General features: G+C 38.3%; 1 long non-coding RNA gene across 1 annotated transcript; it reads left to right on the top strand.

The window, feature by feature from the left end:
- Positions 1–29,209: 29,209 nt before the first annotated feature.
- Positions 29,210–31,399, top strand: LOC120495803. The gene is made up of 3 exons (XR_005626151.1): positions 29,210–29,321; positions 29,713–29,799; positions 31,268–31,399. It is a non-coding gene; the product is annotated as an uncharacterized LOC120495803 (long non-coding RNA).
- Positions 31,400–72,089: the final 40,690 nt, after the last annotated feature.

Below are 72,089 nucleotides of genomic sequence, written 5' to 3'. Positions count from 1 at the left end.
ATCTAGTCAGGCCTTTATGGGATAGACATTTAAAATGTCTATCAATCATTTTTGGTACTTGTGAAAGGACCACCTCACTGCCTCAGTTAAGGTATCTGTGTAGGTGAGCCCATGAAAGCAAACATGATTACCCTTGGTCAGCACAAATATTGGGGTCAGATTCTTGGAGGAAGACATTACTTGGTAGCTGAGTTACATATGGAAGACATCTAATTGAGTGCTTGCTTGAGACAGCTGAACTCGACCCAAGTCCTCCCAAAGACATACAGCTGGGCTAGTATTGTGTTCTTCCACAAGTGGTTGGTCACACTAGCGACTGAACTTCCATAACAAACTGGATCCTTTGTAGAAGCGTGTGTAACTCTTTTTGTAGGCATACAACTGTCAAGTCATGTGCACATCAGGAAGAATTTTTTTTCTGAGATTTCCAAATGACTATCAGTGGTCAACTATATTTGGAAGGAATGAATGCTCAAATATGGAAAACAAAACTGAACAGGAGTCAAAACCATTAACTGTTTAGACAAAATGAAATCTTATTCACTTTGTGACACAATTATCTCACTAGTACTACTTCTGAAAAGTAAAATATGCACATGGGGGAAAAAAGTATCTAACAGTATCTACAGATTAGGTGTTATCTAAATATTTTGTGTGAATTCCTATGAACAAATTAAATGCTCATAGTATGCAATGCAACAAATTCATTCAGCTCCAGTTGTGACTTGTCACAAGGAAAGTAGGGAAAATTATTCTCTGCTGTCTCTTTTTCCACATCTCTCAAAGAACCACCATTACATCTCCACTGAAACCAAATCCTCTTTCGGTCCCATTGAATTTGGTGCTTGTGCTCCTCGAAGCAGAGAAAATACTTAGTAGAAAATAAGCCAAGACCTTCAAAGTGATTGTATTTTAACATAAACCTCAAGATGTAAAATGTTAACTTATGGCTAATTTCACTAGGCATTTTCCAATACCATGACACAGTTCCAGGAGCCAAGACTGGCTTCACTTTATTGGGAATGTCCACTTGTGTTGCTTAAAATGAGTTAATAGTTCATGCTTTGCACCAAAGATTCAGCCTAAATGCATTATTTAGCCACCTCTGTGTGGAAAGCAATTCAGATGAAAGTAATCCTTACTGTGTTCTGCTACTGAACAGCAGCAGTGTTTCGGAGATACCATTTTGGAGGCTGCACAGCAGAACAAGAGTTTTATCTTCAGCTTTTTGTGCTGTACAAAGACGTTCAAGAATATAGTGCATCCAGGGCTACCCTCGAAAGATAGAAAAGCACTAGACTACTTTAGTAATTGAAAATATTATTTGTTGAAAGATAAAAGAGAACTAAGGATAGATACCATGTTTGATTGTCTCCTACTTTTTGTAATAGAACCCTAATATATAAATTATATTTATAAACAGGGGACTTAAGTGCAACATTTCCATAATTCATTACTTTAAAATGAAAAGGAAGTAATTTTTCAAGGTTATAAAAAAATATACTATAGCATTTATATAGAAATAGATCTTTGGATATAAGAGGGAAGGGGAGACAAGATTAGCCAAGAAAATATTTTGATTAATGAAACAGTAACTGGGAAAATGAATTTTCTTCCACTTCTACTCTCCATATTGAGTTTACAGACTATGTAATTTTTCCATGCATTTCCTTTCTTCCTAGTAAGTTGTTACCTTACTCATTTTAGAGATGAGGTAAAGAGCTGAAAAGCCTGTGACACTGAAATATCTCACATTCAATCTTTTAAATAGTAGTTAAATATTATTTTTATATGTAATGTATATTTAATTTAATGCATACTCTTTAAAATGCTTAGAACTTTCTGTATAGTGTTGTAAATTCAAGAATTAAAGCCAGGCTACACTGAGAGTATAATTTAAATTTTTAAATATTCCTTCTTCTTGACTCTTAACTAATGGATCAGTGTATAAATAACTCTTTCTTTTCCTCAGTGGTTATCTAGAGGAGCTCACAATGCCCCACAGATTGCTATTCCTACAACTTCATCAATCCTGCTTTAGGAGACAAAGCTTAGTGAATAAACAAATCCCAAGGAATGTTATTAGGAAGCACCTTTTACACTCATTTACCTGGGTAAAATGATGGCAAAATGAACCAAAAATTTTACAGAATTAGAATAGTCATACTTTAAACTTAATTTCTATGACTCAATACAATTTTCTGATGTGAAATGCATTGTAGAAACACATTCTTAGCAACCCAGTATTAAAATAGTTGTGCTGTTATAATCTATCTAGGGTCTAATCTTCTAGTCATACATTGTTTAACAATACCTGTACAATACCTAGATTTGTGTTAATACTTTGCCTGCCAGTGTATAAGCACTAAAGTCCTTGAACTTAAACTTATGAAGAAGGTAGAAGAAGGTAGAATGTAGAAGTATAGGGTCTAAACAATTTATAATAAATACCACACTTTTTCCAATGAAGCTACTTTTAGTTTCATTTCTTGCAGGTAGGTGAGGAACAGCTTTTGGATTGACTCCTGTAGAGCCCTAGAGCAACATTCTGCATCCTCCCTAAAACCTCAGACACTGCAGGAGCAAAAGAAAACAAGCTGGGTTAGAATATGATAGTTATTCATGCACAGAAATGAGATTACTTGAAAGCCACTCACTACTCTTTGGGCAGATGTGCAAGGGGAAAAAAATCACCTGTTGGAAAAGTAAGCTATATAATCCCAGAACAGGACAACACTGGCATGTGGGCAGAGAAACCTCAGTCACTCTGCTGGGTGATCTGGACCTTTTTTGCTGTTTCTCCCTGGACCACTGAGTCACCTTCCAATGGCCGGTGAAACTACTCCACCACAGCATGAAGAGCATATTTTCCCTCCTTCCACAAATTTACTATAATTTGACAGTTCAGCAACCCTTATGAGAGGTATGGGTTGGAAACCTTGGAGGCCAAGAAATTAATTGAATCAAGGTCTCCGATATGTTTAGTGAGGGCTTGAATCACACAGAGCTATTGTGTGATGGAGAACCTGCCACCTCCTCTGTTATTGGTATTTCTCAAGAAATTACGCACTCTTCTGCTGTGGTTTTTTACTTGTTTTTTTGTTGTTGCTGGGGTGATTTTTTTGTTTGTTTGTTTTGTGGTGTTTTTTTTTTTTCAGAAAAGACATCATTATATCTCTTCTGAAAAAGTTTTTGGATGGTAACAAAAGTAATAATTAACAGTTAGCTCTGATAAGGGCTTCTAAGTCTCAGGATAGAATGTTTTGAAGATATCCCTCTGTTCTTTCCCTTCTTGCCTACCCTTAATCTCTCCTCTCACTTTTCAGCCTCTTCTACCTGTCTGATGTACCAAATAAGGAGCTACCACCTCAAACACGAGGATTCCGGTGCAGGTGCTTAAGAATTAGGCAAAAGAATTAAACCAAAGGGGTTGTTTATCTCTTCAGGGTATACAGTTTCTTTGGATGTTGGTTTTGATTTGTCAAAATGCTTTGTCGCCCCTAGAAGCACTGGGGGGACAAAGCATGTTCATTCATCCTATACCATACATACACATTTTTGACATTGAGAGCTGAGCTGAGAGTGCCTGAGAAACTTCAAACTATATGACATGGGTCAGCTCAAGAGGTTTTACTTGTCTAGACTGTTTATAAATAACGCTCCCCTTCCCTGGACCCACCTTACAATTAAAGCGACGATTTCTTGCCACAGAGCATATGACTAGGAAATAAGAATATCATCATAAAATCACCCTAAGACACTATGCTTGAAAATCTGGCATTGAGAGCTCATCTCATCTTCCTAAATATGTTTATATGATGGGTTTTGGTGCCTTATAAGATCTTGATTGTTAATCTGAAAATGTAACATATCTCTGAAGATTTTTTGGGAGTTGTATCAGTTCTGTCCAATATTTCTATTTTCTGACTGTTCTTTACAAATAAATTTTAAATCAAGACTGAAAGATAAAAATCACCAGACTACTAATTTTCTAAGTATGTTTGCATCTTCATGATTTATCTAAAAGTTAGATTGACATTAAAAATTGTAAGGAATAGATGCCTACCTTTCAAAACCTTTTACTGAATTTGAGGAAAGAAATGTTTTACTCACTGTGAAGTATGATTTAGAAATTGGGAAATATTTCTTGCATTAATAACAATCATTACAAGCGTTGAAGATTGACTTATTCAAGGGAGAATTTATGGTGTGACAGACCAGAATGAAACACCAGATGAATCTTGAAAGCATGAGATATAGTGGAAGTATAAAACATAAGATTTTCATAAATAAGAAAATATCTCTTTTGCAATAAAATACTATTTCTTTGATCCACCAGATAAAATAAAAGCACTTCAGAGTATTTTTCTGTATGAATTGTTCTGGTTTTTTGTACCTCTACAGTCTAGGAAGTGTTATCACAGCAGCTGTAGATAAGCAACAGGTCAGGATACCAGATACCTTTGTTATAAATTTGGTAGTATCTTGAAATCAGTAATCTTAGCCTTAAGTATATGCAAAAATACACAACAGAGACAAGAAAATAGCACCTATAATATTTTGCTGTTGACGTAATAGATTTCAAACTTCTGTTCATACTTCTTAAACATGGAGGCATGAACACAAGATGTTTTCCCCTTGGTGGTTTGCTTCACTCTACACCAAGAGAAATCCTGAAAGAGAAAACTTGCAAATAATGAAGGAAAAGGAAGGAAATTTGAGATCCACAACTATAAAATCCTAAAATTACAGTAATTGAATATTGGGATATGGTTTCATGCTAATTGTGATGAAAATGAGTAAAGAAACTCAACATCTACACAAAAATTTTCTCATGTTACAGGCAGAACCAGTTTTTGGATGGCCACTATATTTTGTAATCAACTTAGGCTGTGAGATATGGATTTAAAAAATGTTAAGTACAACATTTGACTATTTTTCTTTGCACAGCTGACACGGTTTCTCCATGAAGTACATGGAACTAAGCTGGAACACCTTGCTTCAGCAACAGGTGCACACTGTACCCAATCTTCATACTGTTCTGCTCCCATCCTTTTGAAAATTACCAATAGTTCACAGGGCAAACATTATCTCCTTTTCATGTCAGCCTTTCCCTGTTTTCTCCTTGCTTCAACAATTTATTGTAGATTTTGTTATACTATAAAGTATGATTTCAATGCAATCTTTAATGGGAGCCCTTTACAATTGCAAAGCTTAGCATAGGCATGGGAAATTAAACTCTCAGCAGCTTTCTGCATTTCCTTTTACACAAGATAAATGTAAATTATGTGATCCAATAACAAGTGAAGAACTGAACTCTGCATTAGTCAGAGGTCACAGACAATGAGAATGTCTGTGATATCAACATGAGTTTTCCATTCATCTGGGAAAAAAAAAAAAAGAAAAGAAAACCCAAAACCTAGATGTCTGTATGTGTATATGAAAAATATTGTATCTTTTTGTGGCAATTTCATTTGTTCTCTTAATGACATCTTTGAATATTGGAATGAATTCCCAATAAAAACATGTAAATTTATGTAGATTCTAAACCAAATGTTTACCATGACTGGCTTTGGGACAGTGCCCTAGCAAACCTCACATCTGAATATTTGGTGAAACTGACCTCTGGAGAAATAAATTACAGCCTACCTCCAGTTTAAGGGTGTCAAAGCATAAATAAACATCAATGTATACACTATGACAACTACCCACTTCTAAAGTTGTCATCAAACCACTGAACTGTTTTGATTTCAAGTGCTGCATTTATTTTTATTTAATAGTATTTTAATTTATGGAATGCTATAAAGATCATAGCTATGACATTAATTTTAAAAAAAATTACTCAAAGAATTATTTTTTCCCCCAAAGTTTCTGAATGATTTCTTGTAGATATAAAGGTACCTAAAGTCTCTGTTCAACTTTACACCTAAAGTGGACCATGAATGAAAGCACGTTCTTACAAATGTGCATCCAGTTCAGGAGGTCACTAATGAGCTGCTGTGATTGCCCCCTCTGATCACGGGAGTGTTGGATTAATGCTGACATAAAAATTGTGAAAGGGGAACAGTGTCACTTCTTTTAAAACCTAGGGACACTAAACCTTTCAGAATATTTTAATCTGGTACTAAGAGACTTCCTCCAGTAAAAGAATGAGGTCAGACTGTGGAAAAAAAGTTGAAGTGGCTTCGGAGGTTTACTCCCATCTTCTTGCTGTAGCCCTCCTTTCTAAACACTTGAAAGATTTTTTGGCAGCACTTGGTTCTGGACCCCAAACCTCCTTGGAACATGGATCCATTTCTCACAAACTGTAGATATTTCTGTCTGGTGTGGTGGATTCACGATTATGATCCACCTATACAGAGTGAAAATTTAAGCAGGCAGAAAATCACAGAATACTCTGAGTTGGAAGGGGCCAGCAAGGACCATTGAGTTCAATGGCCCCCATGCAGGGATCGAACCAGTACCCCTAGCAACATAGTCTAACCAACTAAGCTGATCTCATGCTCAAACAATAAATATATTGAAAACCGAGGGAAAACAAAAACAAAAACCAGTCTGGCCACCAGGTTTATTTTCCAAATTTCATGTTTTTTTCTGTAGTCTCTTCATGGAATCACAGAATGGCTTGTGTTAGAAGGGATCTAAAAGATCATCTAGTGTCAAACCCCATATGATGGACAGTGATGGCACCCACTAGATCAGGTTGCTGAGAGTCCGAGAATTTAACTAGTTTGCACAGGATTTATTTTTAATTAATATGCATCCTCACCCATGAGGACAGTATTTGTGGATCACAACCTGATTGGATTAGTGATTTCTTTTGGGACCTTGGTTACAAAAGCAGAAGGAAGAACCACCTTTGCCTAGTTCCTGTTCTTGATGTATATCACCTCCAGCAATAAAGTCCTTAAAATGTAAGAAAACCAAAAAAAACAAACCAAAAACCAAAAAAATCCAAAAAAATCCCCAGTTAATAATAGTAGCTGAAAAATATAAAAACAGGATCCTTGACCCATCAAAACCATTTGGTATTTTACCACCACAAGAGAGTAGTAGAGAAATGAAAAATAAATAGATGAATATGGTAAAAGTTTAAGAATTTTGGGCCAAGTAGTAACCTGAAATCTAATCGAAAGTATTAGACAACTTTTCTTATGTGAGCCACTGTTAGCTCCTCCAAGAATCAGTTTAACCTCTCACATTTATTCTTTTTTTTTTTTTTTTTAGGAAGACTTCAGCTTGAAATTTGCCCTGAGAGTCAGAATTCTTGAGCTCTGTTGGACCAACACTGAAATTAACTCCATAAGTGAGATTACTTCACTGAAAATCCCTCTCCTTGCTTCTACCAAACAGGTAACAGTCACTAGACATTCCTTACCAAAACCCCTACCAAAGCCCACTACTGTTTGGTAGAATGGGTATTTTTGGAAGGGCAACCAAAATCTGAAGTTTCTAGTTGATAGACAATTAGGTACAATACCTCCCAGTGTTTCTCTTAAGATATTTTTCTTGTAGTTTCTCAGTATTGCTATCAGTCTCATTTTTTATGTGCTTCCTTTTAGGCACTATATTTCCATCTTTCTTCCTTCACAGAAGCAAAAAAGTAAACAAACTTCCTGAGTGTTGCATTTCAGCTTGTTACTATTTCCTAAGGAAAGTCAGGCCCTGAAGCAAGGAGGTGAAGAGCAGGTCAGAGGGATTTTTCCTGAGGAGTGTTCATGGATTAAGTGAAAGCTGGCAACACCTAGAACTATTGGGAAGTCTGCTTGTTTTTGAGCTGGGCCAGCCAAAATTCAACCTGTTTAGTGTGAAGCTAGTTTCAACAGCATGGTTTGATTTTTAAAAAAATATATTTAGTTCTATTTCCTTGACAATCTCACAATGGACAGACAATCCAGATACCTAAATTACTGAATTATTGAAGACTCCAGTGGTGTGATGGATAATGAAGCCGATAATTGCAGACATTTTGCCTAATCTTTCATCTCAGACGTGAATGGAACTGCCAAAAGAATTTATTCTTTAGCTTAATTTATATTTTTGTGAGTCAAAGTTTTTGTGAGAGATCCACAACCCATTGAATATTAGGTAAAATCTTGCTCCTTTACTGTAGAAAGAAATAGAGAAATAGAGAAATCAAGGGGGATTCTAGGAAACTGTTTAGGAAATGTTATTTCTGCATATCACTTTTTTATAATGATTACCATGGGATTGTTCAACTTGTTATAACCTTTTTCTCATCACCCAGGTTTTAGTGATTACAGCTTTTGTTAAAATGCGAGACTACGGCACAATATGCCAAGAGATAAGAAATCCAAAATAATTTTTAGAAATCTCAGTCTTCTATAAGAGGAATAAAAACATGAAATATATTGAAATTTGGAATGGATTATATTTAATTTTTTTTATTTGCAAGTGAGGAATCTATTTGGGAACTCTCTATAGATGGACTCTTCAATTCTTGTATTTTTAGCTAATTGTAGATGACCATATTAGGAGGAATATAAAGGAAATATGTGTTCCAAAAGCAAAACAATATAGTTTAAGCAAGTCAAGTATAAGTAAACAGGCTGTGTTTCACTTTCCAGTGTAGTTGATGGAGAAACACTGACAATAGCATGTAATCTCAGGCAGGATCAATTTTTCAGGGATTATGGAGTATTGAGATTCTTCACTCTACATAATGCACCAGTGTACCTAAACATGTCTCTGTTTAATGTATTTCTTTTCATGGGATTATGAGGTGGAGGAATCTCCTCCTTTTATGGATCAGTGAATTATTTAGGTTAGAAAAGACCTCTGTAATCATTGGGTCCAATCTTGATTGATTACCACCTTGTCAATTAGAACACCACACAAAGTGATATAAGCAGTCCTTTATTGAATACCTAGAGGGATGGTGATTCAACCACCTCCCTAGGCAGCCCATTCCAATGCTTAACAATCCTTTCAGCGAAGAAATTCTTCCTGATGTCCAACCTGAACCTCCTCTGGCACAATTTGAGGCCATGTCCTCTCATCCAGTCACTGGTTGCACAGGAGAAGAGCCCAATCCCACTTGTCTATAGCTGCCTGTCCTCTCAGACAGTTGTAGAGAGGGATAAGATCTCCACTGAGCCTCCTTTTCTCCAGGTTAAACACATCCAACTCCCTCAGATACTCCTTGTATGATTTTTTTGTCTACTCTGTACATCAGTTTTGTTGCCCTTTTCTGGAGAGGCCCCAGCACTATAATGTCTTTCTTGAAGTGAGAGGCCCAGAACTGGACATGGTGCAGGCTCCTAATTCTGAATACAGAATGCATATAAACAAATATAAATATAAATGTAAATGTAAATAATATATGTATATATTGTATAGTGTATACATAATGAGGGTTTATATGCCAAATTCAGTAAAAAAATCTATTCTGATGCTACCTAAATTTGGAGGTGCCTAAACAATTTAAGTGGTTTCCCTTTTTTTCTGACTCAGTATTTAACTGTCAGAAAGAACTGTTCTTCTGAAAAGCTGCACTTAAAACTTTCAACCTATTGCTCCAAGTACGCAAACTTGTGTCCTTTGATTATTAGAATCTTCATGATGGAGCATCTAAATCAACATCCTTACATTGATAACATTATTTCAAACATACAACAAACTGTAGATAAACTCACAGAATATGCTGAGTTGGAAGAAACCCAGTAGGATTATCAAGTCCAACTTCTGCACAGAAAACTCAAGAATCCTACCACAGGCATTGTGGCATTGCTCATATGCTTCTTGAACTCTTTCAGGCTTGGTGTTGTGACAGATTCCCTGGGGAATCTGTTCCAGTGCCCAGCCATCCTGTCAAAGGCTTTTGCCTGATATCCAACCTAAACCTCCCCTGACTCAACATCATACCATTTACCTGAGTCCTATCATTGGTCACCACAGAGAGGAGATCACAGTCTGCCTCTCCTCTTCCCCTCGCAAAGAAGTCTCCCCTCATCTCTTCCAGGCTGAACAGACCCAATGACCTCAGCTGCTACTCATATGACTTTTCCTCCAGGCGCTTCATCATCCTTGTGGACGCTCTTTAATAGTTTGATACATATACATACATATACATACATATACATACATATAAATATATATATATATATTTTTTTTTTATTACAATGCCCAAAACTGCCCCCAGCACTTGAGGTGAGGCCACCCCAATGCATATCAGAGCAGGACAATCCCCTCCCTTGCCTAGATGGTGATGCCAGGCCTGATGAACCCCAGGACATGGTTGACCCTCCTGGTTGCCACAGCACTACTGATTCATATTCAGTTTTCTGTCAACCAAGTTTCCCAAGGTCCCTTTCCATAGCATTGCTTTCCAGCATCTCATTGTCCACTCCGTCCATCCATACATTCAGGATTGCACTGTTCCTCGTGCAGAATGCAGCATTTTCCATAGATGAACTTCATATGATTGGTGATTGCCCTGTCTTCTGAATTGTCAATATTTAGTGTGACAAATTTAATCACAGAATGTGATCAAATATTTTAGAAATGATGCAGAAGCTTTATCCAATGAAATGAATTGTGTAGTTAGACTTTAAACTTGTGAATTTCTGTCAGCATATGCTGCACAAATAAAGGATAAACCATGGCAAAATATAACATGATGATGATGTAATCTTTTTCTACCAAAAAAGATTTAAATCTCCAATTTTGGACAAGCTACTATGCATTTCTGTGACTAATATTAACAATAATGATGAAGCCTTAATAAATGGAATGGTCCTACTAAACTTTTTGATTTTTCTAGATAAACAATGATGGCTAAATATTTATGCATTCTAATAAATATAAATATTTCTTTGTAATTATTCTGTGAAATACTCTAAATAGTGAGACAATGTGAATTTAGGTCAAGTTGAACTCATTGCTATCATAAAATGGCATGGAGAGACACTTTGGTATTAGGCAAAACTGCCTAGAAATTTGGTGTCACAACTTGCAAAAAAAGCTATTTCTTTTTGAAATATCATTTTTTATAAACCACACGGAAACAATTTGTATTAATTTGAGCAGTGAAACAAAGTGAGTGAAATAAAACAGCTTCCCTGTTACTGCTCAATAAATGTCAATATTCTTATCTGTTTCACTAGTGCTAAAAGTGGACACCCGTCTCACAGGATCTGGGGCTACAAGCAACATTTTTCAAGAGGACCAGGCATAAGCTATCAAAAACTGAAATGGTTCATGCCTTAAACATCGCTTTGGAGGGGTTTTGCCCATTATAGCAAAAACTGTATAAAGAAGCTAGAACCATGGAAGCCCACCCCTCCTTGAAGATGCCTGACTAGAAGATTGGACTATGAGGGAAGCCACCTAGATAATGTAAATTGGACTCAATTGTTCAATCATCTCAGGTCTAGCGAGAAACAAACAAGGCAGAGGGAAAGGAATGCATCCACAAGAAAGCTAAATGCTGAAGAGAATCATCCCTGGCTGGCTTTGAGGTGAGGGAGACCACAGGTCACAGGAGGTCTGGTTTACACAGAATCTCCCCAGCCAAGGGGGGAGGAGGAGGTTTTGGGTGTGTGGTGTGACCTCTGGTCAAAGGCACTGAACACCCATTGCTCCTTACACAAACCAGCCCAGCTGTGAAACCCCTACTGTGGAAAGGCCTCATCAATGGGACATTCATGTGGGTGGCAGCTGAGAGGATGTGTTAATACATCAAAGACCCCCCACGTACTCCTCAGACTGATTCCTAAGGCCTTGCACCACAGCACTGCTCATAAGGCAAAGTGATGTAACCGACAGAGTCTGCTGCAGGATAGCGTCAAACTGCACTACCGTCCCCACCCACCCCCTCCAGGGGAGGTGCCTGCACATTCCCATCTGGCCTGAGCATATATTAATCCATTCGATTCTGTGTCTTTTGGGGGACCCTCATCAACAAAACTAGATGTAGAGGATCATTGGGCAGCCAGTGGGATCCATGGAGTGGTAATATTTTCTTTTTGTTCTCTTTCTGTCACTCTCTTTCTGTCCTCCCACCTCTTTTCTTTCCCTTTCTTCCCCCCACCCCCCCATATTTATTATTAAATGAAACCCATTCTGTTGACATTGGCATATGGTCTTGTTTGCACTTTAATTTGGGAAGAGGCATTTCAAAGAACTTTAAAAACCAGACAGAAACACAAGTTGATTATCAAATTTCATGAGAGTTATCTGTGATGGCTTTCTGAGAACACTGAATTCTTGGATTAGGAAAAGTCACCAAACATATCTCATGATATGTTTGAAAACAGGATTGAAAACACATAAAGATGCTGATGATAGAGTAATTTTTTAGGTGTATGAGCAAGAGTTTAATGAAAATGCCAAATGGGTTAAGGTAAAGTTTACTTCAATTTTTTTAGTAACGTAGTATGGTATTTATTAATAAAATGTGGCTTTATCAGAAAATAGCTCTGTTATCCTCCGTTGTATATGGAGGTTGAATGATGACTTCAAAATATAAAAAAAAATATATTTAGGACCAAGAATGGAATGATGATTCCTTTCCAATCATCCTGAAATGCCAAGGTTCCTGTTTGATGTGCACAGTTAGGCACCTGGAGACAGTCAAAAAGTTGGGCTGAAAGTGATCATCTGTAACTTCTTCCAGTTCTTGTATCAATTTCTATTTACCTAGAAGCAAACATTTCCAGGTGTGTCCTTGTCTTCAGGTGTGCCTAGACCTTCAACTCTTCCATGATAAAGGTTGTGGGAATTTTTTGTCTTTTCACAAGCTTTAAAATCTACCAACAAATTTGTAGATTTTGTTTATTTCTAAAGAGCTTTTTTCCTGAATCTGATACTGACCATGAAATACAAGTAACTAAGTAACTCTTTTATTAATTTTTTAAAATATTTTTTATTATTTTGCTGGTTTTTCCTATCTATTCCTCTGACATAGGAAAAGAGATAATAAACTAAAATCCTGACTGAATACTTTAAATCTTATCTCTGTATGTTTTTATTCCAAATGGGCAAATTTTCATTCTGATTAATTGAAACAAAGATTCACAATACCCAGGGTTTCTAAACAAAATAAATCAAAAAACAACCAACCAACCAAACCCAAAATGCTCTAATGCTGTAAGAGTGAGGCAAACAAAATTAACAAGATGTTAAATACACATGTCCAGAACGGATATAATTTGAAAAGAGGAAGCCATGCCAGTCAACTTTCCTCTTCTCATGTCTGCCAATGACAAGGAGAGCTTTCCAAAGGAGGAATCTCCTGCTCAGTTTTGAGGGTCACTTACTTTGGTGATTTTCTCTCCTAAATGATACCTGGCACTGCTGGAGGAAAGATGTAACTTTGTTTTCTTCAGGGCTCAGAAGCTAGAATATCCCCTTTTTTCCTCATAAATCCATTTGCAAGTTGAGTAATGGCATGATTACACTGAACAAGTTACAAAAAAAATATGCAAATATGGCATTTCAGGTGCTTTCAGAGTGTGTATTATTTTATTCTGGCTAAGATCCCTTGCTGAGTTGATGAGCATAATAAACTGCTTATTTAAAGAAGATTTTTGGTTAAATAACACAGAGTGAGATGAAGCTTATGAAAGCATTTGGAAGAAGATTAGAATGACGTGAAAAGGTTTGAGGCAGATCAGTACTGACATTTTCTACATAGCATATACATACTTGTATAATGAAGCACTCCTGGAACATGCACAACTCAGTATTTCTAATCAATAAGTAAAATAAATGCAGGAATTAGAAATATATATTGGAGTGGTGAATGTCCTAAATTCTATGTACCTTTGACATTACATCTTCATGTTAAGCATAACTCAGTATACTTAAAGCAATGAGCAGGATGAAAACTTTTTACAGCTACACATTGCACAGTGAGTTTCTTCTAAATTTGCTGCTATTTCTCTAATGTTTATTACATCTTATGTTTTTACATATTCTGCCTATATGTGGACAAAAGCTCACTTTAGTATTTTGCCAGGTACCCAGATTCAATCAAATTTAAGTGAGGACATTCATACTAGAAAAAGGTCCAGCAGAAGAAGGTTTTAGTTTTGCCAAACTAAGAATCACTCAGTCTTTTTCTACACAGTTCTTACAAATGCAAAGGTCTTTCAGATATGATGACTATGGAAGCTTCACTGGTTGGGCACAACTCCCTGAAGGCTCTCTTAAAAGTTCTTGTGAACCTGTATTGCACTACAAAAGTGTATTGTCCAAGGAGTTAGAATGGAAGAGGCAGGAGTTACCTTATACAAAGGGAAAAGTTTTTGAAAGAGTTTAGATTGGAAGGTTTATGATGCTTCAGATGTCCACAATTTCATTCTTACACCAAGACAAAATTAAGAAAAAGGTGATGATTACAACAAAATGAATGTGACTCCAAGACCGTACTTTTTACTCCAAGTAAAAAGCAAATGGTAAAAAGGAAGAATTTTCTAATGTTTAGTCTCTGCCACAGACAAATAATTACACTGAAATCCTCAGCCAAGATCAGAACAGAAGTGGAGTTAAGAAATCAAGGATTGTTGTTTGCATTATGCTGAGATGTTCTCACTCATCTGAAAACATTTCTTACCACTGAGCAGAGTCCCAAAGATCATACACAGTTTTAGACAGCCATTTCCTCACCTGGAATGATTTTCTGATTTCATTACTCAAGAAACATTAAAATGCTTCTTTTTTTTTTCCTGTCTATTCAATGAATATTCATTGTGTGAAATAATTTATTACAAATTTATTCAGAAATCACACACTTGGCCTACCTTTTTTAGGGCTGCTCTAAAGAACATGAGATCCTTTAGAAATCACCTTAGGCCAGCTGGAAAAGGGTGAGTTAAATAAGATTAAGGACTGTGAACATCTGGCCTAAGGGTCTTGCACTGTCCATCTTTTGTAGTTGTGGCAATTGTTATATTATGCAGAACTGCTTAAAGGACCGTAACAAAAATGTAGGAGTGTGAAAAAAAAACCCAGCTAGTATTCTTAAACACATTGTGTCACACACATGAGAATGGGTTGAAGGTCATATAACAACTTGCCTTTTGGCACTTCTTGGCTCTGCCTTACTAGCTTTTATGCACACCTCCAGGCAAGTTTTGCCATATCTATCTATCTATCTATCTATCTGGTTACACAAACATAAATGTGTGTAAGTCAGCTTGCTGGAGCAATATGCAGCAGCATTAGAACTCTTGTAGTTCATACAGTTATGAATAGAGATTATCACTATGAGAAAATCAGAGGTAGTTTGACACTCAGCTGAGGAATCAGCTCACATGTGATGCACAATGATTAGGTGACCCAGTTCGTATAGCTATTGAGCAGCTTCTCATTGACTGTACCACCTGAGAAATAATGTGGAAATATTTTAAAGTGTTTACATAGAGTTTCTGGGAGCATATTTCCCAATGTCTTCCTGTAAAATTAATACACTTGCCTGAGAATACAGCTTTATAGTCCTTAAGGTCAAAAAAAAAAAAAAAAAAAAAGAAAGAAGCATGAGTAATAAATGTCAAAACTATTTGCAAGTGGCCTAAATCAGCATGTCTTCATGAATACTGGTGGTACTTCGAACTCCTTTGTTTTCTGGTGAGATGCAGAAACAGACAGTTAAAGACAGACTCTCTTCAAGAAACACATTATGGACATGGCAGCTTTCCACAGTGTCAGCTGCACACAAACTGCATGATAACCTGTTTGTATATTCCATAAGTCACTTTGTTACTTTTTCCCACTCTCTACTGCACAAGAAATAGCTGTGTTCTATGTTTTAAGTACTCCCAAACCTGAAACGACACGTTTTAGAGTGGTGAATTTACTATTTAATGTCCTTAAAGGCCATCTTAAAGCTAATCAGCATTACTGAAACATTTCAATTATCACTGCTTACCATGATTTGCAGTAATGACAGTTTGTTTGTTTAATGAAATGGTCCTAAATTGCAGAGAAAACTGAAAGAACAATCCAGCAAATTTTCTGGAATCATTATTTTTAAGCTAGAGCAAAGAAAGTAGTGGGGAGAAAATTGGTTTAGGTAACTGACTCTGGAGCATTTTCAGAACAGCTGACATAAAGGAGCCCTGATCTTCTATTTTTCTGGTATAAGCCAGGAGTACGCCAACATAATTAGTTACAAAGACCTAAAACCAGTGGGCATGAGAAGTAAGAGTCACTGTTTTCAAATTAGGAGACCATTACCCAGCTTTGCTACAGGATGTGTTGTGCAGCTCTACTTACACTGCAGTAAAAGAGCCTAACCTCAGTGTCAGTCACAAAAAAGTTAGTCATGGTTTTCCAGAGGCATTTTTTTCAGCAAAGTAATTATCTGTGACCAAATTAAATTAGATACTTCATTACTAAAGTATTGGAAATCTTCAACCACTGTAAAATTTCACCCATTTTGACTCCTGGGGCATGAACAGGCTACAGATGAATGTTTTCATCTCTCATGGTAAAAAATATGTGGAGAGCCCAAGTTATTTGTTCAGTATATGACAGAAAATGCTACTTTGAGCTTAATTTGAAAAGAGTGAACAAGATTCAGGTTTTCAAAAAAATTACTTCAGGCATCAGCACATTACTTCAGCTTGAGAGCAATGGGAGTCCAGGAAAGTGGAAAAGCCCCAAAACGGAAAACAGAAGTTCATAAACCAAGAAGTCTTAAATCTCAGGTGGTTTGTGAAATTGGCACTCTATATGAAGCAAGTGGACAACATGACTTTCAGTAGGAAGTCAGCCCTTACTAGTAAAGGTATTCCCTGCTACACTTTACAGCTGGAAAGCCAGGATGTCTATTCTACCTCATCACTTAGATGAGGCCAGCCAGCCAGACTAAATCTTATCCTACCTTCCCCACTTTAAAACATTTTAAAAGCTTTATTACATGAAGTAAAATATTATTATGATACGCTTATCAAGACCACCACATCTTCTTGTGGGAATTTTATAAATAATTTGTGGTTGATCAGTACAGTTAATGCAGAAACATTTATTAAACCTAATATGAAACTAGTAGTAACAAGTGTTCTTATGGAGCTGCAAAATATGAAAGCAGAACACTTTAGTCCTTGGATAACCATTTGGGTCTCTGTCAGAAATTGCTTTGGAGAACAACAACACAAATTTTAAATTCTTTGTCCCTATCTATTGAATTGTTTGCGTGCAGTTTTCAGCAGGCTGAGAAAAACCAGGCTGAGATAGAAATAAGGAAAGAAAAGAAAAAAAGTTTGGTATTGTTGCGTGGCTGGTTTTGATTAGAGATGGTAGCCATTTTAAATGAGATGCATCTTCCAGAAGAAAAGATAGTTTTACTCAGGGAAGATACCTGTGATACAAGACCTTTGATTTGTGATGGGTAAGTCTTCTGAAAAGTATAAGTGCTTATTACATGCATTTTCAAACCTTTGAAGATCTCCCTCAATTTCACTCCTCCTCTCAGAGGCAGTATGGGCATTTTTAGGTAGAGGTTTCTTTCTGTTCTTCGTACACCACGGCAACCCTGATTACAGCTGATTATTTATGCCAGAGTGCATAGAACAATCAAAAGTCTGAGATTATTCAAGAGGCCCAAAAATTTGCCCTATATATACCAATTGGGAAGGGAATATTTTTTAGACTATTTGTCAACTTCCAGTTTAATGATGGGAGATGCAGCATTCATGGTTCAATGCATACAGCACAAGACTGGAGAATAACATTGGTGTTTTCATACATCTATTTGCAAGTGGACATCAAATCTAGCCAATTCAGACATGTTCAAACAAAGGTTCATGGGGTTAAAAAAGTGGGAATGGGATTTTGCAACAGTGTGGAGGAGTGAGTAAGAAAAAATTCAACCCAAGGAACATCTTCTGGACTGGGCCTGAAACAAGGCAGAGTATGGGGCACAAAAATAGAAAGTTCTAAAAAGAGAAATTGCAGTGAAAAGATGGTAAAAAAACCTGGACCTCAGCAAAGCCTTTGACGCTGTCTCCCTCAGCACACTCCTGGAGAAGCTGGCAGCCCACAGCTTGGACAGGAGCACTCTTTGCTGGGTTAGGAACTGGCTGGATGTTTGGGCCTAGAGTGGTGGTAAACAGTGCTGCATCCAGCTGGCAGCCAGTCACCAGTGGTGTTCCCCAAGGAGCAGTGTTGGGCCCTGTCCTGTTTAATATCTTCGCTGATGACCTGGTTTAGTAGCTTGACTCCACCATCAGCAAATATGCGGATGACACCAAGCTGGGAGCATGTGTCAATCTGTTGGAGGGTAGGAGGCCTCTGCAAAGCAGCCTGGACAGGCTGGATAGATGGGCTGAGTCCAATAACATGAAGTTTAACAAGTTCAACTGCCGAGTCCTGCGCTTTGGCCACAACAACCCCCTGCAATGCTACAGGCTGGGGACAGAGTGGCTGGACAGTGCCCAGGTAGAAAGGGACCTGGGGGTACTGGTCAACAGCCAACTGAATATGAGCTAGCAGTGTGCCAGGTGGCCAGAAAGGCCAATGGCATCCTGGCCTGGAATAGTGTGGCCAGCAAGACCAGGGAAGTCATTCTTCCCCTGTACTCAGCACTTTGTGAGCCAGTACTTTGAGTACTGTGCCCAGTTCTGGGCCCCTCAGTTTAGGAAGGATGTTTATAGATGTTGCAGGGTGACCTCAACTCTGGGAATGATTGACATCTGACTCCAAGGCTTTGGAATGCTGAACACTTGCTTTCTTAAAACTATATTATATTATATCGTATAGTATCCTATCATATCACATCACATAATATTACATTACATTACATTACATTACATTACATTACATTACATTACATTACATTACATTATATTATATTATATTATATTATATTATATTATATTATATTATATTATATTATATTATATTATAGAGAGATACAATACTATACTATATCATACTTGCTTCTAACTATTCAAGAATACTACTCAAAATTCCTGACTTGTCTCCTGACAGTCAGGACACAGCTTGGACCTGATAGGTTAATTAACATAAACAATTCCACCAGAATCTAATTAAGCAATCACCTTGGGTAAACAATCTCCAGAACATTCTACATAGCACAAACACAGGAGCAGCAAATGAGATAAGAATTGTTTTGATCATTCTTTTCTCTGCTTCTCTCACGGCTTCTCTCTGTTCACAGGGCATGTGAATACCACAGATGTTGAGATGCTCAAACACATCCAGAGGAGGGCAACAAGGCTGGTGAAGGGCTTGGAACACAAACCCTGTGAAGAATAGCTGAGGGAGGTGGGGTTTTTTAGCCTGGAAAAAAGGAGACTCAGGGGTGACCTTATCACTCTCTACAACAACCTGGGAGGTGGTTATAGTCAGGTAAGGATCTTCTCCCAGGAAACAACTGACAGAATGAGAGGGCACAGTCTTAAGCTGCGCCAAGGGAAGTTTAGACTAGACATTAGGGAAAAAAATTCTTCACTGAAAGAGTGGTTGGGCACTGGAGTTGTCTGCCCAGGGAGGTGGTAGAGTCACTGTTCCTGGAGATGTTTAAAAAAAGACTCGACGTGGCACTCAATGCCATGGTTTAGTTGATAAGGTGGTGTTAGGTCACAGGTAGAACTTGATGATCTCAAAGGTCTTTTCAAACCTAGTTAATTCTGTGATTCTGTGATGAATCTTAAAATGTCAAATTCAAACCTTAAAATGTAAAATTAAACAAAGTTGTTTATTTTTGGTAGTGTAGAAATAGAGAAAACCTTACTGTTTTCTTTCTTCTGTGTGTTATCATGCTTGCAATTTTCCATTCATATGAGCATAATGTTCCTGGAATGTATCAGTGCAATCTATTTAAAACAATTTTCCAATCAAGCTATATCCTAGAGATGGAAGTTAAATCTATATTTAAAGAAAAGAATTTAATATTCATCAGTGCATAAAATATAGTAGTTCCTGAAACATATTTTAAACTCAATTGATCAACTTCACAATTAAATACCTCTCAAACAACCATGAAAATGGATAACAAGCTTTAATTCTTTTCCCATACCTTCATGTGAACTTTGTATATAGAAATATGCCTATGTTAATATACAAACATAATGCATATTTATTTGTGGGGGCAAAAATCTAATGTAGGACATCAGCAGTGATATTCAGTGATGGCTTCTGCTCTTTAATCTGTTGTATTTCTGAAAAATATTTAATTGCTTCTTACATCTCTTCTGAGTTGAGAGGAGTTGTCATGGTCAATGATGTAATTGAGGTTAATCTAATTTGTGAAAAGTCATATTTCACACATGGCTTCTTTCCTGAAGGTGTGTTTATCATATCTCATTCTTGATCTATTCTGAAGTAGAAGGGATGGATTTGCATAAACCAGCCTCACACCTTAATGATTCTTCACAAAGTTGTAACTCTTCTCAATTTGATCGCATCTGCTCCTGGTCCATTCTTTTCTGGGCTTAAACCTCAAAATTGTGTCTTTAAGACTGATGTCAGCTAAAGCTATGCACAAAGGATTACTTCAGCCCAGAAAGACTTACCAGGTTTCTCTTTATAATCAGTGATTCTTTTCTGGGGCACAAAGTACCCAACACAACCCTCTTCAAGAGATCTTCTTTGTCTTTCCTGACTGGAGAGAAATGTGCTTCCTACAAGCTAAAGTTATCCCTTGTGAGTAGTCCTTTGAAAATGCCAATGGCAATCGGGAAAAAGCAAGTGGTACCATGAGCAGTTATGCTTGCTAGCACTTCCAGAAAACAGAAAGCTGCTTTACTCTTTTTTCATACAAGAAGCTCTGAATATGAGCTCTGAATCACTATCAAAATAGTGATTCAGCTCCTCAGCCCTTGAGAAGAGATTATTGGTGGACTAAAATTAAACACATAAAAATGAATATACGGATTGGACAGGAAAAAATACATAATTCTGTAAAAATAATAACTTTCCTGATAAAAAAGATGTTAGGCCATAATGGCTGCAGAGGCTCATGTGATGAACAATGTCTTATATATTTTAATAGAGTTACACACTATCATCTTACTATATCATGAACTGAATTGATAAAAAATGAGACCTGAATGTGTTGGCACAGCCCTGAGCTAGGACGATTTGCTTAGGCACAGACTAAATTTTGTCATACGTAAGCCCTATGTGAGTATGTTAGACCTGCATGAAGACTGTCACTGAAGATGCACTTTTGAAGTTTAGGAGTCTTGTTGCTCTTCCTGCATCTGAGCAATAAGGTAGCGGAAGGTGATGAGAAAAAGGGCAACGGCAGTGGAAGTGATTCACAGATCTGTGAATGTAATGAAATATATTTATGACCAGATCCTTAAGCTGGGATTGTCTGTATTTCATGTTAATTGTGTAGAGATGATTCTTGCCCAGGATGTAGGATGAAGGCAATAAACAACAGGATGCAGAAGACAGTGCATGAAGCAAACAGGGAACCCCTTGGTATTGTATATTTAGAGGCTTTGGTTTGGTTCAATTTTACTTGGCATGACAAGCTTTGCAAGTGTTTCCAATGTGCAAAACCACATGAACCCTTTGGATATCTTTAAGGAAGAGGTTTCCATTGAGGACAGGACCATGTGATTTGTTTGGAGTTTGGTGTTTTCAGGATATTAATATTGTTTTGCTCTAGGTCAAACATTCACCATTACTTCCACACTGGAAATAAATTTAGCACTGACATTCTGCATTAATCCTCTTCTATCCTGTGGTCTCATCCATCATAATCTAAGTCCTATACTATTATGAAAAAGAGAAAGAGACTTTTTTTTTCAAATTCTTGTCTATTCCTGGTCTCTCTGGCCACAAATTTGTCATCTGTCAAAGATCAAATAACAATATCAAGAGCACCAATGTGCAAGCAAGTTTGCCAGAGAAGAAATGTAGTAAAACTCATTATTTTCTGAATAATAATATTTTCTACACAAATTTTTTTTTGTAATCAGTATTTTTATACAGCCTTAATATTTGCTCTGATATTTCTGTGTAGTGAAAGGATATTTTCTCCTGTATTGTTGTTTAAATACTTAGGCATCTCTCTTTTTTTAAAACATTTTGGTATAGTGTGTTTGTTCACTTCTCTTAGTTACTCGAATACTATGATTTTCAGTAAGCTTTTCACTTTGACTCATTTAGAAGAACAGATCCAAAGAGCTTGTATCCAAAGTAAATTTTGCTTTGGAGTCCTTTCCATGTAGGAGTAGACAAAACCCAAAACAGTACTGCTGTTGTGGAATAGAATTTCAGAGAATGCAGAATAGATCTGGGAGAGAAAGCTTCCCTGCAGCTGGAAAATATGGCTCATGATTGCAACCTGCCTTCAGTCTCAAATGCTACAGAATTTACAGAGTTAATGCCATGCTGTAATGAAGTGAGAAGAAACAGCAGCTAAGATCCACACATAGCAGATGAAAAAAAAGGAGGAAAAATATTTCTGTGATGATAACAAAACAAATTCATCACACCTATGCAAATATCAGTAGACATTTTTGTTGTTAGGCTATAACACACAATATTGTCATGCAAATTTGGGGTTCTTTATTTATGTATTTATTTGAGGCAACAAGAGGAGAATGACTAAACATTATTCAGGGAAAAATGGTGTTGCTGTTTATCCTGTAGAACAGGAAGAAGACAATAATATTCTCTGAACTAATACGTAGTGTTAAATCAGAACATATTAGACCATTTTCTAGAATTTAATTCTGAGTGAAATAATTATATAATCCTTTTTCCCAAACAGGCAATTTAGACAGAAGGTGATTAAACTGCTCTCTAGTCAGACAATGAATCAGTGAAACAGCAGGAATATAGCTCTGTAGTCTGGAGATCCATGTACATACCCTTGTAATTGGATCAAACTCCAGGAAAAACACCAAGTAAATGAAATTGAAATAAGTTAGGTCTCAACTCCTTGGATGTATGTCAGCTATATAGATTTAAAGTGCATTTCTTAAAATTAACCTTTTAATTATGTTGTTGCAGCATTTTTATTCTTCCGTTGTACTCACTCAGTGTCTCTGCTTTGCTCACAGCACACTAGTGAAACACATCTTTAGGCAAAACAAAATGAGAACAATCCTATAAACCATTTAAGCCAGTCAAAATATGAAATTCCAGAAAACATTCCAAGATTTGTATTAGGCCCTTCCTTTTTTTCCCACCTGGAATTGTGTTACCCAGGCAGCCTTGCAGCAGTTCTAATTCACTTTCTCTGGACGTCAAAACTGTTGCTAGGGCTCCTCTCTCACCCAAGCATGTCCCTGCAATTCACAGATGTTTCTGAGACCTCACAGACAGGATATCCATCTGAATTAAAAAAAATCCCAAACCACAAAATACATCTTCTTTGGGGTACCATTTTGAATTTTGTTCTTTTTTTCCCACTCTTTTTTTCCCATTTTTTCAAACAAGAAAACACTATTGCCAACAAAAGCATTTCCCTCACTTCCAAAACTGCCACACAACCTGGCAGTCCTCCCATTCTCATATTTCATATTAACATTCTTTTGAATCTGAAGTGATGGAAAAGCACCTTTACACAAGAGCTTTGACCCTCCTTGAAACTGAACCCCAGCAGCAGGACATTCATTCACTGCGTAAAACCAGCCTTTATGGGGTGTGCTGCTGAAACCCCGGCCTTCAAATGACCTTACAGATCACTATGACTTCAACAGCTCTGGAAGGGCTATCCAAAACCATGATATTCTAAAGGAAAAATTACATTTTGAAAAACAGTGTCTTCCATCTCCCCCTTTCCCCTCCTTCCCCTCTGCCTCTTCCACGACTACAAAAAAAAATGTTTTGTTGTTAGAAATAGAGAGGAAGCTGTGGAAAACCCCCACACTTTTTTTACCACTCTGTCTAGACATAGACCAAAATGAATATAATAGATAATAATTTTAGAGTTGACACAGATGTAGCAATTTGATGGCCTTAGAAGTGTGTGTGTTTGCGCTATGACTTAGGAAAAGCCTTGTAAATTTTGCGACTGCCTACAACCAATTCTTTGTTTAAGAATGATAAAACACAAATTCAATACATACCTGACCAAGTATAGGGCAATAAAAGTGGAAGGAAAGTAATTGATAGCCATTCAGGAGGCACTTCAGAAATTACAAGTTGTAATTGGCTCTGGGAAAGGCAGTTTGATGACCTACTACTTGACCTAATTGCATGGATCCTTAATAAAACACCAAAAGCTGGGGGCTGTTATTACAAAACTAGGCCAAGGACTAAACCTTCAAAGGCAAATAGCACAGTGCTGAGCACTGAAGAGCCTTTCTGCATGGATCTAGCCACTTTGTGAAGATTATAATCTCCAAATTAAGAGCCCAGGATGAAAAGTCCTGTTTTGGTGTTGGTTTTCAGTTTGTTTTTGATTTTGTTTTGCTTTTTGTTTGGTTTGGGTTTGGTGTTTTTGTAGGTTTTTTGGGTTTTTTTTCTGTTCATAGTGGCAGCAAAAGCAGAAGGTCATAGTGTCTTTGTTGGGCAGTGGACCTAGGATGCAGAAGATCTCAATTTTCCACACTGTTCAAAACAGAACTTCTCTTCTGATGCCACCAAATCCTCCCTTGCCACCAACATGTTTTTATAAACACTGGGAGACTGACTAAGAAGTTAGAGACATTCTCTTATCCTCTGATTATTAATAATGTAGAGTTCAGACGAAGAGATAAAATTTGAGAGTAAAATAAATACAAGACTTGTTAGACAAGAGAGAAATGCAGAAAACATTAACAGTGAGCTCCTTGCCCCTTTCATCTCCATCATGTCTGAACACACAGGAAATTTCACTTGTTCTGATGGGACAGACAAAAAAATTGGGAGGAGCTATTGATTCTCTTGAAGACAAAGAGGCACTGCAGAGAGAGTCTCAACACATTAGAGGAACGGGCAATCAACAATATGAAGTTCAACAAAGGAAAATATTGGATTCTGCACCTGGGATGGGGCAACCCTAGATGTATGGACAAACTGGGGAATGAGAGGCTGCAGAGCAGTGCTGTGGAAAGAGGTGGGGGTCCTGGTCACTGCAAGTTGGATATGAGTCAGCAGTGCTCTGGCAGCCAGGAGGACCAACCATGTCCTGGGGTGCATCAAGCACAGCATTGTCAGCCAGGCAAGGTGGAGATTGTCCCACTTTGCTCTGCAATGGGGCAGCCTCACCTCAAGTCCTGGGGGAGTTTTGGGCACCATAGCATAAGAAAGACATTAAGCTATTAGGGACTGTCTGTGAGGATGATGAAGGACCTGGAGGGGGAAGCCGTAAGAGGGCTGAAGTCACATGGCCTGTTCAGCCTGGAGAAGAGGAGACTGAGGGGAGATATCATCATAGTCTTCAACTTCCTTGTGAAGAGAAGAGGAGGGGCAGACAGTGATCTCTTTGTGGTGACCAGTGACAGGACTCAAGTAAATGGCCTGAAGTTGTGTCAGGGGAGGATATCAGGAGTTGTTTCAGTTGGATATCAGGAAAAGGTTCTACACACAGAGGGCCCTTGGGAACTGGAAGAGGTTCCAGAGGAAAGTGGTCACAGCACCAAGCCTGAAAGAGTTTAAGAAATGTTTGGACAGTGCTCTTGGATGCATGTGATTCTTGGAGAGTGTGCTGTGCAGAGCTGGATTCAATGATCCTTGTAGGTCTCTTCCAACCCAGCTTACTTTGTGATTCTGTGTGTTTTAGACGCTTCAAAAACTTCAAAAACTGCTAAGTATACTCTTAGTATTTTGAATTTGGAAGAAAATTGGGAAATTGAGTACTGTGCTCATCTCTGGGGTATCCAATATAGGGAAGACATATACCTGAAGGCCGGAGCACCTCTCTTAGGGAGACTGGATGAGATAGGTGGAGTTGTTCAGTATGGGGAAGAGAAGCCTACAAGGAAAACTTAGAGCCTTTTCCAATACCAATAGCATGGTAATTATGTGAAAAATACAAATTGCCCTGTGTCATGGTTTGACCCTCGCACAATGCCAGGGCCCCCATGAAGGGTATATTTCTAAAAATGGTTGCTGTGAGACGTGACCCGAGAACAGAACAAAGCAGGCTCCCATTTGGGGATGGAGGGAAAAACACAACACTTTATTCATACAAATCTAGAAAGCAACATATACAAAGCTAAGAATGAAAACCTTCCAAATACATTCCTCCTCCCCCTCCCTTTTCTCCACAGATTCACCACCCTTCAAATAATCAATTCTCAAATCTATCAGGGAAAGAGAGGAGTCCTCCCTTGGCTCATAGGCTTCCCCTGGAAGCACAATTAAAACCTCCTGTGCTTCTGTGTCACCCACAGCCCCACACAGAGAACATCAGCTCTCATGATTTCTCCCTCCTCATGTCCAGTGCTTTCACCACTGGACATGGGCCAGGACGGTTTTTAGGGCTCCCCGTTTAAAGATGTTCTACCCACTTCCGGAAACAGCAGTCTCTCAACTTTGGGACACCAGTCCCCCCCAAATTTCACTCCCTGGGGCCGAGGGGTGTCATGAACAGAGATCTTCCTCCCCACAGAGACAGACAGCCTCCCACACCCTCTTCAGCCGTCTCTGTTCACGCTGCTGCTTCACTCTTGACTCCCGGGTGTTGCCTCCCCCTAAATACAGTCTCTGGGTCACAGGGGAAAAAAACACGGGTCTGTCCATGGCTATACAAGAAAGAGTCCAGCCCAAGGCCACTCCATCATCTCTTCCCATCTAGGATTCTTCTCTCCTCTTCCAACTTCCTCACGCTTGCCCATTTCATCTCTCATCTCTCTCTCTCCTCATTCTGATTCAGGAGGATTCAGTATTTGTAAGGTTTCCATTAGTCTACAAAGGGGTTAAAATCTTCACTTCTGCCTGTCCAGGACTCCCACAGCTGCTGGGAACCTCTCTCGCTGCATCCCCCGCTTCTGGCCGGCTGAGTTGCTAGCACAATCTCTGTCCCTCTCTCCGGGAGGGGGGGCTGCTGCCCAGACATCTCAAGTCTCATCAACATGTTCTCCTCCACCCCTGAATCTTTTGGGGCCCTGGCCTCCTCCTCATCATGGCCTCCGCCTCCCCCACCCAGACGCAGCTGGGCAGGGGAGAGGTCAACTCCACTCACCAACGCGGGATTCCCAAAGAGGAAGTTCTCTAGGAATCTCCTGCTTTTAACCTCTGTGTGTTCTCAGAGGCGTATCCAGATCCTCAGTGGCCACACCACATGCCAGTTTTGAATTTGGCCACTGATTGGCCCAACCTAAACCTTTCCAGAAACACATTTCCGGGCCAAACCACGACACACTGCTTTTGTCAAAGTTTTACTTCTTGGCAGTGAAGAAAATGTTTAAGCTTCTTCTGGCATTATAAAAGCGCTCCAAGAAGCTCAGACAGTGGTAGGCTTCACAGCCATTGTATGCTTTGTGTTTCATTGTAGACACATTGCTTCAGCCTGTAAAATTCACTGATGCCCCAATAAGGGTTCACTGAATAAAAGGTCAGAGTGAAAATTATATTGGGTAACTGTAATCAATTGTTTCTGAGACTATACGTAGAAAACTTCTTCCTTCAAGGTGTAAAATAATGGCTAACAAAGTTCATCAGAAAAATTTTCACTCCTGCTGTCCCTGAACTTTGTTTTATCAGACTGGTGCACTGTGGAAAGTTTTTATTTCCTTTAGCCATTGCCACACGTGGGACATGACATGTTCATAGCCTGATTTTTAAGGCAAATGCTATACATTTCGTTTTGGAAAACCTTTGTCTTATAGCAGAGTATAACATCACATGTTCCAGTCAATGAAATCTAAAAGGGAATGGATTTGACCTCTTTATTTGATACCATATTTTGGAGATCTGTATCCCAGTCCAACATAAAAACCATTAAATGCATCTTTTTTGATGCAATGTGACCAACAATAACAATTCCCTGGCATCTTTTTTCTTTACACTTAATTCTGTGTGTCTGCACAGATAACTGTAACTCATTTGTATCTTACAGAATAAATTTTTAAAATTCTAGAGCAGCTTTGTATTCTGAACGTCATGAAAAATAAGGAATTTTCACAAGTAAGACCTGCTAAAATCAAGTCAGAAAATTGCCATAGGTACTGCGAAATCAAGATTCAAAATTTTTTTGAGATGTTAACTACTTAATCATCTACCTTCTCCAAATCTTTTTTTTTTTCTTTTTCCTGTCAGTGAGGTAATCTTTCATTTTGCCAATAACAGCAAATACCAAAAGACTGAATCCTTGATCAGTTTGAATTTGGTGACTTTGGCTAAACAATAATATAGATTAATTTAGCTAAAGAGAAAGGAACTGGCTAGGCAGTTCTAAAATGCCACATCTTTCATCCTGTTGGAAAGAAAATGTAGGACTTTACAAAAGACACCACCTATTTAAAGATGGCTGATGAAATCTCATTGATCACTGAAATGCCGTTGATATTTTGCCACTGTATTCACCATCAGTTCCACAGGTATAGTAATCCCAAATTGTTCTTGCATGAAGTCTGAGTTCTGGATTGTCTCAGACAAAGTTAGGCTGTGGTGATAGCTCATGGATGAGAGCTTCTTCGTGTCCACAGTGTAAAGGTTCACCACCATTTCTGAATTGTCAGCCTCTTGGTGTGCTCCTGTGCCTCCCACCATGATGGGAGGATGCTGTTGGCACTGCCCTAGCCTTCACTCACTCCAGGCAGTCTTATTCCAGTCAAAAAGCATTATTTCAGAAGAAATTGTTTGCTGGCTTCTTGAATTGTCTTGTTTTCAAAAAACAGAGAGAATTTTTTCACTTGAAAAGATGCTAGCACATGCGAGTACCTGTCTGACAGTTTTCTACTATGAAATGACTAGTGCAGAGAATGTAGGGAGAACAGAGGATGTTGTTGAACTTCAGACCTACTCTGACAAAAAAAAATTAGCAAATTCAAACCAGTGGTGTTACATGGTGCCAAATTTGAACTAAATGGGATTTTAATTAGGGTGATTTTAATTAGACACACACTAAACAGGAAAATGCTTGTTTTGTCAGGGCTAGTGTGGAGGAGAATAGATTGTGGATGAATAGGAATGGGGCTGCAGCCGTGCCTCATCCCTAATGGGGTACAGATGTATAAGACAGGTGAACAGCATTGAAGGAGAAGAAGCACGGAATGCTGATGTGTATTGACTAATCACAAAAGAGGAAAAGAGCACACAGGTGTTATGCATGTGAGAAAAAAGGTATTAAAAGTTCTGGAGAATAAGAAAAAGCTGATGCTTGCCACCATTTTTAGCATCAGTTATATGTCCACAGTCACTGGTATAGGGAACTTGGATTATGGGTCTCCAGTGCTTCTAAAACCTGCACTGAAGTAGCTCCTTTCTGCACAAATGTGGTATGCTTGCTCTGGAAAATAGCAAATTTTCTGAGGCATTGTCACAGATGATTAATCTTAGTTGTTCAAGGGGCACGTCCAGCTGTATATCCTATTTTTTTCCTTTCCTTAATGTTTATCCAAAGTATAAATGTCTGATATCAATGTGAACTTAAAAAGTTTGTATTCTTTCAGGCTCTTGATGCCAACTGTCTGCTTTGTAGAAAACAAAAAGTATATTTTAAAAGTGGAATGAAATAAGGGCTTTGCTAACACCATCTTGATTCTGTGTGTTTCCTATTCATGCAGAGACAAAAGAAAGTGGTTGCTTTAGTAAGTATTTTTTCTGGTCTTGCACTATGTTCATTCATTCTGTGCTCTACCAGATGTGCTATGTTTCATTTCCAACCAGGTTTCCATCTGTCCAGAAGGCTGGACTTTGCAGGATCTCAGTACTGTGGGATGGGCTGCTACTTATTCTTCTCATTTTGAGTAAAAGGTAGGAAAGTGTGAAAGTGGAAAATTAAGTAGAAATTTAAAAAATCCAAAAACCAAAAAAAAGAAAAACCAAAGCAAACCAACATTAAAAAAACCTCAAAAAACCAAACCAACCCCCCCCCCCCCCAAAAAAAAAAAGCCAAACAAAAAAACCCAACAATATCTTCCAAAGATTAAAAAAGTGAATGTAGAGGATTGTGTGCAATATTATAGGGAGACCTTGAAGAATATATGAAATTAGGAGTTTGGTCTGAATTCAGTGAAAGATAATGAAGGGTTTTGATATGATAATCCCACTTAAATGGTCATAGAGTGGGGGCTCTATGTGTGTGTGATCTGTGAGGGGAGGAGGGTGTTTCAATATGCTAGCCAGCCAGTCCTGTTCTCAGTAAAGTGTTAGATCGGCTGTTTTGCTAAAGACAAATTTTTCACGTTCCAAATATTCTGAGAGAAAATAAATTATATGAATAGCAAGATGTGTGGTGATTTGCACATTATCCAAGCCATTGAGTTATTCCTGACTATCCCTATTCTAGTTCTTGATTTGTAGGCCAGCTATGCTCTGCAGCTGGAGCAAATTATATCAACAGAAGTGCTGATGTGACCACAAGTTGACAAAAGGACATGATTTCTAGTAGCAGAAAAGCAACTAGATTTTATGAAATTGTATCTAATAATGCTGTTTAACTCATGGATCTTGCATCTGACGTCTACTTTTTATCCAGTCCTTTCAGCAGCCCTTTGTTAGCAGTCACTCAGAAGAGGAAATAAAATGTAGCCATTGAAATAAAAATTGCTCTACGATTTTTAATAGCTCAGCTGCAAGCTCTATTGTTTTCTTTAATGGATTGTATAACTGAAGTTTTTCCTCATGACTATACTCATTTGGCTTCCCTGTTTCCAAAGTAAACTACAGTATCTTGGAATTCCAAAGCAAAGGATTCAAAGGGAGTGATGAAATGATGAAAGGGTTTTTATATGCACAGATTGCAAACTGCTGGAAATAATGTGGCTAAGGAGTCAGAAAAGTGACTGAGAGTCAAGAATTTCTGTCGTATTTCCATTTCTGACACTGACTCTCTCTGTGCCTTTGGTTATTAAACTCAGCCTTTCCAGCCCTCAATTTCTCAGCCTGAAAAGGGGTTTAACAATACCCACCCAAACCAAAGACAAATAGTGTGAGTATTTGTACCTTGAGAGTGGTGTCATGTAAAAGAAAAGCTAACTATTCCTCCATTAAATTTCTACATCATATAGGAAAGGTTCTCTCATAAGCTAGCATTTGTCCAAATCTGCCAACAGTATCACACAATTAAAGAAACAGGATGTAGAAGTAAAATAACGGGTAAAGAAAGCATTGTCTTACTGTTCTCTAGCCACCTAACCATAAGTACAGGAGACTTAAATTTCTCTTGAAGTTTTATCACTGCCTCATTGTGTAACTTTTTTCACATCTGTTTATTTCCTAGGAGACTGCCTTTGGGAACTTGTACGGAGCCTGGCACCATGGGTTTCAGCTCTAAACAAAGCAGCAATCTCACAGAAGTATAAAGAATAATGTGTGAGGGTTAGAATGGGATAAAACCCATCATTTTCTGCAGTTGCATTTGCAGTAATTTCTCTATAAAAATTTGGAGAGTTCTTGTAAGATGAAAGAATCATGTGAAACATCTAAGAATGAAATCACAGTGTTACTAGTAAAAAATGCAATTAATTTTGAGAGAGAATTGAGAGTGGCAAAAATTCATCCAAGATTTGTGAAGTCATTTTCTGCCAACTAACCCAAAGCAGCTTAAAAATTAATTGACAGGTAATATGAACATTCAGTAGTGATGAAATAATAAAACCAGAGAGAATCAATCATCAGTTCCAGCATCATCTGAATTGTCTTCCCACATCTTAAACTTGAAAGAATCTTGTGTTATCTCTATGGCCTTTTGAGACTGAATTTTTTGGAGTGTGAATTGCATATATCCTTTAAAGAATTTGGGAAAAGTTTTCTTTTTGTCACTGTCTCAGATGTGCTTGTGCCTTGTAGGCATATTCAGCAAAATGAAAAAAAAAGGTGTTATTAAATCATCAGGGGCTAAGAATTATTTCAGCTGTGGAAGATGCACAATGTACATTGCCACTGAAACAAATCATACAGTACAACCTGTTAAGGATGTAATTGAGATACATGTAATCATTAACCTTGGAACAGACTGGGAATCAGTTAATGAATCAAATCAATACCCTCTCAACTGATCCATAATAATTTGAAAGACATTAAAAATTTAACAGTTGCTGTATGTGAGATTATCATGGGCTGTAATTAACCAGCCTCTGGGAGACTATGTTACCTAGTTACCACAGGGTCAGTGTAATTTCTGCAGATATTTTGGAAAAATTATTACAGTGGCAGGTGCCAGACAATAAAATGGGTCACAAAGAGACTTTAGGTACTGGCTGTAGCTAGGTCATCTTTCCATCTCTCCATGTAGCACTTCTCCTCCTTACATTTTGCACTGTTATAGCTGCTGACTGATGAAGACGTTTCAATAGCCTCTCTGCTAAATGTATGGGTTAGGAAAAATACGGAAATGTTATCTTTATTTTAAATATTGCTATCGGTGTAGAGCTCACTGGTTTGTACTTTTTTCAAAATGTAAAAGGAGACTCCAATAGATGCCTAAAGCTGTGCAGTTTTCACAAAGAGTGAATTTCTTTGAAATATCCATTGGCCAAAGGAATAAATACAAATGAGAAATAAGATTCAAAAATACATGGGGAATATATGTGCCTAGGTGGCAAAAGTTAATGAGCCTTTTTTGTAACACTAAATAGGGTAAAAGGAGGAAAAAATGCTGTTGTTTGCCTCCACAGTGTGTATCAGTGATACCAGTGCACAGTAGGATAGTTAGCTAGCTACCACATGCAAAGCAGAAAGCAGATGGTATGGTTAGTATGGATCACAGGAACATGAGTATCTGTGAGTGTGCATGTCTTTGTATGTTCGTGTGTAAATCAGCAAGGAGTTTGACATTGACATACTCCATCAAGTCTAGTTTATAAAGAACAAGTAGTGCAACATTCTGTGCATCTGGCAACTTAACTAGCTCTGTCAATCTGTGGATACTGCTGACATTGTACTATTAGCATCACTTCCATCTGTTTTGTTTATATAGGGCTTGATTTACTTTCACCACGTGAATTGGTAGTGAGTAGAAATGTCTAAAAGTCTCTGGTTCCAATTAAACTTGTAGTGTATTGTGTTTCACAGTATTATGAAAAAAGGGGACCATGGTTGCAAAGATTGTTACCTGTTTCTTCAATGGAAATATCAATGTACATTGTAGAACACAGAGGCATGTTTGTAGATCATAAGAAGTCATTTCTCTGTAACATATTTAGTCCTTGTTCATTTTCCTATCTTCTGAGATAAGGAAATTATTTTTGAGACAGTAGTCTGTTATGGTAATTCATAGTTAGGCTAGTCAACCTGTGTAGAATGCTTTTTCCTCTTTAATATCTCCTTCCTGCCAATTGATGCTTTAAATTAAACCATGTCAATGATCTCTCTGACAGATACTGCTTCCCAGAACCACAGTAACAAAATTTTAATCTCCTTTTCCCTGTCTCCTCCATTACTATAATGCAAACAATAAGAGTGTTCTAGCTCAAGTAAAACTTCTAATTTACCCTAATTTTCTGCACTCAGCACTGACTTCAACTACCTCTAAATGAAGAAGGGAAATGAAACATATTGTTTAATTTTTGTAAAGGGTGACAGAACATGAAAATGTGTTATTCAACTGAAATAATAGGGCATACTAGATGAGTATGTTATATTAATCAACCTGGAATTTAAGAGCTTGGATACCTTCAATACATGTAATGGAATCTTTTCTGGCCCTGCACAATCAAGTCTACACTTTCATATATCATATAAAGAAACAGTCAAAATTCTATTTAGGAGAAATAATTAGTTACTTATTCAGAGGGAACACTGACATCTGTCCAAAAAAACTGGTTTAAATGATACATGTTTTCCTTAAACAGCATCCTGTACAATCCTATCTTCAAAATTATAGAATATACTTTGTCAGGAATTTAGCCATGCAACAACTGTTTACTAGAAACCCATTCAAGATGGATTTGAAAGTAGCTGTTATGAAAATACTGTGTTTTTCCATGGTATTTGTTACAATCACTAGCACTTGTTCTCACAGGGGATTTTAACTTACAAGAAGTCTTCTGGCAATACAACACTGCAGAGACAAAACAGCCCAGGAGGTTCCTATAATATGTGAAATATAAACCCCTGACATAACTGGTGAGTGACCCAAGTAGGGGAGGTAGTAGTAGTTGATTGTGGACAGAGAAGGGCCTGTGGGTGATGTGGTAGTCCAAGTGCATTCTGGGCATAGCAATGTTATAAAAATTGATTGTTTCAGTCTCAGATAAGTAGGGAGAGAGGTTAGCAGATCTGCAGCCTTGAACTTCTGGAGGGCAGACAGAGTACCTCAAGAGGCAGTCCTGAAGGGTCAAAGAGTCCAGGAAGGCCCAGCGTGTGTTAAGAAGGAAGAGCTGCAGGGGTAAGCTCTCCCCATGTGCCAAATGATGGGGCAGTAAGGAAGAAGAGTAACCTATCTGGACAGAGAATTTTAGTTTGAACTTAAGGAGAAAAGGAGAGGTTTTGGCCTTTGGAAGAAGGAACAGGCAGCTTGGGAGAACAACAAGGGTGCTGTGAGGTTATGCAGGGAGAGAATTAAAAAGGCCTAATCCCAACTAGAAGTTAATCTGGTTACTGCCATAAAAGACATATGAGAATAATAAGAAATATTTCTATATATACATTAGCATCAAAAGGATGGCTGAGTGGAGTCTCTTTATTGGATGTGAGGAAAACATAGTGACAAAGGATGAGGAAAAGGCTGAAAGGCTTCTTTGCCCCAGACTTTGCTAGGAAGCCCAATTATTCTGGGCGTACCCAGCTTTCTGAGCAAAAAAACAGGGACAGGAAGAGAAATGAAACCTCCATAATCCCAGGGGAAATGGTCAGCAGCCTGTTATGCCACTGAGATCCACAGAAGTCCATGTGGCCAGATGGAATGCTCCCTAGAGTACTGAGGGCCAGGTGGTGAATAGGTCCCAATCCAGGTGTCAAATGATCACAAGGGTTCAGTGTTGGGGCCATTTGTGGGCGTTTTTATTAATGATCGGTATTAATGGATCAAGGGCATCCTCAGTCAATTTGTGGATGACCCCAATGTAGGTGGGCATGTTGATCTGCTGGAGGGTAGGAAAGCTCTGCTGACAGACCAATGGTATGAGATCTCACAAGGCCAAGTGATGGTTTCTGCCTGTGAGTCATAACTCCTGCAGTGCTACAGGCTGGAAAGCTGTTCAGCAAAAAGGACCTGAGGTGCTGGTCAACAGGGGCTGAATATGAGCCAGTGGGGGCCCAGGGACCAAGAAAGCCAATGGCATCCTAGCTTGGGTCAGCAATAGCATAGCCAGAGGTACCAGGGCAGTGACTGTCCCGTTGTACTGGGCACTAGTGAAGTGGTACCTCAAGGGCTGAGTTCACTTTTGGGCCTCTCACTGCAAGAGGGACATTGAGGTGCTGCTAAATCTTCAAAATCTTGGAAACAGCTCTCCCAGAAGAATGGCATCATATTTGTTGCTAATAAGTCAGAATGAGCTATCCTTCTTTGTCCAGTGTTTAAAAATGCCACAGTAAAAATTACTGCAGTGGAAAAAAGAAGAAAATCCACCCTAAGCCAAAGATCTGCTGAAGATCAATAGATCTCATTAAGTCCTCTTTCAGATATCAGATGTTCAGCCTGAGGTGAGTGGCTATGTCATGGCTATGATAAATTTGGAGATCTAATACTCAAGTGCAATATACTGACCTAAATTGGGAACAACAGGCAAAGTACAGGAAGCCTGGATTGCACACATTCAGATATTTAAACAAGATTTTGATTTTCAAAGTACTTAAAAAAAAATTCTACACTTGAAGGCACCCAGATCTCCTACTGGCTCCGTTTCAGGCAGTGCATTTTGGTGTGATATTTTGGTGGTAGGTCATACTCTTCTGGTTGCCCGGTATCACTCCAGGCAAAATCCAAATTTCCTTGAGTTTCTTCATTTAGTCATTATTTCACTTCAGCTATTTACAGAAACATTTCCGCAGGAAAGACAGCCTCTGCTCTGACTATCAGATCATAACACAGTTATTTAATGCTCTCTCCATCACGTCACCATTGATTGTACTGGGGTGGAGAGAGAAAGCAGATACTCATTGGTCTTTACTTCATAAGCTTGTTATTGATGCTTTAAGCAATGGAGGCAAAAATTACCATCTGCTATTTAAGAATGAATCCTGCACCCTATCTCAATAGCTATCAAGAGAATAAAGAAGGGAAAAATGCATAGTATATACAATTTATAGGGCCTCTCTCCATTAGCACTAGTCTTTTCCCTTTTCCCTTTCCTTAAAACATGTAATAGAAAAATATAGTCTTACTGCAACATTCAGGAACCTGATTTTCACATGTACCTATGCAGGGTGTTCAGAATCAGGGTAGAATGTTGTATCTTTATATATACATTTTCTATGCAGCTGACATAGTGCATGAGCTTTTGAAAGGATGGATAGTTGCTAGTATTTTTTTTCTTATCTTCAATATGACACCTGAAAAGTGTATTTAACATATGGGTTTCAATATGAATGTGGAAGAGGAAGCTCAAATTCCTATACAGTCCTTAGATATAGCACATAGGCAATTCCAAGACATCCCTTCTTGTAACTGGATTCAGTCTGTGCAATGAAACATCAAGTACTGAACACATGCCAGGTAGAGTTTAAGTCAGTCATCCTGGGATGAAGGTAATGGGTTGGGACTTTGTCTCTGGACATTTGGTTCACTGTTTTCTGGACATGTTTCTTGTGTTTGGTTCATTTGTGTCTGGAAATATACAGCAATTCTCATGCACTGTTTTCCACTGGCTGATCTGAACCTACTCAATCAAAATCATGTGTGGCATATGATGGGACTGTTATCTTTTGAATGTATCTCCATAACCACTTCAGAGCTGTGGGTTTTTTCCAAAAAACACAATTATCAACAGAAAATTTATTCAAACTCAACTGAAATAGAATTTTCACTAACCTTATTAGGAAATAAAGGGGAATATAATTGCCTGAAAAGGAGATAGTAGTTCAGTTGGGACACATAGGACTGCAGAAACTTTATGGAAACATGGATAATTTTTGCCTTTGCAATTCCATGCTTTCCATATTTAAGAAGGAACAAAATACTAGTCATCCTACATCTCTGAGTAGTAAATGACTAGAAAATTGTTTGAGGCCTCTAGCAAAAGGCAACATAGAATCCCAACAAAATTATCATGCCATTATTGTTTTATAGTGTATTATAGACAAGATAAGCATTCATAACCTGAAGCTAACACAGTTATTATTTTTTATAACTTAATAATGAGCATATGGCCAAAAAAGGAAATCAAAACAGTTTTTGTGAAAACAAAGATCTGCAGATGCACAGAAAAAAGTTAGTTGTAAAAAAGAAATGTGGGTCCCTGCAGTTTCTAAAGCACAAACTCCAGGATTCTATTTATTTATCTGCTGTTATTTACTCCTACTACATCAACCTGCTTTCACTCCTGAGTAAGGGTATGCCATAGCTATTGTGCCTTCTGCATGGACGTTTAGTGTACAGAAATTCTGCAGATGAGACATTTGGCAAATATTTGTGTTTGTCCCTGAAAATGAGGTAAAAAGAAGCCTGATACCCCCTAAAATATGCAACTATAGAAAAAAAGTGTGCAGCTCAGGACTGAGAATTCCAATGTGACTATTTTATTTAGTAGATTACAAACTACATGAGGCAGTGGTGGCTCAACAGCACATCATCATCATGATAAGGAGTGCAATATGTCTTTCCAAAAAGTGAAAAACTTACCATGAATAATGTGTGACATGATAATTGTGGTTGTCCTTCAGGAAAGAGTAGATAAGAACCTTCATGACCTGATTTTGGCCTCCAAGGTCAAGGGGGTCTTCCCACTCTACTTTCTCCTACTACTATTGAAACAAAGTGGCAGCAGCCCTACAGTTCTGTGGGTTCTTGCTGTCTTCAGAAAGTCCTAGTATGTTTTAGCCCTTAGAAGGATACATTTTGCTTGTAGTACAGGCTTGATACAGGCAGGTAGCTACTTATACTTGAAACATGGGAAGGATGCCTACATGTAAATACATGGAGGAAGATAATTTGGTATCTCCATGGACTTTATATTTTGATATTTACAGATATTAAAATGGCAGATCCTTGCAAGCTTTTATTAGGTGTTGTGTTCTTCCTGAAGCCTCTATAGGACACTGTCTTTTGGAAGGGTTGCAGACTGTTTTTTTCCCTATGTTTAACAGCACAATTGAAATTGTTCCATGTATGACTCTTTCAAAGGAGAAAAAATAGTTTGTTACTATGGAGTGAAGATATTTCTGGAAAAGCTTTTAAAGATATGAAAAGATAACAGGTAAATGAAAGTGACAAAACATGCACCAGTTCCAGATATTAACTAATCACTTTAAAAGAATCAGAACTCATATTGGAGAAAACAGTTGCAGCCAACATTCTAACCTCTGAACCTGGTGTTCATCACTGAGTGAAAGGAATGTTTTATTACCGAGTAGTCGAAGCCTCAACACCAATGGGACCTGATGAAATTCAGCTCTTCTAGTGAGCTGCAGACCAGTTAGGATGGAATCTAATTTAGCTGTCAATGAGTGTTTAACCTATATAAGCTGCTCACGTTTAAGCACATAAGTGAATTTGTGAGATTTGAAATTTAAAAGAATCAATACTTGAAAGATCCACCCAAACTATCTGGATACTCCTGATGTCATCATGATGGTGCCTGCTGCCATAGACCCAGGAGAATTCTGTCTGTTTTTAAAGGAGATAAAAGTCTTTTTGAGGAATGGATAGAGAGATCTAGATACATGGGAGTGTACTGTATTTATACATTTACTATTTTTTATGACAGGTTTGAAAACAATATGAAATGTCTGTGGAGAGACAATTTGCATTTTTTTTCTCCATTGCCACAGAAAAGAAAATAAGGATGAAGAGAAGAAAGAAGCTCTCTAAGCTGTTTTTTTTATCCTTCTATTTTCTTTTTAAATTCTAGATTTACTTATGATTAAGGGAAGACTAGCTTTCCTGGTAGGAATAATTCATTAGTTTACAAAACATATGTTTTGCAACAGCAGTTGAACTCTTCCATTGTTTAAAAGGCTCTCAATGAACAAAAATGGACACTCTTCTCTGAATATTTTCTACTTTCACAGTTTAATTCATGCTATCTCTGAACCAAAATGCATCCCTTTGAAATCTGGCAAAATTGCTTCTTCTGTGAAAAAGAAGCAATATTTCTCAATTTCTCTCACTTTTCTATATATTTATACATCTGTATTTATATAACTCCATTTTACAAAGAAATTATAAAAGATTTAAACTTTGCTACACATGTGCAGGCATTTGGACTGACTTCCTGGATATCTGCAGTATTTGACTGCAGGAACTCTCTATTTGAAAATTCCTTTGATAGAAAATGTGTGTGTGTGTGTAAGGGAAAGAAAAGAGGAGTTCTTTTTAATTGTACAAATGTGCTGGTGGATCAAAGCCAGGATGGAGCCTTGGTAATTTTAAAGCATATTTTTCATTAAAAAAAAAAAAAAGAAAAATGTTGGAAGAACTCAACAATTTAATCTATTTACTATTTAATATTAACTCAATTTTAACTATCTACTGAAACATAAGTTTATATATATCTACTACCTGTCATCCATCTATCCATCTATCTGTCTATCTATCTATCTATCTATCTATCTATCTATCTATCTACCTAGTATGTCTCTGACTTTCTTAAGCCTCAGGTTTCCTGTAATGTAAGCAAGGTATGATAACTGTACCTTATTTGAGCAAAGCAACGGTAATTTTTGTTATTTCTAACCTGATATGGCAACTTGACTAGTTACCTCTTATTCTCTTGATTCATTTCATAAAAATGCATCCTAATTTGGAGCTGATTCTCATTTTTCTCTTCATAAGTTAAATAGAGCAAATTGCCACAGTCACAGATCTCATTCACTGGAATAATAACCAAGATAAACTTTTATACTTAACATCTACAATTTAAAATATTATTTCTCACTTTAGTAATTCCTATGGGTTTTTACTGAGGTTTGGATTTTGAAAAGACACTCTGAGTTGCCCTGCAAATATACTAAGACATCATAAAATTCTCATGTTGAATTAAAATTTTGTGACTTCAAAGTTTGGTTAAAACATTAAATGTCTGTGGTAGTTAGCTGAGGTTCCATTGGATTTCCTTATGAGCTCTTAAGCTTATTGACAGTTTCTTGATCTACCTTGATTAAAGATCTCAGGTATGATTGACAGTGAGATCTGGCTGGATGTTCCTGACAGCCTCTTCAACCAAAATCTCCCTTTTCTTAATGTTCTATGTTATAAAACTTACAAAGATTCAAAGAGAGACATCTGACTCATTAGAAATGACTTTCAAGTGAACTACCAGCCACAATCCCAACTAGAGGGACAATCCCAACTGGAGGGATCATGCTCTGTAAGCCCAGATGGCAAATGCCTGAAATCTTTGACTACAGGCAAGTCAAGCAAATAAACAGCTTCCTCTGTATCCCTATTATATCACTAAACTGACAGCCCCACCCCTTGTTTTAGAACAAGACTTCAACTTACAAGCAATATGTGCGTCATATGAATGTCAGTTTACTTCTCATCTACACCCACTCATACTTCCTTCCTAATAGCAAGTTGTTACAAAATATGTCAGCAGCCCCTTTCCTGCTGCTTCACTGGGAAAAAAAAAATCAAATCCCTTGTCCATTGGTTCATTTTACCAAGAGAACTAAACTTGTGTATTTTAACAAGTTACAAGACTTAACAAGGCTGGATCTTCTCCCTGATTGTGAATAAAACACTCAGCAGCACAATGTAATGTGACTTCATTCAGTAGTAGCAGCTGCAGTCAAAAATAGAGTTTTGGACAATCAGAGGAGGACTGCAAAAACATTTGGCTTTTGAGGTTTAGGAACGGGAATTCTATTTTTCTGGGAATGTTTTAATTTTGGTATTATTTCACTTCTGTTCAGTTTTCTGCATCAAATTAAATTTTAAAAGATAGATGAAAATATTTTGTCTGGATTGAACTAAACAGATAATTTGACCAACAGGCTGCATCATCTCTTTTTAAATTTAAAGTCACTCTAAAATGTAATTCAGTTACTTTTTATGGAAGTTCAAAGCAAAAACCTGATAGATGTAATTTTGAAAATATGCAGGTGTCTCCAAATTCTGTTTTTTCTCTGTTTCATTCTATGAAATAAAAAAATTGCTTATGCTTCAATATTACACCACTACTTCCATATACCACTGCATGATGCTATATAATATATAATGTGAGCTTTGAAACAAAACACTGTCACACCTTTATAACTTGCAAAATTTTACTCATTATACTCAAATAATGCACTGAATTAACACTCGAGTATTTTTATCTCGAGGCATCTTCATCTCAAACTCATCCTATAACCACCTATTCTTTTTCTCTGCTTGCACTGGCCTTCTAGAATTTTTATTCCAAGCATCTTTCTAACTCCTACTACCACTTCTAACTTAAATAACCCTATTATTCCTGTATCAACAAGTTAAACAACATACTCTGCCAAAATAACATTGTTTTTATTGGTTGCATCATGCTAGTATATCTGCCTCATCTGCCTAGACTATATAGTCCCACTAATTAAACATACATATGTGTTTAATCCTATGACTTCAGTGGGACTCAAATGCCTACATTCCTCAGTTCTTGTCTCAGGTTTTTCAACAAGGGTAATTTGAGCTCCTTTTAAAATTCCTGCAGGAGGATTGCTTTCACTGGTCAAATAAAGAAAACATAGACTGAAATGTTACATCAGAAAAAGTTAGCTAATTTAGCATTTCTTATAATCAGTAACATTGCACTGTCATTCTTATTCAGACAACCTTGGCATCATATTGCTTATGCCTGAATAAAACAAGCTGTATATTGTTCAAGTAATAAAATGAAATTAATATATCAGGGGGAAAATAATTGTCATATTAATACCTTTTCATACCCTTACAGATTTTGCATACTGACCTTTTTCTGTATTTTTGCCATCCTCCATTAAAAGCTTTGAAATTCCTATATTTCTGGGACAAAAAAGAGCTCAATAAGTCATTGGAAAATATTCTATTTCTAAAAATTAAATTATCATTTAACTGAGCCTTTGTATTCTGGATATTTATTCAAAATCTATTACAACCTGGTGAACAGGCATAGGTACAAAATTCAAGGTAATTTTCTTCAAAAAATCTTTATAATAATGTAAGAAATGTCTATAAATCCACATTGAATAAAAGACCACAGTGTGGTCATACTCAGATATCCATGACTCTCATGACAAGTGCAATACAGCATCTGAGCTTCTGAGACACAGCGTCTCATTTTTGGTTGCACTACAGTTTCTCTCCTGGTGAAACTGAGTTTTTAGCTGGCTGAGAAGTATCTACTCTGATTGACTTTTCCCTCAAATGTATTCATCACATAATTGTAATCAGGAGAAACCAATTTGTGTTGTTCCTACTGAAGTAGAGCATTTACAGCATTGTAATTAAAAAGGTTTCATTGCTAATTCACTGGGCGTTTGTCTTTTCTGCAGATTTAATGACATTTTGCAGTGTGATTGAGATCAAGAAGATTATGGAACACCTCTCCAAAAACTTTAATACTTTTCTTCTTTAGTATAAGGGGTTGGACATGAATCTTCCTGGGGTAAAATTTCATGCCAGTTCTCTAATACAACCCTTTTCTTAAGCCACACTGTTTCAATAGGTTTTTACAGTCATTGTGTGAAAAGCAAGATGCGTCATTTTTCTGTGTCACCTACTTTCAAAGCACAAACATAGTTTTCCCAGTTAAATGTACAAGTCCCAGTTCTACAATATCAATGACACTTCAAAAACTCCTTGCATCATAATTAATTTTATTAAGAGTAGAAAACTCTGGCAAGTATAGAATCAGAGAAAGGAGAGGGAAAACTAATTGTGAGCAATGAGGTCATTAATCTTGAAATTATTTTGTATGTTATTTCTCTATAATAACTTGTACTTCTAAAAAGGTTGCTCTAATTACTAAGGAAGTAATACTTGTTTAAAAAAAAATAGTCTCTGAATCTTTTTGTGTCATTTTTAATGGTTTTCCAATAGCATTTTAAACAGGAAATCTGAAATCTGGAAACAGATTTATTTCAACAAGTTGCCAGTTTCTTTCCTTCCTAAAATGGTTAATTGAATGATGTTGCAAATGCCTAGTTGTGCAATGTCTTAACATAAACAGGGAGAAAACTTAAGGTTTCCTTACATTGAAAGGGAGCCCAGAGGTAGATCTTAGTTGCACTGAAAAATGTTGCCAAGAGACTTAGCTTGCTGGCAGGATCACATACCAAGAATCCAAAGGGTGACAAAAGTGCCAATCAGGTAAGTCTGATCCTGTTTAGAACTCTCAATTTCGTCACACTCTGTAGGGACACGTATGCATACAGCTGCAATAAATCCTTCTGTGTACACTTTCAGTCATATAATAATGTCCCCAGAAAAGCTGACCCATCTGAACCCAGGCTATTCAGACATATTGGCTGCTTGATATTTGTCACTCCCCCATAACTGCATAATTTCTAGGTGCTAAACTCATTTGTGAAGATAGAGGTATGGTGGAGATGACACCCACTAGCAGCAGCAAGTGGTAAAACTGAAAGAGCTTTCTTCTACTCATTTTACAGTGTGATGTATTGGTGTTATGTTAATTATTGATTGCCTCTTCTATTTTTAGAGGTGTTGAGGTTGTTTTCTTCTGCTTCTATGTAGCTTCCTAGCCCCTCTCCAGACAATCTTTGTTCCTGTGACAAGTCATAGTAAAAAAAGACAGTTGGCTGATTTCCTCCCACATCCCTCAGCCTGAAGTTATGTTCACTATGGGTCACCAAGGGAATTCCAAGGAAAGGTGTTCAAGCAAAGATCAGCATGCCTTTTGTGGCACTGTCTCATATTGTCTTGTTTCCCTCCAGAGTTATGAGTGGTCTTTAATTTAGCAAGAAGTATGGTGCATCCGTCCTTGCAAAAATGAGACTCAGAATTCATTGCACCTGTTACTTGGTTTCAGCTTTCAAAGCTATATCCAAAGCAAAAAAGCCAAAAGAAAAATATATAAGCAATCTGATTTTTTTGTACTATAATATATTCTTTTAAAATTATGTCACTGTTATTTTACTGATGCATTCTTGTCCAGAGTATCATGGGTGTTTACTACTGATTGCTTGAGTTAAGCAGTAATTGCAGATAATTATTCTGTCTGCAATAAGCAGACCAGGGATTGAAGCAATAAGGGATAGAGGGCTAGATTTAAGAAGAAATAATTTTGAAGTTTGATACAGCCAGAAGCAAAGAGGGAAGTAGTGAGGAAAAGTAAGTTGTACTTTTCTAACAGCAGTGGTTAAAAATTCACTACAGTTCCTAACTCTACAATCATCTGATGTGATAAAATTCTGCTTTGTGTTCCCAAAACTCCTTGTTATAGGACCTTCAGCAACTCAAGACTATAGCACCCAAAGACCATCTTTCATATGATTCACTATAGCGTGGAAACTTCCTGTGTGCTGGTTTTGTAGACAAGGAATTCTGGTCAAAGGTTGGACTCAATTATCGTAGAGGTCTTTTTTGACCTAAATGATTCTGTGATTACATGACTCCTGAAGCACTGAGTACATAAAAGAAGTAAGTGCACAAAAGGCAGTAAAAATGATCTTATCATACCATTCTTAAAATCACAAGTTAGATTCATAAACCTCCCACTCATCTTTGCGCAACTCACAAGGAATATAGTCTTTTCTGCCAGTAACATCTAGGTATATTCACAACTGCCCAATTCATAATATTATTCAGCAACTGAAGATCCAACACATGCCTCAACAAGAAACCTGTTTGGATTTTTTCTGGTTATCTTTCATAGTCCTACCCAATTAAAAGGCAGATAAATAATCTCATTTTCTCAGTATGTTAGTGGTAAGAACATTCACCTACATGGACTGGGGAGAAAAAAAAATTAAAAATTATAGAATTGTTACTTCTCTGGACATATTTTTAAAGAAAGGTCTGGGCCTACCATGTTTTTTGAGGAGTAGGATCAAACCCAAATGAAATGAATCAAATTTTAATGAAAGACCATCACCTACTCATATTTAAAAAAGAACTAGTCCATCCTTCCAAAGTTTCTCTACTTGACATGCTCATTTTGGTACAACTTGTTCCTAGGTACACCTCCTACCAAAAACATCTGATTCATCTTTCATCTAGACCAAGATGATTTTACAAGTTGTTTCTTGCCCAAGGTTATGGAAGCTGGCTATGATGGAAGTGTGAAATGGATGCAGCTCTTCCAGGTACAGTCCACCTTGAGCATCATCACCGTCTCGTTCTGCCTGGGTTGGAGCTGTGGTTAGTCTGATTGCTCCAAGACAACCTTAATGATGATTTTGTCTTGGACTTTTCAGTGTAAAGAAATCTGTTTGAAAAAAGCACAGAAGGGGCTTTAAGTATAGGAAGGAATTCTGAAATTTCACCTGGAAAATGACACTGAAACATGAATTTTCATTGGGAAAGGACACTGCCACTAAAATTTCTTAGTAAAACAGGAAAAAAAAACCAGAAAAATTCCAGTGCAACAGAAAGCATTAGGACACACTAACTAGTAAGCCAGTGGTTTTTATTATGTGCTGTTACTCTTCAAAATATCTGCTTTTTTCAGAAAAAAAAAAATCGGATTTTGGAAGACAAGCAAAAAATTTCATTCACAGTCATTTCTGTTTTGGACAAACACTGCTGATCGGATACATGTGTATTATACAACATGGGTATTAATACAATAACCATAACTACAACTTTGAGAGATCTAAAAAACTAAGGTAAAAATGAAAAGCATGTGGCAGATTATCATTATCTATGTCTATGTGGATGTATCTTGAAGCGGTTTTACAACAGCACTAATAGAGGACCAGATTCAAACCGCAAATCACTTCTGTTCCTAACAAAAGATATGAGATTTACGTATTCATATGACTTGTTTTGTGAACAAATATAGTAGTTTCATTATAACTCATATATATTTCAGTTTAATAATATTTTAAGTCCTTTAAACATTTTCAATCTCTTTTCATTTGATTGTTTCCTACTTTCCCATGTTTGTAAACTGGCAAAAACATGTAAAAATTTGAGTCAACACTTTAACAGAATAAAGAACGAGCCTTTGAGCACTTCTGTCCAAAGCTAGAAATTCAGTTAAAGGCAGCAAAACTGACATGCCACTCTCCATGATGAAGGCTTTGAAAAAGAAAAGGAGAAGGCCATTTTCCAAGCTTTTTCTTTCTTTTTTGCTTTTTTTCCCCCCTATGAAAATAAGAGAGGTAATCTAGCCTATATAGGCATTTGTTGCAGTTATGACCTTGGCTGTGAAATGGTTCTTGGGAAGTATTTGCAAGCAAGAATGCTCACTCAGTTGCCAGTTAAATGAGAATAGATGAGCTTATATTTGATCTTTTGGTGTCCATCACACTTCATATTTTTCATCTGTCATGCCACATCACACCAATATGATAGAGTAAGCTGTCTGGACACTTTTACCCTGCTATTGCACCCCACCCAATCACTGGTAAACACTTTCTAGAGGTACCATAAGCAGGAATTTTTCATATGTTGTTCATGATGCTATTTATAGAGCAAATTGTTAAAAAATAGTACTGGAGCTGAAACATATTTTCTTCTCTGGGGTAGGAGATGGCCTATCTCTCCCTGCATTGTTCTTGTGATGAGTGGCTTTAATGCAGGCCAAATTCCTATGCACCCAGAAGAAATCATTTACTCCTTTCCTATTGTGAGACATGGATTTGGAGGAGGAGGAGGGCAAAACAGGGTCAAAACTTTAAAGGGTGCAAAGAAACTTTATTAGCAGGAAAATGATAAGGAAAATCAGAATAAACCTTCAGAACACTTCTTCCTCCACACCCTCCCTTCCTTCCCACTGACATAAGAGACAAAACCTGGAACTTTCAGTCAGTTTACCACCTCTAAAATAATCTTTCTTCAGTTCACCTAGGGATAGGAGCCTCTCTCGCTATGCCATAGAGACTTCTCCACAAGAAACGGTTCTCTTGTGGCTTCAATGTCACACGGAATCAGCTGCCCAGGAAAGGAAAATCTGTTGCCAGTGTGAAAAGTTCCTCTCATGCCTTGAAGCTTTCCCAAAGCTGCTTTCATGGCCCATGTCGACTTAAGAGTTATTACTTTAAGGATGAGCTGTTCCATCACAAAAACAAAAGTTTCCTTCTTTTATTTCTGGGAACAGAGGTTTTTCTTCTTCTACCCCTGGGGCAAACCTTCTCATCTCTCTCTGTTCAAGCTTCATACTGGACTACAGCTTTTCAGCAACTACACAGTTCGGCAAGAGTGCCCCTTTCTCATGGGCTGTGGGTGAATGCTGCATTCTCCCACACACTTCATGAATTACAGGGAAAAAGTGAAGCCTGATATATCAAAAATATATCTTCATCATAGCCTCATAAAAGAATTTTAAGACTAAGACATCTCCTCAATCCCCTCCTGATGCAGTTCAGTTGGGGAGGGGATCCCCGGGGAGTCCCCAGAGAAGCCCCCTAAGCTGAGTGTTGGCTGGTAACAGCAGGCAGGCAAGGAGACTTCACACAGCTTCTGAGGGTGCTGATTAGATGAGGGTTTATTGGGGGTCACACCCCCAGGAGCAGCATGGTTTGTGAGGGAGAAGGGGGGAAAGGGGAGGGAGGGGGAGAGGGGGAGAGAGGGAGAGCCTAAGGGACAGAAGGGCCAAGAGAGCTCATCTCCCTCACATAGCTTAAGAGAGAGATTCGAAGTGGTTGCAGAGTAAGACTTGCGGTAGTGGGATTACAGATATATGATTTCATGACTTGGGAAACAGTTGGTGTTCATAGGTTCACTTGTTCTCAAGCTTTACCGATTCAAACAGTTTTATAGAGTTCTGCAGTGTTTAAAGGCTGATCTTGTCCAGGCTTCACAATCGAGGAATTGCTGTGTCTCTCACTGCTGATCATGAGGTCCCTTCCAGCACCATGAGAGTCACACTGGCTGCTGGCAACACCCCTGCACCATTCCTTTATGTGGTGTGCCAGAAGAAAGAAAAAAACCTGCTGCTGTTACTTATGTGCTTCTATCCACAGCATAACTGGCTAAGAGCGGTTAAGTAAACAAAGTCCATTGTGAGCCATGCCAAGACAGCTGCAGCACACAGGCCTGCTGCAGTCACAACAATTTCAGCTGAGTGGTCCTGCCATGTGGCCGCTTCTGGTCTGGGATGGTGGAAGCCACTCCCAGCCCCAGCCACTCTTGGCCTCAGGGCTGCCCTCAGCACCAACCATGGGGCCACTCTCAGCACTGGTCCTGGAATAAACATGGCTCATTTGCAAGCCATACCAAAATAGCCACAGCTGTGTGGCACTGTCCAGCCATGTGGCACTGCCCTGGCCATGAGGCATGGCCCTGGCCACGTGGTGCTGCCTCAGCTGCATGGCACTAATCCTAGTCACATCATTGCTCCTGGTGTTGGGATGGCCCCCAGTGGCATGGCTGAGCCACACCACCGTGGCAGGGCCCAGTGGGCTCCCTGGGAAGGGACAACACCACAGCACAGTCCAGCACAGGCTGACCTGGCTGCGCAGCTGTGTGGGGCCAGGCTGGCCAGCTACCTCGTCAAAAGTCAGAAGCCAAGAGAGCTTTCCTTAGCTTTGTTCTCTTCAAAATGTGCTTTTCCACAGAGGCATGTTCAGCTCTTTTAAGTGGTTTAAATGGGTGTCAGTCTTCAAACCTAGCCAGCTGATTGGCTCTACCAGGTGCCCCCATGGAACTGCCTCCCTCAACTGAAAACCGGACTTTGTTAACCACGACAGCCCTCTATGATGATTCCCTAACTATTTCCACGTAGTGCAGTTCCTGAGTGCTATTCCACGTCTTATTGTGACAAACACAAACATGTATATTTTACCCTCAATTATCGTCTATGGGGGTTTTCTCACAATAGGTTGTTGCTTTTAATGGAGACAGAACTGCTGTATGAAAGAGGAACTAGGATGTTTGCGACCCTAGTCTGTGACTTTCCCTGTTTATTTGTGTACCAAATTAAAATATTTCCTAACTTCTTTCTACAGTCAAAGTCTCTTTATTAAATCAATTTCTGAATGGGTATAAAATATTTATGAAAGAAGGAATTAGATGTGAAAAAAAGTTGCCCCAAAAATTAGACCTGAATAACTGGAAGGCTATGCTGGGAGAGAGCAAGTCCTTCTGTATTTTTTGCTTACTGCACTTGCATGGCCCTTACTGAGTGACTATCTGAAGCAAAACATGGCATATTGTGCTGTACTCCACGAAATCACATAGATGATAAGTAACATATTCCCAATATTTTTACAAGGTATCTGAAAACCAGCAAAACAATTAATAGCAAAACATTTTCACTGGAAAGTGTGCTAAATCCAGAACATAATTTCTTCTGATGAATAGAGATCACAAACTACTGCTTCAGATCATACTGGCTTGTTTACATCCTAACTAGCATTTAGGAATAAATGCAAGGGACTCTTCAATGAGAGAATACATTAAATTAGTCTAAATTATGATATGATTAATTGTTGGGTTTTTAAAAAAATTACTTTCTTAGACAAAGAGAGCCATAGGAATGCTAGTTGTATGAAACCTCTCAAGGTTACCAAGCCTCCCATTTGAAAGGGGAATATTGCTAAAAAGGATCAGGTTAGTGATGGATTTGCCTAGCTGAGTTTTGAAAACCTCTAAAGACAAGGGTTCCTCAGCCTGTTTGGGTCACAGCTAACCTGCACTTACCTTCTGGTGAAGAAGTTTTCTTGACGTCCAATATGAAGCCTCTGACTCACCACCTGTATAGACTTGCAGGACCTAGAAGAGTTTGGTTATGGGGTCCTTGTTATTGCTCTTCACATATTCACTGTCAGTTGTTATACTGTCCATTTGCCTTTTCTTTCCCAGACCAAACTCAGACTCCCTAGTTTGTCTGCGTGATGACTCCTTTGGAGACCTTGCACTGGAGCACTACAGTTTCTGCACAGTCTTTTTGAATTTGAGACACAAAACCAGAGTACTCTGCAGCCAACCTGCTGGCCACACTTCTTTTAAGGTACGTCTGTATGAAATTAGTACTATTCATGACAAGGGCTCTGTCAGCTGTCAGCTCACCTTTGTTTTAGCATCACTGTAATCCTCAAGTTCTCTTCAGTTTACAAGAGGAAGTAGGATTTGTCACTTTGTAGGACACCCAGAATAAAACCCCCAAAATTAAAAATCCAATTATATCTTCCATAAGAGTTAACATTTATCTCACTCTCACTTTAGCTCATTGATTCCCTTCCCTCTGTATTGTGCACGAGAACTTTTTTTTAATTTTTCCTTTTTTTTTTTTTCCATCCAGCAGCAGTAGGACTGCTGATGTATATTTCTGGGGTGCTATGAGAACAGGCTAAGGCTGCACTGGTTCCAACACATGGAGGGATCATGCATAGGTGGATTGGGATAGAGAGCTATATTCAGGTGAACTCAAGTAATGCCAGTGAAATTCCAGGAAGGACCATTTTGACATTTGTGACTGCAAGAAGCAAATTTCAGACACCAAGATAAATTAATATTTTCTACAAGAGAATAAAGGGAGGACCAAGTCCATTCTAAACTAATGAAGAGTCAAGTATACAGCAGAATATCATGTTCTCTTCAAGCCCCAGATAAGTGTTACATGCAGAATATATATGTTCTTGGTATTTTTTCATTCCTCTCTTTCTGTTCCACTTCACAACAACAAAATTTAGTAAACATAGAAAATGACGTTCATTATAATGTATAATACCTTTTTTGAATTCTAGTGGAAAGGCTTTCTATATTTATGGTTCTATCAAAAAATGTGGCTAAAAAAAGAAATAGCTCCCTCTCATCAGGAAGTGAATCTGCCAAATGTTATTGCTAGAGGAAGTCTAAATCATATTGGATTACTACCTGGCACCATCAAAGCTAAACTACTGTCAACTTTAAAGGGAAAAAGAAGATCAAATTATCATGGGTTTATGAAATATGTTCATAATCAGCTTCAATTCAATCCTCTCAAAATATAGTGAAAAAAAGGAAAGTTTACACTTCAGTAGAGGAATTTATTGTCACTCAAAAAAAGATAAAAATTAAGAAAATCAGAAAAGATTGAGATTTGCAACGGAAAGATCAATGAGGGAAAATAGGAATGGGATGAAAAGATGGAGTTAACATTTTTTTTTTCAATTGACAAAGCAAAGTGTTAATGTAATTTTGGGGTATGCTTAGGGGCCAGTGTTTAAATTTACAGCTAATTGCATCATCAGATGAAGTTTTGCAAGATGACTAGGCAATCATTAAACATAATAGATCAACACTGCATTTTTAAAACTCTTCTGATGGTCATAATAATTGGGTTGAATTTGAGCTTTTTAACAAATAATATACATAGAATAGATATCCAACTTCCTGGAAATCCTCATGACAGAAATTACAGAAATTTTCAAATATTTGCAATGCAAATATTTGAAATAACTTCCTATATAAATTTAGATACATATGTGTGTGTGTGCATACACACTGAATTTTGTTATAAAAATTATATCACTAGTTTTGAAAATATTTCCTCAGCACAGTCATAAATTTTTAAATGTCCACCAAATCACATACATGTGGTCTTCAATTCATTCCTCCAATTTCACCAAGATGTCTGAATCTGGCTAGAGCTTAGGAGCAGTGTCTGCATTTTCTAAATGCTCAACGTGCCTTTTGTTTATGTGGATCCTGTCTTGACAGATGGAGGGACTGTCTCAACTATTGGAGAATTTAACACAGGAAAGCTGGTGTGGGTGTCTTCATGAGCTGTGAGGGGTAGTGCACTTCAGAAATGTGGAAAAAATTATTTCAGGATTTGTAGATCTCACCATCTTACTGACTACATATAAAACTGAAATTTACAGGACTCTCAGGTAGGAGCAAGAATGAGTGACCAGGCAGCATCCTGGCCAGATAAACATGGCTACCAATTTGACTTTGAGCATGGCATCACATCATATCCAGCCTAGTACTTCATAGAATAGTAGTATTAAATGTAAAATGTCCTAATCACAGATTGCTGTTGCTGTCTCAGCAAGACAGCATAAAGATTGAGAAGACTTGGATCTCTAATGCAACACCAAAATTTGATCCATGAAGCATCAGGACAAGAGGAAACAAGATGGCAAAGCACACTCTTGTGTTGGGATCAGGCTGTCAGGCTGCAGTGCAAATTAAAAATTAATTTTTGTAACTCCTGTACATGTTCCCTGACTCAAAAAAACCCCAAACCCCAAACAAACAAACAAAAAACAAAAACAAAACAAAAAAACCCAAAAAAACAAAAAACAAACAAACAAAAAAACCACAAAAAACCCCCAAAACAAAACAAAAAAAACCCCACAAAAACCAAAAAACCCTAAAAAAGCTCCAACTAAATATCTTAAGATGTATGTAAATGATTATTGCAGTCAAGTTAGTACCCTGCAAATCAGGAGATTCTGATTTGTAGGGAACTAACTTGACTGCAATATTCTGTCACTGGTGATGATAAGGTTATTTTTTTCTCTACTAGGAACCTCCATCTTTCTCACAAGAGTCCAATTGTAATTAAAAATACAATGGTCTACTGTTAAGTTAGGTTAACTAACAGTATTTTTATTTCTTTTTTTCTTAGGTCATCAAGGACAATATGATGGTTTTCATTTTGTTCAAAAAAGAATCAACGATAGTATTTACAGTGCTATTAAGGCACAGTGAAAAGTCAATAGTCCTATATTTTCAATAAGGATCTTATTTGGTCAATAATGGCAGCCTTGGTGTGTATTAGTTTAGCTGCTGATAAAAATCACTGAAGACAGAGTATTTACTGTAGGTGGGTTCTGTTGAGCTTAAGTGATATGTGTAGGTTTCCAGTCTCTCTATGTCTAACTTTAATATTATTTTGGGACCAGTTCTGTGTATAAGCCTAAATTATTATACATTTGTAGAAATTTTATATTAGAAAATATAGACTCACACAAAAATAATTATCTTAACTGGGTCCATGCTTCATATAATTTTAGATTTGTCAGTTCTTTCTCCTCTTGCTGATGGAGTGCTCCCACTGTTAAAAGTAAAACCCCTATTGATGCTGCCAAGAACAAGAGAGAAGGTGTTTTGCTTTATGAGCAAGCATAGAGGTAACTGGTTGATTTTTAGGGCCCTGACAAGACAATTAACACAGAGAGAAAGTGGGGAAATCTAGACTGATATGCTCTGCGAAAAGCATCTGCCTTACACATTGGTGGAAAAGGGATAGCTGGATGCTACGCAGGTAATAATTTTACTCCTTTGTAGATCAGTGCTTCCTTTCTCAGTGGATTCTATTAAAGTGCGACATACTGGAGACAAGCAAAATACTAGCAAGCATAAAACACCTTGCTTTTAAGCATAGATTGTTTTTCCTTCTGGTGATTATTCTGATGAAATCTGTGTTCTTCATTTTCCACATGGTTTTAAATTAGAATCCATAACATCTCTAAATTTGCCAAAGAGCAAACTGTATCTCCAAGAAGTATTTGCAAGAGATCAAAACTCCTTCAGGTTTACTCATCCCAAAAAATGTCATGGTAAACCAAATGGAACCATGTTCACTAACCAATCATAATTTTCTTTACATTTCTAGTTACTTGCTACAGACAGCTGTTAACAATACTTTGTTTGTAAATGAAACATTGTGTAAAATCAGTCCGGTGAGCTAAGGCTCTCAGATTCTGTCCCTGCTACTGTTGTTGGTCGAGTGCTGTGTGGACTTAGCACAGCACTTGAGGAAATTTTATAAGCTCTGATGCAGTGCATTTGGCAAAAACTACTATATTTGTTAAGATGATGTATTTTGAAAATGTCAACCCCTACATTTCTTTTTTCCCTTAAAACTGTTTTTTTTTTTTTAGGTACTGATGTAATAGCATATTTTAATTCTTGTTTTCAGATTTCCCACACTGAAATATGTTACCTTGTAGCTGGAGAAGTAGTTTTTCTATATCAGTACTTGCTCCAGGAAAATATTACCAAAGGAAAGTTTTCAATTTGCAATATTAAGCTGAGGTCTTCTTACTTCATTGCAACAAAATAATATTATGATGGAAGCTGGCCTTCCTTCTTATGGCTTCAAATTTTTATTCAGTCAGATTGGACAGGAATTTTAACCTTATTCTTGAGATGTCTCTGAGGAAAATCCTACTAAACCTTATAACACTAAAGGGGTAGGATTGGTGAGTTTTCTTTCAAGCAGAAACCCAGAAAAAAAACTGTCTTTTAAGTTGATTCTAGCTCTGTTGTATGAGTTAAACATCAACATAATTTTACATGAGTCAAAATGTATCTGAAAAAATAAAAAGGTGGCGTTTTTGGCTCCTGCCTGCACATTCTCAGTTATTGAGTGGGAGAAGAGCATTTTCCAGTCAATCCCATGATACTTTTGTTCTCTACTTTTGCATAGTTTTTGTTGCCTGGGAAGGTGAGGGGGAAGCCTGCAGCCTTCAGAACAGCTAGCACAGGCATGTGAATTAATATATACACCCCTACAAAGCTACTGAACAATGACATTTTAAAATTATATCTTTTGAGTCCTGTTTACATTCTTATGCTTTACCAAATGATCCTCTGTGAATCAGAGGAGGCCCATCTTTCATTGCCTAGCATATCCCAATGGAATGCTGCTCACCAATTTTAGCAATACACTTTTTAATTTTGTTTTTAGCATCAGGCTGGATATGATCAAATACCCTCCAACTCACAAGTGCTTTTCTAGCTGCTAGCTGGGTTTTCCTGCTGGAGCGACAGCCTGATGCACATTCTCAGACTTGCTGATGAGTCACCAGACACAAGAGGACTCTGGGATGGAGCCCAAGCCTGCCACTGGCCCGTGCAGCTGAAAGTCAATACTGGTTGCTATTTAGATCAACGGTATAAATGCCAGTGTATTTGCAACATTTTAAAGGATGGTTCAGAAAGCTAGAAGTAAAAAAAAAAAAAAAAAATTCCTTTCTCCAATCCTAATGCTAGATTCACAGTGTTTACAAACAGCTGTTGTAACAGACCTAAAGAAGCTCCAAAGAAATATGTGACACATCTGAGAATCTGACAATCAAAGTATTTGTTTGAGTGCATCCCTTGTATGGCTTGGTGTAACTGGAGATGTGGTCCTGTGTATTTGTCGCTGTGGCAGCTGTGTGCATGGCAGCAGCAGCAGCAATTTGCTGCTTTATTTACTGCAGCAAATAGAAAGTGATCCTGCAGACAGGGGAATTCAGACACCAGAGAGAAAGGAGTAAAGCCCACAGGAAAAAAAATTATATAAATAACTTATAAATAAGGAGTCTAGTAGGGGTTAATGGAACAACTTGGGTGTTAAAGTAACAACACAACACTTGAAAACAGGTATTGCACAGCCCCATTTATCACTTCAGAGAGGTTTTAGGAAAACAGCAGTCCCACATGACTCCTACACTCAATTTCTTCCTCACTATGGCTGTTCCTACACCCACCTTCCATCTCACTCTGACATCCTATAGGGAGAACTGGCTTTTGTAGCCCCTTCTGGGGCTGAAGGTAAAGCAAAGACTTCAGATCTCTTCCCCAGAGAAATAGACTACAGTGTTAAGAGCAGAAAAATTCACAGAAGCAACATATTACAGAAATGATGCAGAGTGAACACAAAACTACATGCAGTTGTTTCATTAAGAAAACACTTCAAGCCAACTGAATTGTGGTCAGGCAAGGGATGATTTTCAGTGCAAAGAACATATTAGGAGAGGAAGTGGATGTACACAAAAAATATCACACCTTACCTGTTCCCAGGAGCAACTGCTGGAATCCTTGTATTATAAACTGTTGTTCCTAAAGGACACGTATCAATGGCAATGTCCTTGTGCAGGTAATTCTAATTTTTATTGAACTTTATGTTTTGTGCAGGGCTTTAAAGATACCATCTTTAGGTTACATTCTTTATATAACATAAATGGCTTATGTTTGCCCTACTAACAAAAACTCATAGCTTTTAAAATGCTTGGAAAAAGATTTCTGGCATTTTTTACATAAGTAAAGTTTAGAGAAAATAGATGTCATGACCCAGGGATATTTTCACTTTTATCCCGTTAAACTTTACAAGATTTAACTGTGCTTCTGAATTCTTCAGAGAAGCTTTGAAATTCACAAGTTCATACAATTCACAGAGCATCTGTTGTGAAAAATAAAGAGATTGTGACTCCCAATTTAAATAACTAAGAATTCCACTATTAAAAACCTTCCTATTTAAAATAAAGCTGAGAAAAGTCATCATGGCAACAGCATAAAAAAATCTAATTTAGAAATTTCAGAATAAGATGGGAATTGTTATGAACTGGGGGAGTCTTTGTAGTCCATTGGGATTACCTCTATGTACACCTGCAATATAACATTAAGAATTAGGTGTCTAGGTGCTGTTAATACCATTTAGGAACTATGCACCAAAACCTGGATCCCTTAAGTACCAAAACATATAATAAAGTACCCTTTAAAGTTGCTTAATTTGGATAAAAGTAAAACAACTAAAGCTTTTTCAAGAGCTATGCCTCAGCAAACTTTTGGATTCTGAAAATCTTCTGATTGTAAAGCCTTTAACTGGGTAGCAGAAGACACTCTTTGATAGACGGAGAACACAAGGGGAAAAGAAGATGAAAAGAGGAACTTTGTTGGGGAAGACAAACCTGCTCTTGGCTGAGGAACCTTCTGAAGAGGATGCTGAGAAGACTGAAGATGTGGGTGACAGTAGGTGACATGAGGATGTTACAATTGCATTTGAGGGGTGTTTGGGCCTTTGTGCACTGAAAGCAAAGAATAAATTTACATGTATCAAATTCAGTGTGAATTTTACACAACCCTAGTTCAATAGTCTGAGTTTCTAAAGCTTGCTTTTGTTAACAACCTTATGTTGTTCTCCAAGCTTTATGAATGAAGCTCTGGGACGCCAGCTTCCCTTGATAAATTTCCAACGGATACATAAAGTTATTTATTTTTGACCTTTTGACTTCCCCCAGATCTTCCAGAAGGCAGTGGCATAGTTGGGACACTATCAATTCCAGCATCTTACAGTTGTGTCACAAAATGCCACACCAATATGGGCCTCAAAAATGCATGTCATGTAGTGTGTTTTTATTTACATATGCAAAAACAAGCCCAAAGTAAGATAATAGTCTTATTAGAGGCAACACATCCTGAAGTGAATCAGTAAGCAGGAAGTTGCTATTACTGCACTATTCTTGTTCAGACAGATTATTTTGCCACATTTCGTAGAGGTATGGAGAATTAGGCTTTTATAATGGCCTTATCCTTAGCATTTTCATTCTCTTTTTCATAATTTGTTATCTGTAGCTGCTTAAACTATGCTCAGAGAACATTAATTCAAACTGTGGTGATGGTAAACTCAAGAGAGTCACCTAAGCAAGGGAGGGACTCATTTAATACCACAAACAACGTTTATAGGAAAGGGTTTTAGAAATATAATTGGGCTGAGGAAAATACCACCCTAGAAGGATGAGGGGAAAGACGCTTGTGGTCAGATTAAATGTGGCTCTTACTGCAGCCCAACTTTTTATAACAGAACACCTGGAATGAGGCACGGGAGGGATGTGGGGGAAGTTTCTTACTATTTGAAGAGACAATTTTTAAATAAATATGCTGGGGTTTACTCCATTTTGCACTTCTACCTTGTGTATAAAATACTTACCTTAGCTACTATGTGAACAGCAAATCAGGAGAAGAATTTTGCTTAAGTTTTCAGAGAAATATTTGTATCTTTTCTGTATCTCTACCAAAGCTTCCTGTAGTCAAGCTACAGTACTTTTTGCTACTGCAAAATTTTGCTGTAAACACAGGTCTCCATGTCTCCATAAATGTCTCATGGCCAAGTGCCTGCAGAAGAGCAGTGACCACTTCAGTTTATGTATTTTCAGGTTTGAGAGATGAAGCTTAAGCTTCCAGGGCCTGGACTTTTTCTTCATTATTGCTCCTTATGTTGTCATGGTTCTCAACTGACATCCCCTCTAAATGCTTTTCCTATTTAACAACTTTTGTCCTCTCCTTTTTCAACCTGAATCAATGGGCTGCTTGGAGAGGGAGAAGCGGGAAGTGACCATTTGTGTGCAGAGAATAATGTTCACAAGGGGCTGAGACATATTTTTGATGCACAAAAAATCCTCCATATACAAATAGACTGTGTGTTGTGACCAAAATGTCACTATTTTAAAGGTATCTGGCTTCTACCTGCCTCACATAATGGTCACTGTGAAAAGGATTTTGGCAGTTGGCTGACCACTAAATATGAACTTGATTTTTCATATTATTTTTATTCGTTTTACATTGTGGTTAGGCTTTCAAATATTTACTGAGGAGTTAAAAAAAAAAGAAAAAAAAAAGACAGAGAGATGGAAAGAAAAAGAAATAACCCAAAGAGACATGGAAAGATAGAAAGGACAATTTACACACACTGACCCAACTCACACAGGCAGACCAAAGATTTAAAAAATAGGATTGCAGAGAATTCATAAATAGCCCCTGAAAACATAAGCTCTCTTTCTCTTAGGAAAACACACCATTTCTTTGCGCAGCATCCCAAGACAGAGTGCTGCAGATCTGCCATTACAATGTGTGCTGGTATGAAGGCTGTCTGCAAACTTGGCTCTGGCCCTGCTCAGCCCAGCTCCTCTCCCTGTTTGCTCGGCAATCTTCCATTGGCCAGTCCATCTTGCCATAATCACACACTGGCACCACAAGAATGTTTCTTAACAGAACGATGTACCTTGTAATGAATGCAGGCTAAAATACTCTAAACCACATTGGTTCAGGAACAGCCATGACCTCCGGCTTGACAGATCAATGCCATATTTATTTATGTGGAGTACCTTATAAAAAGGATACCAGCTGTAATGAATACAGCATTTTCTCTTTTTCTCACAGTGATAACTTGATATACCTGGAATATGAATCATTCCACTCTTTCAGTGGATATAAACTAGAACCGTGTCTGGATTACCAATACCTCTGAGAAAATCTACATGAACTGCAGCTGACCAGGAGAGATAAAGTGCAGAGAGGACACACATTTTGGAAGGCACTTCACTTAGAGGTAGAGGAGAAAAGTCAATAGTTCTTCTACAGTTACACATTTGTTCTTCCAGCATTTGTCTTATTACACCTCCAATTGAGTTGTATTAAATTTAACATAAAGAATTTATTTCTGTCTGACTTTGTTGTAACTCAGAAATAAAGGTATCCCAAGCCTAACAGCACCCCAAAATGTAAATTAAGAATATTTTCAATTATTTTAAATTTAATAAGTTTTAAGATCTGATTATTAAAATTATTAGAGAGAGGCCTCTGTCCACATTAAGATGAAAACAGGACCATAAAAAATCAAGAGTATAGATTTTATTCAACAGAAAAAGCAAATTTTACAAATCTCCTTCAAGCTCAGCAGGGCTCTTTTTTCCCATTGCTTTCATGCCATCAGGTGCAAGAAATCACAGCTTTAGGGCCTCCATGATATGTAATGACTTAATTCCACCACCCCTCCCCCAGAAAAAGCATATAAAATCTCAGATAGGATATGCAGTATGACTGGGATTTAATTCAGGTAGTTTTCTGCAGCTGTTGTATCACATCTGGCAGGCAGCTTACATGAGGAAATTTTGAATCCAAATTTCAAAATATTTATCTTTTTTTCCTTTTTTTTTTTCTCTCTTCCATCCCAAAGAGACATAATTCACAAGAGGAGGTTCCTAGAAGCATCTTATATTTTGGTAATATTAGCTAAAGCATCTACAGTGGCAGTTAGCAATTTGTCATTATTTTCAAAAAAAGGTTAAAAGTATTTATAAGCCAGCATTCATGTTATGTTTTACATGATAATTTTATCTAGCTTAGATGCAATACTCAAAATATATTAAGCTATGTGGTTTGTCTTAACTTTGAAAATGAAAGATATTTTCGAAGTTATTTTAGAGGTCTTGAACGGGACAGCATGTAGCACATCTTTTCAGAGTTTCCCATTTATGTGGGTCCATATATGTTTTCTCATATTGGTTAATAGTTTTGCTCTCAGTAAGAAATTCTTGACAAATTTTCTCCATTAGAAATTGCACAGCTATTTTTCTGCCATTTTTCCTTAGTGAGACCTGTGGGTTTACTGACAGTCTTTTTTGTTGTAGATGCATCAGAGGCAGCATTCTCCTCAGGCAAAACTCATGTGAGATACCTGCACTACGTTAAGCTGAGTAGACAAGTGGGACATGACTCTTGTAACTTTGCAAGAAAGGTTCATAGCAGAGAAATTCTATTTGATTTACAATTGAGTAAGGGAGGGAGAGTTCCATTTAGGGACCTTGCTGTGCCTTGGCATGACTCCAAAGCATGAAGGTGAAATGCCTTCTAATGGGGTTGTATTGCCTGTGGTCTGACTGCAGTTTTTCAGAGTTGCTAGATTTTCTGTTGGGGATTTTGGGTGTCTGACGATGGGAGACAACTGAAGTTGAAGTTGAAGTTCCACCTTTTGCCTGGAAGCAGCCTGATAGAGCAGGAAGGTGATAGTCCACTTTTTTCTGTCCAACAGTACAGAGTTGCAGCAAATCTTTTGAGGTGACTTTAGAGCTTCTTTGTGGAGGCAGGTGATGGTAAAGAAACCACTTGCTTTTGTTTGTTCATTCATCCTGACCAGGTAAACAGAAATCTGATTCTGGCAAGCATAACTTAAGGCAGCCTCACCATGTAGGCAATAACCTTAACTTTGATCTTCCCTGCCTGGTTCCTTTGTGAAAGGGAGCTCATCTGTGTCTCATGAGCGATCGGAGCTTTTTTTTTTACTTTCTTATTCAGATACTGAATTTAGACAGCAGAGCAGAGTGACATTTATGCAAAGTAATATTATTTCTCATATTTTTCCCTAAGCTTGAAAATTCTAGCATTGACTCCTTGCTTACTTCCCACTGCATTAAACTGATACTTCTCAGATACTGACAGCCATGCACATAAGGTGAATGAAGATTGAGACAATTGTCAATCTATCTAGTATAAGAGATGGTATTTCAAAAGTTTTTTGTGCAGACTCTGTTCTGAAGCTCGTAAGAATTGCTATTACACTCAATTAAACATTTTCGTGACTAGCTGCTTTCACTTTGCTGGCTTTCTATTTTGGTGGGGGGTGGGGGGGGGAATAAAGTAAAAGTAATTATAAAGTATATTTTTAAATTATCACAAGCAGCTTTGTATACTCAGGGGAGTAACAGACTGAGGTTTGCATTGACAATCTATTTTGGCACAGATCTAGAAAAATCATATGGAAGAAGTTTGTGTCTGTAAAAGAAAATTTTATAGACACACTAAACTCAAGAAATTGAGTTAACTTTCCACAGCAGACATGAAGAAAAAGCTCAGTGAAAATACAGTCTAATTGGAGACTTTGCAGGACACTGCAACTTCCACAACTGCAGGAACAGGAGTAGCACAAGGACATCAAAACCATCAACACCAGACTTTTGAAATCCTGACTTTGGTCAACATTTCTAAAGTGGTGGGGTCTTGTTCGGCAATCTGGAATGGCTACAGCACCTCTAAAGATCCTGCAACATGCTATGCAGATGGATCTGCATGAAGTTAATTCTGAATTGAATTAATTTGCATAGCATTAGTTCTCACAGACTAGTAAGTGTTTTTCCATTACTTTGTACATTGTATTTCCAGCCAGACTTTTTTATTTTTCTTTTTTTTTTCCTTCTTTTTAACTGCAACTTCTCTTCAACACAGCCATGGCTCTACATCTGACCAATGCTCCATGTCTGACCATTGCTCTCTACTGGCCATCAGTATTCACAATTTCTATTGAGTCAGAAGTCAGAATCAGAGCTCTTGACAAAATCTGGATTTTCTGTATTATTTCTACTTCCTTTATCATGTGCATCATACTGTATTGAGGATTACATTGCCCTTAATAAATATTCTGCTCAGCTTCATGTCAATGTGCTTTGAATAAGACACAGATTCAGCTGCATGAATCTGTTCCAGGGGAGTGGAAGAGAAAAGGAAGAAGTGAGAAAAGACCAAGTGAAACTTTCTGTATAGCCCAGTAAGTTACTTCCCCTTCTAAAAATCACTGGGGAAGATCCACAGCTGCCTATGGTATACCACCAAGAATTAAATGAAAATAGATTAAAGAGAGACCCATGTCTCTGAGTAGAGCTGTCAGGGTGCTCTTCATGATGGGTATGGGATGGATAGTTAGGGAAAAGAGACCTGTGAAGTGGAAGCAACCAGTGCCAAATAGAAACATCAAGCTGGCAGGACTTGAGGTCAGAAATGCAGATACATTGAGAAAATGAGGATGTCAACCACCTTCTCAACAGCAGAGGGAAAGTGAGAAAGCTACTCTTAAGTCATGGAGATAATAGGAATATGTTTTTTTTTAAAAAAAAAAAACTTGCAAAGGAACAGATGCTATTTTTCAACAGAAATGGCTTTAGTTTGTTCAACAATCACTCTGAAATGCTATAGCTTTCCTTATATATGAGAAATAATTGTTTTTCCTGTGTGCAGCCATTGTGTTTGTTAGTAGGTGGAAGAGGTTTTGAGTAAATACCCTGAGGTATATGTTGCAGGCTGTGAAATAGAGATGACTTAACAGATCATGAGGGCTTTAACAATACAATGTGAAAGTGGATGCTTACCAAGCTTGACCAACATGCACAGGATGACCTGTGTGAGGGAGGATCAGCATCTGGGGAAAGACCTACACTCTCTCTGTGCTTCCTGAGGAGATGCTGCAGTCAAGGCTCTACAACTGCTTAAAAAGATGCAAGACAGGTCAGTGAGAAAGCCTGGCTAGCAAGGTCTGTTACCAGAGCTGCAGAGAGTATCTGACAGAGATGGTGATATAGACGATGGCCCTTATCTTCAAGAAAGGCATGTATTTGAACACTCCCACCCCACCACCTCTACCACCTCCAGGAGAAAACTGAACTATATGTGCAAAGTCAGGGAGAGAAAGTCAAATACAAAAAAAGGAAAGAAACAGAAGGTTATACCAAGTGCCAAAGGGAAGAAAAGACTTAAGCCTTAAGTTAAGAAGTGGGGAAAAGCCAGGTCTGCATTCACAAGGAAGAGAATGGAAAAAAGGTTGGAGCACAAAATCAAATGAAGGAAAAGGACAAGCTGAAAGCCAGAGGGAAAGAGGGCAAAAATATAGTTAGAGAGAAGAAGTACAGTATGTTAACAGATCATGTTAAATAGGAACCAGGATAATTCTCTCCAAAGTTGAAAAGCTGATCACCATGTGTTTTCAACACATCCAAGTACTTCTGTAGTTAAAAATGGGAACTGGGCTAGAATGCAGAGAACATGCGTTCTACATGCATGCAACACAGAATCTCTTTATCTTAGTAAACTTGAAAGCAAAGTGATCATTTGAGTCACTTCCATTACATTATTTATACCACAGGGCTTGTATCCAGAAGCAAATCTCAGTATGTCTTAGCTTTCACAGCATGGATACAATGAGAAAGAAACCTATTTGGACCACAGACACCCGTAAGAGTGAGGAGGTATGTTCCAAGAGAAGTGAATGTTTTTAGATTAGTGATGTGCTCAAAGTAAAACAACAATTTGTCATAGTGAGTAAAATAAAATATACAAGTGTGACATATTTAAGTGACAACTTAAATATTTACAAATTAAACAAATAATAAATATGAAGGCATTGTCAGATCCATAGCTAAACAGTGAACTGACAATTTTAAGTAATTAACATAAAATTACAAGAGTAAATGCTCTACCTGAGAAGTCTAAATTAATCTGCTGCAAAGCCAGAAATATTCAAGTACTGTTGATGCTGCTTGTCAGGAGACTATTTATACCTAAGAAGAGAATACAATAATGTTCCTAGATACATTTATAGTGGTAGAAAATAGGAGGACACATAGCTCCCCTGCATGTTTCCTTAGAATATATGTTTTGAAATGGTTTGGTGAAGATATGCTATCAATTTAATTTGCTCTCTGCTGTTGAACACAGTGGACAAGATGCAGTGTTAGAGAGCAACATACAGTAGTGTCACAAGAAGTGTGCCTTTATCTTCAAAGTAGCAGTAGATTTATTTACTTTAATAAGCAGAAAATATCTACATGGACATTAGACAAACACAGACTCAACACAGACTGAGAAAAAGCTGATAATTATATTAAACTGACTTTGTTTTTCTTACATGTGTTTGGGAAATTTCCAACAACAGAGTGCCAAAAGGCCTGGTTGTGAGTCTGACAAAAATCCCACAGAACTGAAAAAGATAAATATTATATGGGTTTTTTTTCAGACACAAATTTTAATGCTTGGCATAAGAGTGTGTTTCTTTAACCTTGCTTGGGCAGTGCAAGCTTTACCTGTATGGGCAGTTCTGTTGTTACCTGGATTGATGTCAATACAACTGGCACTCTACCTGAACACTTGAGAACATACCCCATCTACAGATGTCCTAGAGTGACTTTATGATGCCCATATCCCCATTCGTCTGTTAAGCCCAGAAATAAGTTTTGCATCTTTAAGACTGGTTCTGAGAGAAGAAGTGTGCAGTTTGTTTTCAGACACTGCACTCACTCCTTCACATTCCTGCGCCTGGACTGTGCTGTCTGTGGATGGACAGACAGTGAGAGAGAGATCTCCTTTGCTTTTAGTTAGCTTTTAGCTACCTGAGGCAAAGAAGTTCTCCGGACTGTGTTTTTTCTTTTTATTTGGACCTATTTAAACCTGTTCTGGACTGAACACCAATAGAGCACCAGCAGCTCGCACCTGTGGCCCACTGGGCAGGGTCTGGGCCATGGAGTTTCCAGTGCCAGAGGGACTGATAAGAGACTGAGTGAGCTGAGCTAAAGGCCACGAAGAGGACTTTCTGAGTTTGTCATCTCTTTTGGAGCAGCAAGAGATTTTATTTTTTAATAATGTTCAATTTTTGAGCTGGTGAATACTTTGCCTGTTAAAAAAACAGTTTTTGCTACTTTTCTCCAAGGAAATATTTTCCCCAAACCAGTTGGGGGAGGGGCCCCTTGAATTTGCTTTCTAGAGGAAAACCCTTTGGAGGTTTTCTCCCAAATTTGCCCTAAACCAGGACAAGTACATTCTAGCGAGTGCACTGGTGATTGGCCAGCACAGAACCCACTACACTAATTGGTGTGTTGGCCAGGAAATCTCAAACCACTACATGAAATTGGTTTTTCTGCCCAGTTTTGAACTGAAACAGCCACATCATTCTGGTGGAGAATGCAGGTAATTGATGAATGCTGTGAGATGGGGATTTATTAGGAGAAATAAATGCCTTTTGGCAAGGCAGGTATTGCAACATAATGACAGTGAAAAGTTTCTGTTGTAATTATGGTGAAAATCTAGGGGTGGAGGTTAGTGTAAAATCTTTTTTCCTCCCGTTTAATTTAGTAGTTTTTATTGTTCTAGTAGAGGCCGTATATGGAATGTAATTTTGATAATAATTTTTTAACATGTATTTCACAGAGACAATGGATGGAATGTGGTGATTTTACATGGGAGGCATTCACAGAAGTGATGTGAAGCTTCTGTGTGATTGACAATCTATTTGAACCACTGGAAAGCTGTACATGCCTCTGAGAAAAACACACGGTGAAGATGAAAGAAACCAGAGAACTTTCTCTTTCCTATTTGGATGGCAAAGAGTTAACAAGGGCAAGGCCCTGGTTAGCCTGCCCCTGCCACAAGCCCGGGCCTCCTTCCTGGGGCACCTCCCTCCAGCCCCACCAAATGGCTGCCAGGCAGGGAGAGAAGATGCTGCTGGGCTGAGGCCAGGCTGGGCCGTGGTTGTGATTTCTAACATCTTGCTGCTACTAAGCCCTGCCCCAGCACTAGCCTGGGTCCACCGGCCCCCAGGAGCAAACCCGGGCCGGGCTGGCTGAACTAAGACTCTACCACCATTGAGATTTGCCCACAACCACCGGGCAGGAGCAGGAGAAGCCTTCAGCCTCTCCCCCGACCCCAGCTCTGGCAGCAAGCTGCTGAGCCTGGCCGGGGTCAGGCCCTGGGTGAGATATTAATGCTTTCAGTGCTTCAATCCTCCCTTGAGTGAGAGAAAAGAAGAAAATGCAGGCAGTGTAGAGGAGCAACATGAAGACACCAAGGTCAGTGAAGAAGAAGTCAAGTCCCAGATGGGAGAGATGAGGAGATGCCTTTAGTTAGGCTTTAATTCTCTTCTGAAGATATAGAGAAGGACTCTTTTTCCATATAATACATAAAGGTGTGGGGAGATGAAAATGTTCAAATTGTAGATATTGAGCAAAGGCCTCCAAGGTGAGGGAAATAGATATTAAGGTAGCTGTGATTCTATGAGAAGTTTGAATAGAGAAGGCGAGAAGAATGATGAAGATCCTGTGCCTCCAGGAAGATAAGACCTCTGTTCCTAGAGATGAAGATTATTTCAGAGATAGATAATGAGAACCTTTGCCCTTAAACAGCTTATCTTTAAAACAGTACCCCATAAGTTGACATAGCCCCTAAACACAGCTGTGGGAAAAGCTTGTGGAAAATGGGAGGGATTTCACAATTGCAGATTTCCCTAGGCAGCTGCAATTTGTGAGGAAATTAAGAGCCAGAAGAGAACTGTTTTATTTTAGAGAAGTCTCAATAACATTAACAAGAGGGGCTTCTCTCCCTAAGTGAACTGAAGAAAGACTATTCTAGAGGTGTTAAACTGATTGAAATTTTAGGGTTTTTTTCTTAAATTGATACTGGGAAACAAAAGGTGGTAAGGGGAGGAGAAGAGTCCTGAAGGTTTTGTTCTGATTCTTAATACTCTTTATTTTAGTTGCTGTTAATAAATTTGTCTTTATACCCTTTCAGAATTGTGAGCCTGCTTTGACTTTCTCCTAATCCCACGTCACAGCAGGAAATAAGTAAGTATATTCTAGTGAGTGCATTGGTGATTGGCCAGCACTGAACCTACCACACTAATTGGTGTATTGGCTGGGAAATCTCAAACTACCAAATCAAAACCACTACAGAGCTGGGGAAAATACTGTAAGATTGTCCCATAGGAGCAAAGGCCAAGGCTGCAAGGTATTTCCTTTAGGGTTCTAGCTCTGTGTCTAAAAGCAGACTTGGTAGGATTAGCACATAATATAGATCAGTGAAGATAGATAATGAGGATTTCTGCTCACATTTCCAGTGAGTAATAAGAGTATAACAAGATTTATGGAGTGGAATTTTAGAAGCTTTTTCTTTAGTGTATGACCAGATGGTGGTGAGAAGAGTTGCTGGGCTTCCACAGTGGAAATTGTGACTGACTGAGTGATGAAGTAAAAGCATTTGGGAAAGGAAAGTGGGAAGGCACTGGTCTGCGATAGCTCAGAGATGGAGGGGTAAGTCTGGGATAGAGTCTGCGCCGCTACAACAAATTTCTGGAAACTGCTATGCGTAGGAGCTCTTTTTCACTGGTGGCACAGCTCAGCTAGTATGCACTACAGAAGGCACATTCTGAATTGTGGGAAGTCAGGGAGGCATAAGGACACACAGATTAAGGGAAAAGCAAAACATCAAGAGGCTCATTGTTAAATAAGCATCCTTCCTCTGATTTAAATAAGTGAGGTGGAAGTTGTATGAAAAAAGCGTCCATGACATTGTCAGTTCCGTAGCATGCCTATATATATCTGCAAGGGGATTGAATTCAGTGTTCATAAGGTGCCTAAATTGTTCCACTACCTTTTTTGATGATCGTTCAGTATTTTAAACATTGTGCTTTTTATGACACTTGCATGAATCCATGTGCATGCATATGTAATTAAATGTAAAGTATGATCTCCCAGATGTACAGAGAGATTTCTGAGTACTGATCCCAGCTGATCAAACCTCAGGGTGATACTATTCCTGCAGAAATAAAAGGAAGTGCACACTCATACTGTTATGGATGCACACACTTACTGGTATACCTGCACATGCCATTGGACTGGGGTGTCTCAGTCACTCAGGATAAAGTCTGTACACCAAGGACCCTTCACTTTTGGGGCAGATCCTGGTATATTTGCCGCAAGATATTTCAAAGACATGCAGATATGATAGAAACAGAAGTTTAAAAATGAGACTTTTAGAGTGGAGGGTGACCCTAACCTTAAGTCCTGGGTTTGATAAATGGAGGAGGCCAGATGGTGATTAAAGGGTAGTTAGTGTCAAGGTCATCTGTTATCATAATTTTCATTTCTTGAGCTGTTTTCATTTTTGTTGTAATGTTAATGTTATTTAAAGTGCATTTGTTAGTTTTTTGTTTGTTTTAGAAAAGATACAAAATCACATATTTTGTAATATATCCATATTACAGAAATATATCTAAATTCTTGCAGCATTGATGGGACTCAGGATCTGCAGCTCTGAGTGAGCCTCTGAGGTGGTAAGGCCAGTAAGGCAAGCAGACTTTTACCAAGTCATTGCTTTGACTTTCCACCTCCTCTTTTCTTGTTCCTCTCACATGATATGTGGATAGGATTTTTTATTCTCCTTTATTTTTTGATCTAGCTGTGTGAAAAAGCACAAATACTTAAATGCCAGTTAGTTGTTTTCCTGGGCTTGCTCTTTCTACACATTCTTTGTTTTGTATTTTAATGCATCCTAAAATGTTCAACAATTACTGTAAACCTTGACATAAACATATGCACCTACAATTTGAGCATCTCACATTGTTTGTTATGGAAAATAGGATTTCAAGTTCTTGTTTGCTAGGCATTGGTAGCTTTTACCTTCACGATGTTGAGAACTCTGAGCAATGATCAGTGTCCTCGGTGCGTGTCATCATGCCTGATGCAGTGGTCTTGTCTTTTACAGGTGTTGAGGGTGCAACAAAATGCTGCTGATTGCAATCCACTGGCCTACTCAGGCCAGGAACCAAGTCTGTGGGTGGAAAGTGGAAATGGTGGTCTTAGCAGTATAAAGGAAATCTCACCAGAAGACTCTTAACTGAAAGAAAGCGCATATGGAAATCTGCCATCACGCACACCCAACTTCACCAAAACTTCATGCAGCTGAAGGGGGTTTATGGGATCTCTGAAGCATAGCCACCCACAATGGTCATCAGACCAATTTGTGTGAGGTTTTTTAATAGTGCTTTGGGGTTTTTTCCCCTCCTGTTTTGCTTTTTGACTTGTAGTCATAAGCTCTAACCTTCATGTATCTGGGTATATAAATGCATAGAGAGAGAGAAGATATGTACTTTTTGTCCTTTATCCAGTCCATGTTCTAAAATAAGATGTCCCACAAAACAATTAATGCAAAAACTGAATTAAAAATCCCTAAAGATATCCCTCCTCTAGGAGGAGTTGAGTCACAGTCATGGCTTGGGTAATACAGATACCATGATCTTGGTCCCTTGAAACTGATCACCTAACTACAGCTGGCATCAGCAGAAATATCATCAAGATTGTATTTCACTTTTAACAGTCTGGGGGCAAGTCCTCATTTGTTCTTGCTGTCTTTTTTGTAGTTTTTATTTAAAAGCTTATCCTTGCATATGTGGATATAAGACTCAGAGGCTTAACTGCTCTAGCTGGATAGTATATTTTCAGATAAGTGTGTACCTAGCCTGCTCTAAGTTTCATTAGGAGAACACTGCTCAGGTGCTGTTTTCAGATAACTATAATACCACCTTTGATAAATTTCAATGCAGTAAGCTGAAAGTGTGAGTTGTTGACATTTCTTTGAAAAAAATCTGTTTCACTCAATGTGTTTTTCCCCCTTCCTCTGTGATTTTTAACGTGTATTTGCATTCAGTGCATCTTTACTTACATAAGGCTGTCACAATCTCGGGGACAAGATTCATGAAGGTTCTTTTCACTGATCTCAGGGTGCAAAAACTGACATGACAAGGGGGTTTTGCAGTAAAAATCAAAAACAAATGTACCTTTATTGAGTGACCACCAGCAAAATGCGTTAGGGAGAGAAGGAATGAAGAAAAGGGAAAGAATAAGGAAAAAGAGGGGAGGAAAAGAAAGGAGGTGTGTAGCTACCAGACGTGGGATCCTTTGAAGTCCAGTTGACGGAGCCTGCTGTATTCACGTCAGGGGAGATCTCAAGGGTACCAGTCAGCTATAACCTCTATTATAGTCTTTTTGGATTAGAGAGAAGGGGACACATTTTGAAATAGTCTGTTGAAAAAGGGTACAAAAAGTCCATCAGCAGTAGGCAAGAACCATTGTCTTCTCGTTCTATGGTCACTTGCAAACTTGCTTTGATCACCTGGCCTTCCACACACCTTCCACACACCTCTCCCCACCTCTGCGGTAGGGATTTCAGTCTCAGTTTTTGGGGAAGAAGGGGGAGCTTTTCCATATAGGGGTCTCATGTCTCAGTCCTTGGGGAGAAAGACTTTTCTTATCTCAGTCATGGGGGTTGATGTACGGTAGGGTCTTTTGTGGTGACCACCGAGAAGGTAATTCCAGAGAGAAAGTCCAGCCAAGTAAGGAGGTCGGAGAAATTTCAGAATCAGCATTGCTAAGTGATGCAGGTGAAGGAGGGCAGAGTGTCCCTTTCCTTATTCATCGAGTGCAGCGTCCCATGGGGTGAGCAAACACGCCTGTGGAAACAATGGCTTGGCTTGGTGGGCGACAATTCAAGCAGGATCAGGATCCTAGAGCAGGATCTTTTTCCCTGGTGGTCTCGGTTTTCATGATGATCATGTGGCAAAGAATGAGGGGAATTTCAGACAGACACTCACAAAGGTCCAGCTGAAAATGCATTTTTAAGTCATTTGTGAAGAAACAGTTCAGTTTGAATGAACAAGCAAGTGAATAAATAAAGTTCTTAATTCCAACAGGTTGTTACCTTCAGTGGCTTGTTAAAACAAGCACGGACTCAAAAGCTCAGTTGCAAAGAAGCTATATAGCATGTTTCCATCCACCCAGAGACCAGGAAAGCTGCCATCTGACAGCAATGCCTAACACATGACAGCAACAGCTAACACTAACACAAGTCATCCTCTTCTTCCTATCCTTTCCAAGCCCCTCTGTCTGCCCCTGCACATGATGAGACATAACCCAGCTTCTCAGTGCTGGGGGTGCTGGTTCCAAAGTCTTGCTCTGCTTGACATGTTATACTATGCTATATGGTTTAGACAATGAGGGAAGGCCAATAGTTATCTATTAAGAAATGGAAATGCATAATGTGCATAATGCAAATGGAAGCCAAGATTGTGCCTCAGAGATGAATGCAGAGATGTGCAGTAACCTCAAACTTCACAAATTGTATCTGAAATCTTTATGATAGGATGCAGTCCAATTCACTCATTGGAGTGCAAGAGCCAAAGGTACCACTAGAGAAGATTCCTCTTCATTTATTTAAGGTCAAAACTATCCAGACCTTCCAACATGTCACATCACTGAGTTATGTTAAGACAGGACATGAGCAAAGCAAGGGAATGCAGCATTCATGCTGAGTCCCCACTCTCCAACACAACAGTCTCTTCACCACAGAATCAAGCCCTGTTCACAGGAATGCATGTGAGCCTGGCTCTCTGCCTTGCTGCTCCCTCACTTCTCCTCCCACAACCCACATGCGTCTGTGCCAGGTACAACACTTACAATGGATCAAACAGAATGGGCAGGTTGAGTTTTGCAGCTGGGGGGGGTGGAGAAAAAAAGAGAGAGAAAGGTCTTCCAAGTGCTTATGATTTTCAGTTTGCCAAGAGGTAAACAAAACCCCAGAGGCACCATAATCTTTAAAATTTTTATCTGTGCTGCTCCACCAAGCATCTTGGAGTGGTACCCACAGTACCCTGACACAAAACCACAGGAGGGTGAGGTTCCTGCTTCTGCTGGGAGCAGTACAGGGAAGCTGTTTATTTTGGGTTCATCTCTGAGAAGTGAGTCATGTTTCGACTGGAAAGTTAGCCATGACTTTCTTGCAGATCTTTGTTGCCAGCAAA

The sequence above is a fragment of the Passer montanus genome, unplaced genomic scaffold (genome assembly GCF_014805655.1).
Source record: "Passer montanus isolate IOZ18808 unplaced genomic scaffold, ASM1480565v1 scaffold91, whole genome shotgun sequence".
Lineage (NCBI taxonomy): Eukaryota > Metazoa > Chordata > Aves > Passeriformes > Passeridae > Passer > Passer montanus.
This window is presented reverse-complemented; position numbering and strand designations above follow the sequence as displayed.